The sequence below is a fragment of the Apium graveolens genome, chromosome 6, assembly GCF_009905375.1.
Source record: "Apium graveolens cultivar Ventura chromosome 6, ASM990537v1, whole genome shotgun sequence".
Lineage (NCBI taxonomy): Eukaryota > Viridiplantae > Streptophyta > Magnoliopsida > Apiales > Apiaceae > Apium > Apium graveolens.
Genome location: NC_133652.1, coordinates 62063196 through 62135284, shown reverse-complemented (window position 1 = coordinate 62135284; position 72089 = coordinate 62063196). Strand labels below are relative to the sequence as shown.

Genomic DNA, 72089 nt, shown 5'->3' with positions numbered 1-72089 from the left:
TCAGAGAAAAATGCTCCAGTCTGCTCCATTTATATTTTACAGACATTAAGTGTTACAAGTATGAATTACAGATTAAGGTTACAATACAACTAATCTTAGGGTTGTCTGTATGACTTAGTCTTGTTATGATACAGGCATGTCTTGCACAATAATCTCCCCCAATTTGTGAGAAGATTGCTTATCACAAATTCATGCCTGTTAATAAGACTAACCCCAAGTTAAAGAATGAAAATAAAATGATACAAAAGCTTATACAATACTTGTACATTGGATAGTTTACAATAACTAAGTAAAGACTGAGCTGTCTGATTCTTTCTCAATTATGTTCTTAATTTGCACAAGTATTTCCAATTCTTCTAGGATGGGGGTGTCAGCTAGAGCCTCTATTAGTTTCAGCAAATCTGGCTTAGGATATCTAGCTAACATCCCTATCCTGTAACTTGACAAAGAGCCAGCTTTTATATTCAGAAATCTCCCATCCTTTGATATTCTGCTCTTGCCTGTTGTTGATGATATTATTACCTCCAGTAATCTTTGACATTCTTCTGAGGCATAATTCTTTGACATCATCTATTATATATTACAATCTCCCCCAACTTGTTCATTATGAAATTATGCACAAGTTCTGATTGATGATGTCAAAAACTTTAACTAAATGCAGAAACAAAAACCAGTCTTCCCATCAGGTCTTCTTTTGTTGAGTTGCATTTAGATTTATTCAACATCCATTAGCTATTTTGGCATTTAGATATATTCTTCCCCTTTTTGACATTATCTCCAGGAAGAAAAATCCAGCTAAATGCACATTGTTCAAGTTGTTGTCATTGTCCATTTGGAACATTGTCTGCAGCTTCAAGCTTCATTGGGATACATGGTGATAAGTTTTAAACAATAGCAGTTTCACTTAGATCTGCAGAAAAATCTGTTAGTGATAAAAAAAATCCTAAGCTCTATGTTATTTTGAATAAGTGGTCTCACCAATTCTCACTGCACTAGTCTCATGACTTTTGAGAGTCAGAGTTCCCTCACAAGGATTACTAAATCCATGCATTCATCTACCTCTCCTTTTGCCAGGAAGGATCCTGCCTCTCTTATTCTTTGTTTTTCACTCAATCTTTTCTCTTATTCTCACATGAAATGCTCAAATGTTGTTTGACCTACAGACTTAAGAGGTGGCTGAGAGGAGGTAATCCGTGATCATATGATTAGAGGAAAACCATATAGGGCTAATCATACTCATTTCACCAGGAAAAAAACGCTTAAGCATCTATGACCGGGGTCACGGTTTGACTCACAGATTGCTCTGTGGTTGTGATAGTGTGTTGTCCTCCACTTGTAGTGAGAACCTCCATTGGAATTGGAGAGGATTTGACTGGGTTACTGTCATATACACCAGCCTCAAACCTTTGTGCACCTTGCAGAGCACTGTCACATAAATGTGATAAGATTGCCCTTTTTATGATATTGTCATAGGCAATTATTCTTCTAGCTTTGACTGATGAGACAGCTTCTGCTAGAGTTATGAGGGGAGTTGTTTCTTCTTGAGGAACCTCCAATTGAATTGGAGAGGATTTAGATAGCTCCCCCTCAGGAGTACTACCCTCAAACCTTTCAGTCTGTGAAGATTGTTTGTGCACATGAAGGCGCATAAGTGATATTCATGAAAAGCTTGATAAATTTCCATGTTTATGATACCAGTTCCTTTTTCTCAAACAATCAGAACAACTGAAGAACATTTTGGGGATTTTGTCCTTTTATAAAACAGGTTCCTTTTGAGAGTTACCTGAGTGGGATTGTGTTTGAGTTTGTGTTTGTGTTGCTGTTGTTGTTCCATATTTAATGAAAGTTATGATTCTTGTCTGAAAGTTCTAGTTTGTGTTTGAAATGTTTTTAGCTGCAGTTTAACACAAATACCTGTTGATTGAAACTTGAATATCCTGTTATTGTCTGAGTGAATTGTGTTGAACCTGTAATGCATTGAACATATTTATCTGTATTGATTAGGCATAACCATTGAGATATGCAGTTGCAAGTATATTGATTAGGCATAACCATTGAGACATGCAGTTGCAAGCATTATGTCAGGAAAACTGATAATCAATTAATTTGTAAACACAAGGCAATCATGGCATAAACAATCAAGCAACAAAAACAAATTGATAAAGAAGAAGATAATTTCATTGATATTAAACATAGAGTACATTAAGATGCAGATTACATAAAGTAAATCCTAATCCTAACTACTCTAATTTAGACTTCTTCTTCTCAGCCTCCAACCTCCTTGCCCTGCGCTGGTAAGCCTTGGACATGGAGTGTGCAAGAGAGATGATCCTCTCCTGCAGTTCCAAAGCAGCAAGGCATTGCTGCTCAGCTACCCTGGCTCGCCTCTCCTGCTCGAAAGAGGCTTCCATCTCAAAGAAAAGAATGTCGATTTGATCATCCCACGAGAGTCCATAAAAGACCTCAAGTGGAACATCAAAGGGGCTGTAAACTACCCCTTGATGCGGACACGAAGTCCGAAAGGATCAAAATACACCAAATCATCATTCAAATGATGAACCGGTAGATAAGCTCCATTAACAAGTCTGTAGAAGACTGGGGCATCCATTTGAATGAGAGAGAGAGAGATGAACAAAAGGTGAGTTTGAAATTTGATGTTCTTGTTGAGAGTAGAAGAGTGATGAGTGATAAAGAGTGAAGCATTTTAATTTATAGAGGGAGTAAAGATAGAAATCAAGAGACTCTTGAGTTGCCCGGATAATAGGAGTAATAATCACATAAGCCTACTAGACAGCTAGAAATGACTAGTGACTATTCCCCATGCAAGTACTCAAGAATATTAGTTTATTTTAAAAATAACTATTCCCCATGCAGATAAGCGTGTACTCCCTACACAAAAAGTAACTTTCCCTATCAGCAAGCAATCAGATATGATTATCACTATCAGCATACGCAAAATAACACAAATAATGTACTAGTCTGCTAACATTAGACTAACATATTTCCACGTAAGCAAGAAATCATATAAGCATGTAAATGTGTCAATAAGTCAGAGAAAATTAGAGACTAAGTATGTCAAAAGTATTTTTATGAACAGAATTTATGAATTAAATTTGTTCAGTTTTTCATACTTTTTGCTTCTTTTGATCTGTTATTTATTAAGTTCACATACTGAAGATATGACGTAATAAATATTCAGTTTACTTAGAGTTTTGAGAAATTCCAAGTTAATATTAATGGAGAAATCTGGGTATTTATAGAAAAAGTAACTTATCGAGAAGTCAAAGATAACTTATCGAGAACTCTGATAAATACCCAGTTTGTCCGAAAATGGACTAAAATAATTCTAATTTATTTGAATTGAATCAAATTGAAATCAGAATAAATTTTCCAAAAGTATTTGAATAAAATAATTCATTGAATTAAATTATTTTAACTCTGAGTTATCGATAAATCTCAAAATATTCTTGTCGAGAACTCTGTGAATTAACATTATTAGAGAACTCTACATGGTCTTATCGATAAGTCATAATAGAGCTTATCGAGAAGTCATTCGAGAAGTCTGTAAATAGACTTATCGAGGACTCACTCTAGAACTCTAAAATGACTTGTCGATAAGTCATTTTGACTTATCAAGAACTCAGTTCTCTATACTTTTGAGTGTTGTTTTTCTTCCTTGTGTTAATTTTACACATTAAAGATGTAAATTAACAACTAAGCACTTTACTTAGAATTTGAAATATTTTAAGTTAATTTTTTTTTGAGTTTTTAAAGAAAAATAAATATATAGAGATTCTGAAATATTTATAATCCATATTTCAGTTAATTTCCAATTAAATCAAACTAGGTTGATTTATTAGAAATTAATCTGCTGCAAAACATTAGCTGAGTTCTTGCCTTAGGATGAAGAATTGAGCATTCCAATTTCACTCACAAGTCTAGTGAAGGTTGCTTCATCCAAAGGTTTAGTAAAAATGTCAGCTAATTGTTTTTCTGTTGGAACAAAAATGAGCTCAATGGTACCATTTGCAGCATGTTCCCTGATAAAATGGTACCTAACATCAATGTGCTTTGTTCTAGAATGATTAACTGGATTAGCCACTATAGATATGGCACTAGTATTGTCACACATAATAGGAATTTTGTGTAACACTAAACCATAGTCCATTAGCTGATTTCTAATCCAAAGCACTTGAGCACAACAACTTCCAGCAGCTATATATTCAGCCTCAGTTGTGGAAGTTGACACAGATTGCTGTTTCTTACTATACCATGACACAAGTCTTTGACCAAGAAATTGACACCTTCCACTAGTACTTTTCCTATCAACCCTGCATCCAGCAAAATCTGCATCTGTGTATCCAACAGCTTCAAAACTAGTTCCCTTAGGATACCATAGTCCCAAGTTTGGAGTTCCCTTTAAGTATCTGAAAATCCTTTTTACAGCCATCAAATGTGATTCCTTTGGATTGGCCTGAAATCTGGCATATAGACAAGTAGCAAACATGATGTGTGGTCTACTAGCAGTCAGATAGAGCAATGAACCAATCATTCCTCTGTAACTTGTAATATCCATACTTTTGCCTTTCTTGTCTTCATCCAACTTGGTTGCAGTAGACATTGGTGTAGATGCAGGTGAGCTATCCACCATACCAAATTTCTTCAATAAGTCATTCACATATTTGGTTTGGCTGATGAAAATACCATCACTTCTTTGACTAACTTGAAGGCCAAGGAAGTAACTCAATTCTCCCATCATGCTCATTTCATACTCACTCTGCATTAGCCTAGAGAATCTTTGACAAAGCTTTTCATTTGTAGATCCAAAGATGATATCATCCACATAGATTTGAACTAGGATCATATCTTCATCATGCTTCTTATAGAAGAGAGACTTATCAATAGTACCTCTGGTAAAACCATATTTGAGTAGAAATTCTGACAGTGTGTCATACCAGGCTCTAGGTGCCTGTTTCAGTCCATATAGAGCCTTGAGTAATTTGTAAACAAAGTTAGGGAATTCTGGATCTTCAAAGCCAGGTGGTTGTTGCACATAAACTTCTTCTTCTAGTTCACCATTAAGAAAAGCACTCTTGACATCCATTTGATACACCTTAAAATTTGAGTGTGCAGCAAATGCCAGAAAATTTTTTATTATTTCTAGTCTTGCAACAGGAGCAAAAGTCTCATCATAGTCAATTCCCTCTTCTTGTGAATAGCCTTTAGCAACCATCCTTGTTTTGTTTCTAGTAACAATTCCATTTTCATCCATTTTATTCCTATACACCCACTTAGTTCCAATTATGCTTCTGTTCTTTGGTGCAGGGACTAATTTCCAAACTTTGCTTCTCTCAAACTGATCCAGCTCCTCCTGCATGGCACATATCCAGTCAGGATCCAATAGGGCTTCTTCAGTTTTTTTGGGCTCTAATTGAGACATAAAACATGCATGTAGGCATTCAGTAGCAGTTGCATTTCTAGTTCTCACACCAGCTGAAGGATCACCAATGATAGCTTCTACTGTATGACTCCTATCCCACTTTCTGGTGTGTGTCTGTTGACTAGTGCCTTCATCATTTTCTTCAGTATTACCATGACTGTTATTTCCATTCTCTCCTTCTCCCCCTGAGTTTGTGCCATCAAATTTAGGTGTCTGAAGAGAGCTTTCATTTTCATGATTTTGTTCAGAGATCTCTTCATTTGTCACTTGTTGTGTCACAACTTCATTTTCCTCATCAGAATCACTGTCAATGGTTAGATTTCCAAATGCAAGGGCTTCAGCATCATTTACATCAAGGCATTTCAAGCCTGGACACTTGTCATCATCAAAAGTCACATATGTGCTTTCCATAATTTTCTTTTGATCAATCACATAAACTTTATAGGATGTTCTTTCCAATGAATATCCCAGAAAAATTGCTTCAAAAACTTTAGAGTCAAATTTTCCCATATATTCAGAGTTGTCTTTTAGAATATAACACTTGCTTCCAAACACATGTAGATGCTTCACTGTAGGCTTCCTGTTAGACATGATTGAGTAGGGTGATTTGCCATGAGCTTTGTTGATGAGATATCTATTTTGAGTGTAGCATGCAGTATTAACAGCCTCTTCCCAAAAACTAGTTGGCAACTGAGCATCTTGTAGCAAAGTTCTAGTAGCTTCAACCAATGTTCTATTTTTCCTCTCAACTACTCCATTCTATTGAGGTGTTCTAGCTGCTGAAAATTCTTGAACAATGCCTTTGCTTTTGCAGAATTCACTTAATATTGAGTTTCTGAATTCTGTTCCATTATCACTTCTCAATCTTTTCACACTAACCTTTCCTTCAGCTTGCTTCTCAATTTTCTTGATGTGCTCAATTATATTGTTTGGAGTTTCATCTTTAGAGTATATGAACTCAACCCAAGTGTATCTTGAAAAATCATCAACCATGACAAGGGCATATTTGTTCCTTGAAATGGACAAGACATTTACTGGCCCAAATAAGTCTATGTGAATAAGTTGCAGAGGTGCACTTATAGAATTCACAGATTTTGACTTGTGACTTGATCTTTTCATTTTTCCTTTCTGACAAGCTTCACAAACTTTCAGTTGAGCAAATTCCAGATTGGGCATGTCTCTCACAAGTTCCTTCTTGACTAAGCTGTTGATTGCTTTGAAATTCAAGTGAGATAGTTTTTTATGCCACAATTTACTTTGCTCTTCTGATGCCTTGGTGTAGAAACAACACATTCCATTCTTATTTGTTGAGTCTAAGTCTACAACAAACAAGCTTCCCTTTCTTACTCCTTTAAGAGCAATTTCACCAGTCTTTTTGCTAATAAAAGCACAATCTTCTTTGTTGAAAACAACTTGAAAACCTCTGTCTGCAAATTTACTAACACTTAGGAGATTTACTTCTAATCCAGCAACTAGTGCTACATCTTCAATGACAACATTTCCAGAAACAATCTTGCCATATCCCATTGTGAATCCTTTGTTGTTGTCTCCAAAGGTTACTAAAGGGCCAGCCATCTCCCCAAATTGTGATAGCAGGGCCTTATCACCTGTCATATGCCTAGAGCATCCACTATCAATGATCCATATGACCTTCTTTCCTTTGCCCTGCACACAATGAGGATTAAGTGTGTTTAGCTACCCAAACTGTGTTGGGTACTTTCTTCATGTTAACTGATTTTGCAGAAGTAGAATGAGAATTTTGAGATAAAATGGAATTCATAGACTATTGAGCATTTTCCCTTTCAGATATAGAACCAACTTTTGATTCTATGAGATCAATTCTCAATGTGTGGCAACTCTTCATCACTTTCATGTTGCAGGGAATGCAATCAAACTTGTCACAGAATGAATAGGGATCATTTGCCTTAGCTTCATTGTACTTGCAGACTCCTTTAGGTGAATTGCTAACAGTCTTTTTACAAAGATGAGTTAGGTGATTCATTGATCCACAATTCTCACACTTCTTTCTAGGAGCATCTGCTACATAAGCAAAATTATTGCTTTTGTTTATCCCAATCTTTCCATTTCTATTCTTCTTTTTCTTTTTGACCTGTTTAGCTTTAATTTCCTTCACAGGCTCCTTAGTTTTTTGATTGGCTTTTGGTGTTTCAACAGAGATGGAAGACTGAGTTGTCTCATCGTTTTTCTTTTGCTTGTCCTCATCAGCTATCTCTTGTTTGATGATCAACTCTTCTTCACTAAAGTTCACCTCACATGCCTTGAACAAAGGTGATTCAACTTTCTTCAAAATAATTGGAACATCTTCAGTTTGAGTTGATTTCCCTTTGTCACTGACAGACTTCCTCTTGTTGTTCAAATCTTCATAATCAAGACCAATGGCAATGTTTGCACATGGCTTGTTCTTTTCATGATATTGTCCAATCAACTCAGAAGCATTTTTGAAGGATTTCAGCTTCACTTCATTCTTCTCCAGCCTTTCTCTCAACACTGCTTCAATTTTAATTGCACACTTTAATTTATTCTTTAAGTATGCAATTTCTTGTTTAGCAGCATCAAGCTCAACCAGCAACAATTCGGTCTCTTATTTTTCACTCTCAAGTTTTTCATTAATCTTTTTCAATCTGCTAACTTCCTCATTTGCAGCAACCATGCTTGTATGAATGTGGAACATTTCTGTGCTCATCTTTTCAACAATTTCCTTATATTGACTCACATTTAAATCAATTATGGTGAGAGTTTATACCTGTGATTTAGATGATGAAGAGTCTCCTTGCTCCAAGGCCATGAGTGCATAGTTTCCAACTTCTTCATCTTCATCATTATCTGAATCATCCCAGCACTTGCCCTCAGCAATATAAGCTTTCCCTTGTTGCTTCTTTAGAAGAGCATCATACTTTGCTTCCAATTCAAGATAGGCCTTGTCTTTCTTTGCTTTCTTAGGTTTCCTACATTCTGTAGCAAAATGGCCCAACTCATCACAGTTCAAGCATCTTATTTTTGATCTATCAACAGATCCAGTTTTGTAGCCATTTTTGCTATCAGGAGCGTACTTCCCTTTTCCTTTCCAGATGTTGTCTTTGTTGAAGAACTGTCCTTTGCTTTTGAAAAATCTTGGTTTCTTTACTCTAATATTAGAGAATTTTCTAGCCAAGTAAGCCATTGATTTGTCTAGCTCATCAAGCTCATCAAGAGTGTAGAACTCATCTTCTTCATCTAATTCCCGTATGACTTGCTCTTCAGTGTCATTGACTCTTTTCTCACTTGTAGGAATGACTGGAGTTGGGGATCTTTGCTCATCATTAAAAGTCTGGCCTTCATTCACAATCAGTGCACTTGAGCCATCCATTACATATCCTTGACCAGCCCTTAATGACCTCTTTTGAATCATTTCAAGTTCATAAGTTTTCAGAACCCCATAGAGCACTTCCAGTGTGATTCTACTCAAATCCCTTCCTTCTCTGATTGCAGAGATCTTTTGTTCCAAATGGTCAGGGAGAGTGAACAAGAATTTCAAATTCACTTCTTCAACATCATAAAATTTATCATGAAGTTGCAAGTCATTTATCAGCTTATTAAACCTTTCAAACACATCAGTAATACCCTCCTTTGGTTTAGCCATAAAACCCTCATACTGAGAAATCAATATCCTTCTTTGATTTGACCTAACCTCCTCAGTTCCTTCACAAAGTATTTCAATCTTTTCCCATATCTGTTTAGCAGTGTCACAATTGACAATGTTATTATACATTACATTGTCAAGTGACTCAATTAGTATCAGTTGCAAAGCACTGTCTAGGGAAACTTTCTCTCTTTCAAGTTCAGTATACTCAGAAGGATTCTTGGGAGCATAATGAGCTGGAATAACCATATCTCCATCTGTGGTTACCTCTACTCTAACTACAGGAGTGAAGGGCCCATTCTTGAGGATACCAATGTAAAGGTGATTGGCCATTCTTATAAACAGCAACATTTTCTTTTTCCATAAAGTGTAATTGGCCTTATCAAATGGAGGAATCTTGATACTACTGATTTTCTGTGTATTCATTTTTCCAAGATCTAATCTGTTTACTTTCAGATTTTGCTCTGATACCACTTGTTAGGTATGAATACAACACAGAGGGGGGGGTGAATGTGTTTTGGCTTAAATGTTTGATTTTCGATCAACTTAGGCTTTAGCAGTTGGTTGTTGTTAATGATTTAGTAGAATGGATGTTAAACATAAATAGTTGAGCAAATATGTAAAACAAAGATCTTCAAAACTCACTTAATTTTATATTAAAAATCAAGCAGTATTTTGCTACAAAATCTCTAAGTTCTTGTTTTAGAACTTAACTTCTTTCTAGAGAGAGAACACACAACTTTTCTAATCTAATTGTTCTCCTTAACTTAACTAGAGGACCAGTGTTAACTTTATAACTCAGTTAACTGCTGGTTTACACGGTGGATAATAAACATGCTATTATCTTTTCTAAACTGTCACTTGTCATTTCTATTTATAGAAAAACAAATATTCCATTTCTGGCTTAGCATATCTTTAGCTTCTCGTGATTACTTTAATCTCCTCTGTCAGTTAATCTTTGTCATTGATCTTGCACATCTCTCAAGCTGCTTTTTGTAGACTTGTCAATCCAGCTGTGTGAATTGTTTGTTGATTTGCAACCTTGGATATTGATCTGTTCTGTAATTTTGTACTTAGAGAAATTTCTTCACTTCGAGATCTCCAATTAAGTCGTAGAGAACTCGACATCTCGATAGGCATGTTGGCTTGTCGATATCTCTGAAACTTCATTGTTGCCTAGACTTATCGACAACTCTGAGTTCTCTAGTGAATTTTGGTTTATCGATAACTCAGAGTTCTCTAATGGACTTTGGCTTATCGATAACTCAGAGTTCTCTAATGAATGTATACTTGTCGATATCTCTGAGTTCTCGACAGACAATTCCTGAGTTCTCTATACCCGGTGGATGTTGTTTATCCGTCGAGTAGTGATGGTTTATCCGTCGAGTAGACATTCCTCATCCGTCGAGTAGATATTGCTCATCCGTCGGGTAGATTTTACTCATCCGTCGGTACTCTCTGGAGTTTAAATGACTTCTTGATAAGTCATTCTGAAGTTCTCGAATGATTTCTCTATAACACTAATTATGTGACTTGTAGAGATCTTGACTTAGAATGTTTTACACCAAATAGATTTATTCAACTCCAAGCTTCTTCATAATTCTTCTGAGGCATGATCTTCTTGATCTTCTTCCAGATAGAATTCTTAGGCTTGACACTGTTCAGAGAAAAATGCTCCAGTCTGCTCCATTTATATTTTACAGACATTAAGTGTTACAAGTATGAATTACAGATTAAGGTTACAATACAACTAATCTTAGGGTTGTCAGTATGACTTAGTCTTGTTATGATACAGGCATGTCTTGCACAACAGAACGCATTTTTGTTGGAGATCTTAGAGAGCATTTATGTTATGTAACTAAAATCTTGCATAAAAATATTGCAAACTTATTATTTTGCGAATTCTGTTCTATAAATATTATTATTTTATTTTAAATCTTTAATATCATATATTTACTGTATGTAAAATATTACAAAATGATTTATTTTAATAAATATGTTTGGTTTGTAGAATATTTGTTCAAATTGTAGAACATACATATTATACTTATTAAACTTAAAGGATCTTCAACAATTTTAATGGATTAGTGATAGTCGTAAAACATAATTCATAAAATAATATATTTTATAATGTTTTGATTGTAGAATATAGGTGGTTTTCGAGGTTTCCGATAAAAATATGGTCTCTATAAAATTTTTCTCTCTAGGCTAAAGCAATTATAGATTTTAATGCAATCAAATGCTCCCTCCATTTCTAAATATATGTCCATATTTACTCCCTACTTCTCAATATATCTTCATTTTAATTTTTGACGGGTCAACTTGACCAAACTTTGACCAAAGTTTACACATATATGTTATGCCCAAAAATTAGTACAGTATAAACAATATTCAGATTGAGATTGATAAAAATAGTAAAAATTGAGGAAGAAATGCCTGAAATTAAGGAACAGATAGGGCTATCTTCCATATAAAAGGAAAGTCGGCGCGCCCTGTATGCATGAAGGACGCGCCCTATATTTTGATGGCTGATGAAGGACTTGTTGTCAATGGACACCATATATAATGGGGCGTGCCCTCAGCATAGTAGGAAGGCGCGCCCAGTTATTAAGTAAATGTGGAAGAATTCCCTAATTGAATCTCTTCTTATGGAGAGCCTTAGGGTGCGCCCTGAATGAAGAGAAGACCTTTGTGAAAACTCCAACATGACTGTTTGGCCAAGTGCTTGGGAAGATTCAAGGAAGACGGAGATTATTATTACTAACCTATTTGGTGCAGGTACTCTATTGAAGAACTCCTTCCTGTAGCATATCTACAGGAAAGGTGGTGTCCGTGGTCAGAGACCTCCAGGGGTATGCCTGGATGGAAGGCCTCCTCATGTAGTCAATGAATGTCCTCATTGGGGATGTGGGGTAAATTCTGGTGTGTGCTTTAAGAGCTCTGTCTCTGTAGTCAACGGGTATCCTCGTTGGGAGATTTCGGAGTATCCTGCACTTTGCACCCAAAAGCTTGGGATCACTTGTCCTGTAATCTGGTAGGGGCTCCTTATCGGAGGGCAAGGATGCGTCCAACATTTGGGGTGAACCACGGCTATACCTGCGTCCACGGACTAGAAGAACAGCTGGTAGCGGAGGGTTATCCTTGGTCAGGGAGATGCCTTATCCGTGAAGTCTCGAAACTGCGGACGAGCCTTGGCCTTTGTGGTTGGGCCTCATCGGTGGACATTCCTAAAGCTAGTAGAAGACGGTTTCCAGTGGGTTTCCCATTGGGCCACGGGATAAGAAATCTAAGCCTGTTAGGTTTCTTGTTCCCCAAGAACTACGTTGGCTTGATTCCCTATAAATAGGGATACATAGGCAAATTGCAAGGGGTCAGAACCGAGAGCGCAAAGGAGCCACCACTAACCCTAAGCAATCTCAGCCACCAATAACCACCACCACCAAACACTGCTCATTTTTTCCATACGAATATTGTTCATCGGATCCACCGATTACTGTTCACGTTTCCGACGAAAGACCATCATCACAGATCTTGTTTCTGGCTACGAACCTCCGACTTTGTTGCTCCCAAATTCCTCCGTCAACAAATTGGCGCTAGAAGGAGGGGCTAATCAAGATCTGCATCTAGGAGGAAAGATGTCTCAATATCATGGTGCAAGTTTTTATGATGGAAGATCTGAGGAAGAATCTGATCATGGCTATGAACATGAATATTACGTTCCATCAATGACTGATCGCCCCACACCGGACGTTGGGGGACAGCCGCCTGTAGGGCTGAGCAGATAACCGCACAAACCGCAAAAACCGCCCGCACCGCACCAATCCGCACCGCAAAACGTGGTTTTTAATTTTCGTGGTACGGTTGCGGTTTGAATTTTTAATAAACCGCGCGGTGCGGTGCGGTTTGTAGTTTTAAATTTCTGAAATGCGGTTCAAACCGCACGACACCGCAATATTTAATATATATATATATAATACTTATATTTCATGATTCCATTTATTAAGTCTGATTCCATTTAACATACTAGGAGTGTTTGCTTAGTGATCATCTTGTTTCTGCAAGACCAATTATTGCGTGGTGATCATCCTATTTGTGTTTCTTCAAAAATAATGAGACACAAGGTACAAAGCCACCTATTTAATAGTGAACTCATTTAATTACCGAGCCAAGCTTCTATGTTAAACTTTACAGTATGGAATTTCTAATTTGTATTATTGAAGAATATTGACGACTTTGTTATATTATTCGGAAATTTAATTAAATTTAAGTTTTGTATTTATTTAAAATTTTCGAACTTATAATGTATAAACCGCAGTGAACCGCACCGCACCGCATTTTTGTGGTGTGGTTTATGCGGTTTTTGAGGGTACGCGGTGTGGTTGCGGTTAGGAAATTTGATCAAACCGCATGTTCGGTTTGGTTTGTGGTTTGAGGAAAAAACCGCACCGCGCTCACCCCTAGCCGCCTGTGCTCATCAGCAACGCTAACTTGCTTGAACAACTGTATCGCATTGGCGATGCTCTAAACGGCTTCGATTCAAGGTTGAGCACCGTGGAGCGGCGCAAGACCAGAAGGGGCCTTCGCCACGACCGTGCAACTCACGCACCTGGGAAAGCGCCCATGACTGATAAAGATGCTTCGGCCGGCCACGATCACACTAGAGGGGGACGTGTGCCGATAACCCCACGGCGCCTGAACTATTCCAATGATATGTCCCCAATTATCGAGTTGGTAGAAGAAGATGCTGATGGTCGAGAAATCCTGCGGACAGATAACCGGAGGGCTGCACATCCGCACCAGTCTGGACGTAGTCGTGAGGAGTGCCGACAGGTGGAGTCCATGTCGTAGAATGAGCGACAAGGCTTTGCGGCTCTAAAGGATCGCCTGGGGATCCGCTTAGGCGACGATAATCTGAGAATGTTGTTACTTGAATGGCAAAAGGAAGCTGATCGTGGAGACGTGACGCCCCATGATACAACGCGTGTGCCCTAGAACTCCCATGGAAATCAGGAGCGGCATCGCGATCATGAGAGAGCTCATCCCCGCAGATCGCTGGACCGATATGGTTGAGGATATGAAAACGACCGCTGGAGAAGGCCTCAATGGAGGGGACGAGGAGGAGGTCGAGGTAAGTACTTGGATGGGTATCGCCGCGATAACTACCGTGGCCGCACTAATGCCCGCTGGTATAATCGAACAGAAAGCGATAACTATGCTGAATATGATGATCATAGAGGTGTGGAGAATTATGATCGCGAGATGACTCGAGGCCGCAGTCGGGGTCAAGGAGAAAATCTGGAAGGAAATCAAGGTCGGAACCCCGAAGTAATTGTGATACTAGAAGATGCCCAGAACACGAACCAGCAACAAGCCCCTCCAGGTGGGAACCAAGCAGAGGTACCTCCACCGCAGCCCCAAGGTCTGCAGCCTCACATGCAAATTATCCCAGGTGTGGGGACTTTCAATGTGGGCGATCTAAAAAGGCTATTTAAGCATCTGGAAGGCAGAGTGATGACCACAGCTGAAATCCCTTCCCCATTCTCGGTGGCTGTAAGAGAGGCACAGTTGCCGGCCGGATATCGCAACACTACTAGCGATCTCCGTTTCCACGGAATCTCAGACCCCGTGGAATTTCCGGGCCGATTTAATATAGAAATGGATGTATATCAAGTCCCAGACTTGGCTTGATGTCGGCTCCTGGCAGCGACTTTTAGAGAAAGCGCCCAACAATGGTTTCAAAAGCTTGGGCCGGGAGTAATCACTTCCTGGGATCAAACGAAGACTCTTTTCTTGACCAAGTTCCAAGCGGACGTGAGATATGCACCCTCTGTTATAACCATCGCCAACGTCAGGCAAAGGGAGAATGAAAGCTTAACGTCGTACTTTAAAAGGTTCAATACAGAATCTACCAGCGTAAGGGGGGCTTCAGACGAAGCCTTGAAGAGCTTTTTGATTGCAGGACTAAGGGTTGGTTCAGACTTCTGGAAGCACTTACAAGGAAAAGACCCAGCTACTCTAGCGGATGTCTTTGCTTTGGCAGAGTCGTTCAAAGCCATAGACCAATCTCTGGCAGATGTACAACCAGCTGCGCAAGCAAGTCAGAGAAACAAAGCAAGGAAGAGAGACAGATCTCCAAGCCCGAGGTACAGAAGGAGTAGTCGATGCCCAAACCGGGTGAATACCACGACCGCGAGGAGGGAATGGAGTCCTCCCTCAAACTATGACTACAGAGCAAGCTGGTATACGCCTTTGGCCGCATCAATCGAGCACATCTTTGAGGTAAAAAAATAGAGGGTTGTTTAGAAAACCTGAGGCTCTATCATCCTGGCAAAGTAGAGACAAGAAAAAGTATTGCGAATATCACGAGTCATCCGGGCATAACACACATGAATGTCGCCAACTAAAAGATGAGATCGAAGCACTTATCAAAGAAGGATACCTTGGTGAATGGGTAGTTAAGGAAGTAAGGAAATACAAGAATGACAGAGCAAAAGAAGGAGGGTGAGCCCCATGAGGGTCGAACAATGGAACTTTGGAAGAAAACAAATTTGTCAGGGATGGCAGTATCTGAACGATCTACGGAGGAGATCAAGGGATGGAATGCAGCAACAGGGCCTTGGCAAGATACGCTAGGGAAGCTCGATTCAGGCCTCTCACATACATTCATAGGGTGGAAACTCGATCACCCAAAGTGTTCAAGGGAGAATCTGTGGATATCACCTTCAGAAAAGCGGATGCCCAATGGGTGCATCACCCCCACAATGATGCGCTGGTCATTTCCATCCAGATTGGAACAAAAAACATCCATAGGGCCTTCGTGGACAATGAAAGCTCGGCAAACATCCTTTACTACAGCACCTTTAAGAAGATGGGGCTACCTGATCGGGATATGTCAGGAGAAGATTCGTGGGTCTACGATTTCTCCGGCGCGGGAGTTGGAGTTATGGGATCAATCCGATTGTCGTGTACTTTGGGGGAAAGTCCGATGTCTGTAACAAAGATGCTCGAGTTCAAGGTTCTAATCAGGAGTCATCCCACAACGTGCTGTTGGGGAGGCCTTTCCTTCGGGAGATGAGGGTCATTACTTCGATCCACCACCTCACCATCAATTTCCCAACCCCAAATGGTGTGGGATGCATAAAAGGCTCTCAGTATGACTCTCAGGAATGCTATAGGAAAGCTATGAGAGGCTTTAGGAAGGACTCTCGTGGAGAAGATGCATCAGATGATGATCGAGAAAAGAACATTGAACAACCGATCGAGGAAATCCGAGTCCATTACTATGTCGAGCAGAAAGACGAGCACCCCTCTGGGCTACCTCTAACAATGTTGTTGTTAGAAGACACAATCAGAATTGAAATATTGGAAGAAGAGGAACCCCCAAATGACATAGTCCAAGAAGATTTTAATGGAGAATGGCTCGAAGGAAGATTGGATGTCTTGCAAAGTCTTGGGCGGAATGTACATAAGATAGATGCCCTTCTCCCCGAGGACGCGCCCTTAGCTTCCAAAAATTTAAAGGAAGTTGATGCCTCTGTGATACAGGGCGCGTCTTCTAAAGAAGTTGATACCCCTATGATGCAGGGTACGCCTTCTAGGGAAGTTAATGCTCATCTCCAAGGGGATGCGCCTTCTCTACAAAATAAGGAGAATCATGATCTATCCGACCTAGATCCGCGGATACCAATGCCAACGGAAAAGATGGGGCCAGCGAAAGACACAATTGAAATCCCTGTCGACAGAAAAGATCCAAGTAAGGTCTTAAGAATTGGATCTCAGTTGATGCCAAAATTGAAATAGGGACTTTTAATATTTCTCTTGGCAAACCTCGATGTGTTCGCATGGAGCCATACTGATGTGGTGGGAATTGACACAGAGGTGATGTGCCACAGATTGAATATCGATCCCAATCATAAAGGGGTTAGGCAAAAGAGAAGGGCAGTAAGTGGCGAAAGGGCAGTGGCCTTAGCGGAAGAGGTGGATAGACTCCTGGTTGTCGGGTTAATCAGGGAATCTTTCTACCCAGATTGGCTAGCAAACCCGGTGTTACTAAGAAAACCTAACGGTAAATGGAGAACATGTGTGGATTTTACCGATCTGAATAAGGCGTGCCCAAATGATAGCTTTCCCTTGCCAAGAATTGATCAGTTGGTCGACGCCACGGCAGGACATGCCTTGCTCAGCTTCATGGATGCATACTCCGGGTATAATCAAATTCCCATGTATGGGCCTGACCAAGAGCACACCTCTTTTATCACCGATAGAGGACTCTATTGCCATATTGGGATGCCATTTGGTTTGATCAATGCGGGAGCTACCTATCAAAGATTGGTAAACAAAATGTTCAAGAGGCAGATTGGAAAGACAATGGAGGTGTACGTAGATGACATGCTTGTAAAGTCTAAGAAGGCGGCAGATCACATTGCAGACTTAGCAGAGATGTTCCATATTCTGAGAAAATATAGAATGAAGTTGAACCCTCTGAAGTGTGTATTCAGTGTCGAGTCGGGAAAATTCTTGGGATTCATGGTTAACCACCGAGGAATTGAGGCCAACTCAGCAAAAATCAAGGCTCTGTTAGACATGAAGTCTACCACCAACATCAAGCAAGTGCAAAGCCTGACCAGAAGGATTTCAGCCCTAAATCGATTTGTCTCGAAGTCATCGGATAGGTGCAAAGAATTCTTCAAGGCAATCAAATGAGTGGGGAAGGATTTTGTGTGGACCCCAGATTGTGAAGAGGCTTTTCTGAAAATCAAAGAGCAGTTGGGAAATCCTCCAATGTTGGCCAAGTCGGAAGACGGAGAGACATTGATTCTTTACTTGGAAGTGTCTGAATACTCTGTCAACGCGGTGTTGGTGAAGGAGGAAGCAAGCCATCAGTGGCCCGTGTACTATGTGAGCAAAAGGTTGCTGGATGCGGAAACCAGATATACCAGCATGGAAAAACTGGTGTACACCCTTATCCTTGCGGCATGAAAGTTAAGACCGTATTTCCAGGCTCACCGAATAGAGGTCCGCACCGCTTATCCACTCCGGCATATTCTGCACAAACCTGAATCGTCGGGAAGAATATTAAAGTGGGAAATAGAGCTAGGACAATTCAATTTAGAGTATTGTCCCCGCACGACAATTAAAGGACAGGCGTTGGCTGATTTCATACTTGAGTTTGATTCTGAGGTAGACGACAAGGCCATAGTGCTAGCAGAACCTTCCTCACAAGGAGATTCTCATATTGATAAAAGGGAGGAACTCCCACACCCTTGGTGGATCTTACATGTTGATGTGGTCGTGAATAATAGTGGAGCAGGCGCCGAGATTGTTTTAGTCACCCCGAAAGGGCATCATTTGATGAGTGCCTTCCATTTCAGGTTTTATGTCACCAATAATGATGCTGAGTATGAAGCTTTGATCAATGGTCTGAAAATAGCTTTGGAAGGGGGGTGGTGAATTTAATAGCTCGGAGTAACTCTGAACTAGTTATAAATCAAGTCAGCGGAGGTTTCCAAGCCCGGGGACCCCAGACGGAGTTATATATGAGATGTGTGCAGCGTCTATTAGAGAAGTTTGGAAGTTCCGAGCTAGAGGGTGTTCCAAGGGAGGAAAATAGTAAGGAAGATGCTATGGTAAAGATGGGGTCGCAAATGGATAGCATCCAACTTGGGCAAATTCCTTTGGGAGTCCAAGAGATACGGAGCGTTCTAGATATAAAAGTGTTCCAGACACAGGAAAACCCGCGAGAGGGGTGGATGACCCCCATTCATAACTATATTCCAACGGGAGCTTTGCCAGAAGACAAACTACAGGCTCGGCACCTTCGATATCAAGCTGCGAAGTATGTTGAATACGATGGGGTGTTATACAAGAGAGGATTTAACCAACCACTATTGCGCTGCGTGGACCTGGAAGAAGGAAACTATATCCTCAGGGAAGTACATGAAGGGATATGTGGCAATCACTCGGGGGGTGGTTCATTGGCAGTAAAAGTCCTCAGACAAGGATATTACTAGCCAACTATGAAAGAAGATGCCTTCAAATCTGTTCGGGCTTGTGACCACTGCCAGTGATTTGCTAATTATTCTAATGCCCCGGCAACGTCTATCACCTCTTTGACAAGCCCTTGGCCTTTTGCCATGTGGGGGATCGATCTCATTGGAGAGTTGCCCAAGGCAAAAGGGGGTGTGAAATATGTCGTGGTGGCTGTTGATTACTTTACTAAATGGGTAGAAGCCATGCCACTGGCCACAATCACAGCAAAGAAGATAAAGGATTTTGTTTTCAACTCCATAGTCTGCAGGTTCGGTATTCCATACAAACTCATCTCGGACAATGGGAAGCAGTTCCACAGCAAAGAGCTAAGAAAGCTTTGTGAAGACTTGAACATCAAGAAAGATTTTTCCGCGGTCTACCACCTGCAAAGCAATGGTCAGACAGAAGCTGTAAACAAAATCATAAAATATACTTTGAAGGCAAGGTTGGAAGAAAAGAAAGGAGACTGGCCAGAGGAGATGCCCATGGTCCTCTGGTCTTATAACACAACTCCCAAATCAACTACGGGAGAAACCCCATTTCTACTGACTTATGGGTATGAGGTTATGGTTCCCGTGGAGGTAGGAGCCGGATCCCTCCGAATAGGCTTGTTTATTGAAGAAGATGCAAAAGTTAACCAGAGGCTCCACTTGGATTTGCTAGACGAAGCCCGAACAAACTCTCAATTAAAGCTTGTTGCATATCAATAGAGAATCGTAAGGTATTTTAATAAGAAGGTAAAATCCGTGTCGTTCAAGGTTGGGGATCTTGTGTTGCGAAAGGTTATGCCTAACACCAAAATAGCTCAGCATGGGGTAGTTGGAGCTAATTGGGAGGGACCATATAAGGTCAAAGTGATACTCTGGAAGGGAACCTATCTCCTGGAAGATCTGGATGGCAAACCTATTCCTCGAGCATGGAATGCAGAGCATTTACGGAAGTATTATCAGTAGGGTGTGGCTTTGTCCCCCTCATTTCCATGATTAATTCCTATGTAATAGACTAGTAGCAAATAAATTCCTCCTAGTCTAGGGAGGTAGTATATATGACTACGAACCTTGGAACTAGCAGAATGATAAAATTTTCAAATCATTTCCGCACAGAGCATAGTAGACATGGGACTGGTGTGATTTGTACACTAGAGCGCATTATCAATAAAAGAAAAAAGTTGCTTCAAATTTCTTTATTTGCTTGGCATGTAAAAACTTCATTTGGAAAAAATTTGAGACGCGCCCTATGATAAGGCGCGCCCAATTGAGGAATTACTAATCCATAATCAAGGTACCATGGTACGCATCCATAAAAGGACGTGCCTAAAAAATATGAAACAGCAGATTGATAACGCAGAAATAAAAGTGTACGAATGATCGAATAAATTAAGGAAAAGTCCTTCAGATCAAGGCGCGCCATTGGTCTGGTATTTAAGTAAGTTATTACAAAAGAATCATTGATAAAGAAAAGAGTACTTGGCACTTGCATGTCGAGAAGAAACAGGGTGCGCCCTGATTTTAAAATATTCCTGTAAGAAATTCCATAGAACATAGGAACCATCTTAAAAATCTTGCAGAAAAAAGACAAGTACTCACGAACATGCTAAATAATGTTCTCTAAATAATAAAGGGCGCGCCCTACAGTAAGACACGCCATACAATCTGACTTTAAAGAAGATTTATAAAAACACGATATAAGGGCATGGAAGGACGCGCCTCATGTTTTTGAACAATGGAAGTATATAATGGTTGAGAGAGAATCAGAGCAAAAAACTATAAAATTAGGGCGTGCCCTAAAAGGTTGAAGCGCCTTAACAGATTTTTACATGCATGTTGAAAGAGATAGGATTATATAAAACCATACGATATGTCATGATGCAAAAGTTAAAGAGTAGCAAAATATAAGTCATACAACCTTGCACAGCATCAAAAGAGGGTTGGATCCTCATAAGTATTTAAATCTTGAGTACGAACACAGTTTAAACATGAGAATAAATCAGGGTGCGCCCTGAGATTCATCTGTTGGGGGAATAGTCTGAAGAGGAATGTTAGGATCAGCTTCGGGCGCGTACTTAGAGATCTCCTTTGTTGGCGGCCCCTCATCATCTTCCTCTAATCCAAGCTCTATTCTCCTCGCCTTGATCTCTGCAGCATGCTCCCTCTTAAACTCCACCATCTCAGCAACAATTTATTCCCCAAATTTCTCAAAAGTGTAATTAAGGTCGTTGGCCACAACACCAATCCTATAGAAGTGAAAATTGTTGACAAATGCTTCATCAGTAATGTCCCTCTTCTCATCAGGCCACCCCATCTTCTGCTGCTCCTCAAGATACTCAATCCTCAGGTTGGCTCCTCCAAGTTCAGTGTGGAGAGAGGTAGCCTTTTTATTGGCAATCTCCAGCTGGGAAGTCAGATTAGCCACCTCATCCTTGAGGAAGGAGATTTCAGAGTCTTTGGCTTTGATATCTTTGGCATGAAGAAAATCTTTATATTTAAGGGTGTTCTTCAAGATGTTATTGTCACCCTGCAGCCTCTCAAGACGCGCCTTCTCTTCAAGTAGTTTGTCCACCACTTGGGTAGAGTGGATGAACAGTTGGCAGGATGCCTTAATGGAAGCACGGGTGGCCTCTTCCAAGTTCATGGCTTGCCACTATTCCACTTCTTCATCTGTAACATGAAGGGAACCCATGGGGCCAAGGGAATTCAAAGCAGCAGATGAGCCTGAAGGCGCGCCCTCTGTTCTGGGCCTTTTTGGCGTGCCCTGCTTCTCTGTTAGATCTATAACGGGCCTTTTCGGGACAGGAGTAGGAGTAGGGATGGATGTCGGCGCTGTAGGAACATCTCTCTTTGGCTTGGGCTTAGGTTTGTCGCCAGGGCGTGTCCAAAATGACTTGGGAATCCTTGGAGAAGCCATTTCTGCATAAAACATAGAAAATATCAGTTAAACTTGACAATCAGGCGTGCCGAACAAAGCAATAAATGAAGGCAATTGGTAAAGATAGCAATGATGAAGATGTGCAACTTGCTAAGCCTTGGGTAAAAGGCACGCCCTAAGTAACAGAAAGTTTGTCAAGCAAAATTAACAGGAATTTCTATCAATAATCTAGTATGCCAATATAAAAGCTAACAGGAAGGTTTATCGGGAAATTAGGACGCACCAATTATAGAAGGTGTGCCTTTAAACTCTGAAACAATCGAACCTGAAGGGGCCTCGCCTTGAAAGGAGTTGTCTTCTGCTTCGTATTCTTCTTCTTCTTCAGCTTCTTCTTCGCTATCTAGGTCAAGGACACGAGAAACAAGAGCGCCTTTTCTAAATCTCATGAACTTACGTCTCACCCCCACCTGGTCAGAAAGGATTCCAACCCTGATAAGGTTGGTCCTGGTAACCAAAGTTTTAAAATTCCATTTCTCAGCAAATACTATGAGCAAAGCTTCAGCTCGCCTTTTGGGCTCGCCTTCGAGAGCTTTCATCACGGGTTTGTCTAAAGGGAAAAGGGGCTATAAGAATTAAGCAGAAAATGAAAATGAAAAATGAAAGAGAGGGCGCGCCCTTACATGGAAATGTGTTGAACCGAATCCTTATCCTTGGAACGTCATACAGATAGAAAAAGTTTTCTTTCCATCCCTTTTCATGACTGAGTTTCCCGGAAGAAAACCTTTTTTTGTTGTATTGAGCCATTAAGTAATAATAACCATGGTCAGATTTCCTCAGGCTAAGAAAGTGACTTACCTCGACCATTGTGGGCTGGAGAAAACCTAAATCAGTATAAAGGATGAACAGGGCGAGGACAAATTTATAGTTGTCGGGATAAAGTTGAAGCGGAGCTACAGCATAAAGCTCAATCACCTCCCTAAGAAAGGGGTGCATAGGCGCGCCCACTCCAAGTGAAACCAGTTTAGGGCTAGTCACCATTCTGGGAAACTTAAAATTATGTCCATAATTGAAAATATGGGGCCGCATCATACTTAGAGGGCGCGCCCATATACCTTCCATATCGTAATATTCCATGAGCCACCCTAACTGTTCATCTGAGCAAGCTGAGGGGAGTCCAACACAGAATAGCTTCCAGTGCTCCTTCCTAAAATGTTTTTTCACAGCTTTAGTATATGGCTCATATTCATTCCAATCGAAGTCCAACTCACTGTCAAAAACTTCCCAGTGTTTAAAAGGGATGGGAGAAGGATCAGGAGAATTAGAGAACTGGAGGGTGTCCTCATCAAAAAAGTGGCTCTCATCACGGAGAGGCGAGAGGTTTTCTTCAGACGCGCCCTCTGATTGTTGGGAAAAGGGCGCGCCCTGAGATTGATGTAGAGAAGGACTTGGAGAACAGCCCTATAAGAGACCTTAGATGGTCCAGCCCCCATATTGATACCAATTTCAACACCCCTGTATCTATCAGCATTCAAGCTCTCTAACCAGTCATCATCATCTAGTTCTGTGGTAGGTATCGGGAATCTCTCCTTTTGGATTAGCTTTTGTTTCCCATGTCTACGAGACAGAGGGACATCGTCCATGGAAGAACTGTTTGAAGAATCGGCCATTAGGGTACCTTTTTGGAATCTTGAACAAGACGCGCCACCTGATTCAAAAACTCGGGAGAATAGTGGGAGTTTGGAGGCTGAGGGTCGAAGTAGGTGCTTGGAGGCGAGTAGATTCCCAAATTGGTAAGGAAGTCCTTTAATGGGTGGAAAGGAGAGGACGCACCCTCGTTTTCCAGCTGTCAAGAAAATTAAGAAAGTTTGAAGGCGCGTCCAGTTCAGAAAGTAAGAAGAAGGAAAACTAAAGAGCAATGAGAGGCGTGCAATGAAAAGATGTCATGCCCCAATAAAAGGGATGGCCTTAAAAATTATCCTATCATAACAAAAGACGAGCCTTATCATGAGGAGGCGTGCTATAAAAATCCTAGTCTATTTAAGGGGACACGTCTCTAACTAAAATAAGGCGCGGCCTGTTAAAGGACAAGGCGCATCCAAGGGTACGTCTCTAACTAAAGCCTAGCTTCATTTGTTGAGAGAAGTCTATGAGGGCGTGCCCTAAGCTGCTGGCAGATTCTAGAAACATATATAGTTATGTGCAGATTATAAGTGATGATTTTCTAAGGCATAAAGATACTAACGATTGAAATTCTCATAAACACAAATTTGAACTTGATTACCCTATGATTTAGGATCTGAATGGGTAAATACAAATATATACACTTATATATACATAGATACATACAAGAACATGTACATTCAAGTGATAGAAGATGAACAGACTCTTAACACATTCGACACAAAATATGCAGTAAAACTCGAAAAAGAGAGGAGTTCTATGTAGCTTTTCAGTTGATGAAGAAGATTAACCAGGAGAACTGAAGAAACGATGGAGGATTGAGCCGGATTCTGAGCAAAATACCCTCTCGCCGGTGTGGTAAGTTTTTGAAGAAAAGAAAAGTTAGGGAGAAAGAGGAAAGGTAAAAAGTAGAAAGAAATGATGTGACTGGTATTTATAGTTGAAAATGACACATGTCAATCAATCACGTCGGTCACGATTCCCTAAAAATAAGGGGGGCGGTTTTTGAACCGTTTGAAATTCTCGGGCGCGCCCTCAGGAAGGCGCGCCTTATGTGGTTATCCAGGTAGCATTGAGTTTTAAAGAAAAATTGGAAGGCGCGCCCTAAAGCATTGAGGAATATGTTTATACAGATTTTGATAAAGATGAAGAAAAATTCCAATCCCATTTTCAATGGCATATGGAATTTGGGGGGTAGTTGTTATGCCCAAAAATTAGTATAAACAATATTCAGAATGAGATTCATAAAAATAGTCAAAATTGAGGAAGAAATATCTGAAATTAAGGAACAGATAGGGCTATCTTCCTGATAAAAGGAAAGTCGGTGCGCCCTGTATGCATGAAGGACGCGCCCTATATTTTGATGGCTGATGAAGGAGTTGTTGTCAATAGACACCATATATAAGGGGGGCGCCCTCAGCATAGTAGGAAGGCGCGCCCAGTTATTAAGTAAATGTGGAAGAATTCCCTGATTGAATCTCTTCCTATGGAGAGCCTTAGGGCGCACCCTGAATGAAGAGAAGACCTTTGTGAAAACTCCAACATGACTGCTTGGCTAAGTGCTTAGGAAGATTCAAGGAAGATGGAGATTATTATTACTAACCTATTTGGTGAAGGTACTCTATTGAAGAACTCCTTTTTGTAGCATATCTACAGGAAAGGTGGTGTCCGTGATCAGAGACCTCCAGGGGTATGCCTGGACGGAAGGCCTCCTCCGGTAGTCAATGAGTGTCCTCATTGGGAATGTGGGGGTAAATTTTGGTGTGTGCTTTGGGAGCTCTGTCTCTGTAGTCAACATGTGTCCTCGTTTGGAGACTTCGGAGTATCCTGCACTTTGCACCCAAAAGCTTGGGATCACTTGTCCTATAATCTGGTAGGGGCTCCTTATCGGGGGGCAAGGATGCGTCCAACATTTGGGGTGAACCACGGCTATACCTGCGTCCACGGACTAGAGAAACAGCTGGTAGCGGAGGGTTATCCTTGGCCAGGGAGATGCCTTATCCGTGAAGTTTCGAAGCCGCGGACGAGCCTTGGGCATTTGTGGTTGGGCCTCATCGGCGGACATTCCTAAAGCTAGTAGATGACGTTTTCCAGTGGGCTTCCCATTGGGCCTCGGGACAAGAAATCTAAGCCCGTTAGGTTTCTTGTTCCCCAAGAACTACGTTGGCTTGATTCCCTAAAAATAGGGATACGTAGGCAAATTGCAAGGGGTCAGAAGTGAGAGCGCAAAGGAGCCACCACTAACCCTAAGCAATCTCAGCCATCAATAACCACCACCACCTGTTCATCTTTTCCGACGAATACTGTTCATCGGATCCACCGATTACTGTTCACGTTTCCGACGAAAGACTGTCATCACAGATCTTGTTTCCGGCTACGGACCTCAGACTTTTTTGCTCCCAAATTCCTCCGTCAACAATATATACTATCTAAATGATAAACGAAATATAAAAAATTTGATTGATACAGTCCTTTTTTAATTTGCTTAAAAAATTTATAATTTAATTATCTTTTCATCCTTATTACATTTGTAGTTTACCACAGTGGACGTTAAATAACCTTACTTTATTATTTCAATTATAATTAATATTAAATTTAACTTATTTTATAATTATATTTATATCTTATAGAAGAGGAATACTTCGGTGGCCTTGAAATTATTCCCAATACGATTTAGTGATGAAAAAAATGATGGATTACCAAATGAAACAAAACACCAAGAGATAGAAGAAGATGCATTGGCTGAAAAATGTGGTTCATATTAGACAAACAAATAGCTTATAAAATACAGTTAAGCCCCTTTAAATTAATATAGTTGAGACCAAAAAAAAATATTATTTTAAAGAGTTTATTATTTTATCGTGAGTAAATATATATTGTGTTCATTATATTAGGACCGAAAAAAATATTATTTTAATAAAATTATTTATTTATTAAATTATTTCATCGAATTTCAACCGTGGGATATTAATAGCTCTTGAGTATCAATAACATTGAACAATGAGCTGCGCATGGCAATTATAGTAAGTATAATAGGATTAGGTGCTCAGAGCAAACTTCAGCAAAGTTCTTATTTCTTAAAAATAATATAAATAAATAGGATTTTAGTTGTTTAAAATATTTTAAGGTAGAACAACTTCGATAATAATTTCTATTCTAGATCTTTAATATTATTATAATAATAAATTTAAATTATATTCAATTTTTTTTAAAAAGAGAGACAAAATGATGTAAGGAAAGGAGGATGAAAAAGGAGAGAAATGAACATTTAATTAATAAAAATAAAATAAATAATGGTTATGCATTCCTTTAAGGAACTAAAAGTGAATTTTAAATTTTTAGAAAATTATTAAGGTGCCAATTTTAATTTAATTCTTAAATTCTAAGTACGAATCCATTATAAGCGATTTGAGTTGCTCTTCATTCACCAAAATCACTATATAAATATAACGTAAAACTTTAATCAATAATCCGAACTCACAAATCCGGAAAACCAACTTAAAGAGAATCTTAACCCCGAGTCATAACAACTGGGCCATATAATTTTTTACACGACACGATTTACACTAACACGAAAATTTAGTATTTGTGTTTATCATTTTAGTACATGACACAAAAATACACAAACACGAAAGTAAACGACCGAGATTTAGTGTCGTTTTTGTATTTTTCCTTCGAGTAAACGACACGACACGAAGTATACGACATAAATAAATATTATAATTAAATATTAATATTTATAATATATATGTATATTTATACTAGATATACGCATATTCATTTTTAAAATAATTACTTAATCTTATAATATGTATATAAATGTGATCTAAATTTATATTTTTAATATATTTCGCAAAAAAATTACCTAAAAATCTTATATTTTTAATTATTTATTATTTTTTTAATTAATATTAATATTCGATTTTACACGAAAAACACCACACGAAACGACACGAAACGAAAGTACACGAACACGAAAATACAAGAACCCTAAAATGTCAGTTTTGTGTTTGACTTTCAAATACACGAAACACGAAAATACACGACACGAAAGTATACGACACGAACGAATTGCCAGGTCTCACGACAACTCACATGCCTTTCTTGCTCGAATGAACCATCCCGCAATTTATCAATGATATAAATGCATTTTTATTATCAACTAAAATTTTAATATCTTTTTATTATAAAATAGTAAGTATAAACTAATATTCATAATTTAATTAAGTAAATCTAAAGAAAATTATAATCTATACACTACTAATCATGGATTTAAGCAAAATTATACTATTAATCCGACCTAAAAAAAATAAACTAAACTAAATATAATTATCAATTAGACTAGAGACGAATAATTGAAAGTTTTATTAATAATTTGGCATGATCACCGGTATTTTGTTCATAATCCGAATTTATAAATAAATCTACATAAAATACTCTCATTAATAGATTAATATTTACAATATAATTATATATATATATATAAATAGAATTAAATGTGTAATGGTCTCAGGCTAAAATAAAATAATATATACTATTTATCCGGGTTCAAAAAAATATATTATCAAACTGGTTTGAAACAAAATTTAAATCAAAAAATAATTCATTGGCAGCTATATTGGTCTTGAGATAAAATAAAAATAAAATATACTATTTATCTAGGCTTATAATCAAGCTAAAACAAAATAACGATTAAAAAAATCATACTATTAAACCAGGATAACACAAAATTAAAATTAAAACATAATTTGTTGGTGATGAGGCTAAAAATTATTGTTACTGCTAGCACTTTCCCCTTTTAAAGCTCCCACCAAACCCGAAATTTCTGAGAATATATATTATATTAATATTAATATTAACACGCTAATATCTCTCAAGCTATAACACTAATAAAAAATAACTTCAAACTCGAGTAACCTCACTTGTAATTTGATCGTTTAAATTTTAATCGTTAAATATTTTAAATCAAATTTACGAATTGATATAATTGTAATATTTATTATTTTTAATTAGTCCAAGATTTGAACTTTATCAAACCTAAATAATTCTAAATTAAAATATTTTAAATAAATATAACATATTTAATTGGGTCAGGTATATAATTTTTAGAACCTATTTATGAATTTTTTTGTTTCAAAATCTAATTATTATAAATAGGTGCTATAATATAATAAAAGATATATTCAGTTATATTTAATAAATATAATTAATAAAATATTAAAATAAAAATAATAAAATAATAATTATTTAAAACAATCATGCATGTCACGGATTTTAGGCTAGTATCATATAATTGAAAGAAAAATAAAAAAAAATATCATAAGAAAGTAAATTTAATTTATTTTAAAATATAACTTTCAGATTTAAAATTTATTAAGCAGTAGTTTTTTAAAAAAATGATCAATTTAACTCTTAAAAAATCAAAAAATATATGACCAGGAACGAGGGAGTATTAAAGAAAAATGGAGTAATACAATTGGTGAAAGGCTTGTAAGGTTAGTTTCATTACATAATCCAAGGAGAACGTGAAGACTAAACATCATCAATAGTTCCAAAAGCTGTGATTAAAGCGTCTTCCTTTGTCCCAAGTTGTACTTAAATTAATACTGATTGCCATGATGCTCATTTTGTTGCATTTAAATAACAATTAATTACCTATTCAATTTCAACATTGAAAATTAAAGCGGAGTGATATTTAATGCTTAAACACAGATGGAGGTGCTGTGATCATCATTATAAAGTGTAGAAAGGAAAACTGATTTACAAAAACAGAAAGAGGAAATGTAGAGGTCTTGTATCTAAACTCAAACAAGGTACCGTTACTTATTCATCATCTTTAAGTAACCTCAACGTTAGAACTCGAACCAGAGACCCATCCCTAGAGGATGAGCTCTATTTAACAGCATGCATGCATGCAGTATAGTGAATGCTATGCATACTCTTGATCATATTTAATTAGTGTCTATATTTGTAGTTGATACTCTTTTAGCTAATGTTAAAACTGTGTTTCATCAAGCTACTGTGCTAGGGATTATTTGAAACCCTTTTTATTTTTATTTTTGTTAAACTGTTAGTATTTGTATTTTTATTTCTGTGTATGAAAAATGGTATTGCAGATTACAGTACTAATTTGGTTTCTTCTAGAACAGAGACATGGGTGACAAAGAAACATGTGAGGAGTGCAAACTGAAGTGTTCATTTATCCATGGAGATGAAAAAGGCCCATCGCCTTCTGTGACCACTTTTCACAAATTCCTTTCCGGATATTGTGATTTCTCCAAAGATCTGGTATTTGTTCGATAGCTTGAGTGTTTATATATTCGGTTCACTTGTTAATTCCATTGTTATCCCTCTTCTCTGTTGCACATATTTGTTCTTTTCTCCTTGTTTCCTTGGATAATGAAAATGTTGAATTTAATAGAAACATTTGTCTGTTCAAAATTTAAATGCATTTTGTCATCCCATAGTTTTTGTAATTGTGTTCAGATGGTCTTAACTAGCGAATTATAAAGAAGAAAGAACAGTAATAAAATAGTGTTCACTTGTTAATACATCCAGAAGGAAAGAACAATTTGTAAGGTATAGAATGTTCACTTGATTATGCATTTACTAAAGCTATGATGCTGTGAATCTTTACTAGCTTGTAGTCCCCTTAAAATGAGAGGAGGTTTCTCTTGATTGATTTTCCGAAGGCCAGTTGTATTGTATTTTGTAGGATGAACATGGTTGTGTGCATCTTAATTAGTCACATATTTTATAGAAGGCTATGGAGTAGTACAGGGTACTCCGTCTAGTTTAGCAAGTCCAAACTATTAATCTGGGTAATTAAATATGAATTACGCAACTGCCAAAAATCTATCTTCTTGGATATCAGCCGGTCTTTCACCTTTGATGCATTTACTTAATTGGCCAGCTGAAACCTATGATCTAAGTATATCACTATGGTTTTTAGTTTATGTTTTAAATGTGTTACTAAATAATAAAACAGACGCTGTCATGGTGATATGCATATCAAAGGTCGAAGCTGTCACAATTCATCTGAAAGTACCTTGTTGTCTGATACCATCCTGCAGAATTAAGCTACTTGCTCCACTCCTTTCAAGGGTGTCTCAAGTGTGGAATTTTTTTGTAATGATGGCATTGGGCTGAAATAACTTTTAAACTTGTGTCTGGTGTAGAATTTCTTATCATCCAAATAATACTTTATAACTTTCAAATTTTTGCAGTGCCTGCCTCGGAAAGTTTCTCAAACTAATCCAGGCCTGATTGCTAGGAAAATTCAGTTTCTTGAGGACTCCGATAATCAGGTGTGGAAAGTAATATTATTCACTCTTGCATAAGTTTTATGCAGATCATGGCTTGAAAGAGGGATATACTCTTGCATTCCACTATATGGTGTCTCACTTTGTTGTTCAAATTATTGACGAAACTGGCATTCAGAAGCTCGAGTTTCCTATTGCAAATGGAAGAAGCGGAAAGAGAAGTGAATTCAATAACAACTCTAATGCAGTTGGAGAGTGCCGGAAAGTTTCTGAAACCACCACTGAAAATCAAGGTTCGGCTTCTATGTTGGTGGCTGAAGGTGCTGTTGGTTATAGGCCCAACCAGGCCCACTGAACGAAGTCCCAATAAGCGGTTAAGGTACTGGGCCGAAGGACCTCCCGGCCCGATAAATAGAGGCCCACGAAAGTCCAGGCTGAGTCCCAATACTTACAGACCGTTGGACAGAGTAAGGGACATAACGCCCCCATTTCACTCCCTCCTTAATGATTAGTAACGGCTGACACTTAAAGCAAAATCGGGTATAAAAACCCTGAGAAGAGTAAGACAAAATGGACACATTTTCTTGTAAACACTCTGCTTTTCTTTTATTATTACCCTATTCTTACAACCAGATTCTGATTCTCACACCAGAGGTGAATCGGGGATCCAAACCCTCGCATTCTCTTCACTTTCAGGCACGGCCGAAACCACCTTCAATCCAGTCGAAGTCTGTTCAAGGGACCGAAAGGATCTGGGCGTAACATTTAGCGCCGTCTGTGGGAAGTACGAGAGTTACAAGTTGAGAACGAGACTATGACAGAAACAATTCATGAACATTCACCGCCGCCTGGTTTCATCAACAAAGGACAACCGTCCACCCTAATCGACGAGAACAGGGTTATTACGCTAACCCCTGAAGAACAGGCCTTACTCCTAAAGATCCGGGCAGAAAAGGCCGCGGAGAAGGGTAAGGCCAAAGTTGATCAAGTTGACAAGGAAGCGGAAGCGCGAGCCAAGAAAAGAGAAGCTGATGCGCTCCGGTTGAAGGCCCTGCAACTGCAAAGGGAGGAAATTGAAATGCAAGAACGAACCCTGAGAGAAACGATGCGGGCCGACGAGACCGGTAGAACGAATAAAGATAGAAGGGAACGTAGGGCGTATGATGAAGAAGATGAGTCTGACTCTGATTCGCATTCCCGAAGGAAGAGGACTAAGCAACCTTACTCTTCTGATTCAGATGAGGAGCCCGATGGGTCCCGCCTCAGGCTCAATCGCTTAGAGAAGGCCCTGTTCGGTGATAGGAGGCCCGATCGAGAAACTGTTGTAACACAAGAGATTGAGTTGTACCGACCCCCTCCGGGCGAAGAGAGACAATTCCCCAAGATGAGCGAGTTCAACTCCTGATGGTTGGGATGGGCCACAATGATATCATGTTGTGCAAAATGTTCAAGACTTATCTCAAAGGGTCTGCTTCGATGTGGTACAAATCCCTGAAACCTCGGTCCATCGGGTCTTACGAGCAGTTGAAGAGGAAGTTCTTAAAGTACTACTCACTCCTATGCCGAAAGGCGAAGGATATCGAAGCCTTAGTCCACTGTCGACAAAGGGCGAATGAAGAGCTGGGAGATTATCTCGCTCGGTTCAAGGAAGAAGCGGGGATTGTCACTAACCAGGACAAAATCAAAGCAATGGGCTTCCTAACGGCGGGGCTAGACCCCTATAAAGGTAAAAAGTTACGCTCATCTCTTTATGATTTTCCCCCAAAATTCCTGAATGATATATATGTAAGAGGCGAGAATATTCGCCGAAAAATGGAAAGTATTGGGGGGTATAAAGACTCAAGAAGGGACAACCGATCAAAGCGAGCCGACAGATATAAGGGCTCAAGATCAGGATCTGGCCAGAGGGATAGCAGAAAGGAAGGAAAGAAACAGATCGTGGGGCCGAACGACGTCGAGATAGAGATTCAGCGGTGTTCACTCCCTTGAATGCGCCGATCTCCAAGATTCTCCATGAGATAAAGAGCAAGCCAGGGTTTGTTTGCCCCGCCAAGATGAAGGTCCCGAACCACAAGAAAAACCCCGATAAGTACTGCGACTATCACATGGACAAGAGGCATAACACCGATGAATGTTATCACCTCAAGAAGCTCATTGAGCGAATGATCAAAGACGGCGAGTTTAATCAGTTCGTCCGAGATCTGAGAGATAGATTGGGGCCGAAGGAGAACCAAGAGGAGGAAGTAGAGGCCGATGAGCCAGAGCGAAGGGACAGGATAAGGGGCGAAGTAAAAACTATATCTAGGGGAAGCATTCTGGATAAGGATAGCAAGACAGCAAAGAAGAAGTATGCCCGACAGGTGTACAATCTGTACCAGTTCGGACAGGCAAAGCCCCACATGCCCATGACCTTCAGCACTGAAGATTACGAGGATGTCATTCGCCCGCACGAGGACCCTCTAATCTTCAATCCCATCATTGGGCAGAACAAAATATGGAAAGTAATGGTGGATACAGGCAGCTCGGCCAATATACTGTTCCACAAAACCTACTGCAAGATGAACTTGGCAGGAGAGCAACTAGAGCCCTGTAACGAGGCTCCCCTTTACGCCATCGGAGGACATCCTATTCAATTCGAAGGAACAATTACTCTTCCAGTCCTCCTGGGCAAGTTGCCGTATACCGTCGAAAAGCTGGTGAAGTTCTATGTGGTTCGAATTGAAAGCCCGTACAATGCAATATTTGGCAGGCCCTTCTTATCAACCTTTGAAGCGGTGGAATCTATACCCCACCTCAAACTCAAGTTCCCCACTGAAAAAGGGGTAGGAGAAATGAGGGGCGATCAGAAAACCGCACGAATCATAATGCTCGAAGACCTTGAGAAGGATCAGGAATACGAAGGACCGGATGGAACCGGGAAGAGGAAGCGGGCAGAATCCGAACCCAGCGGAAGCCGGGAAATATTGAACATCGAGCTGAAAAAATTTGGGGCCGATCTCTCGAGCCCAATTGCCGAACCCGCAGCAGAGACCGAAGAAGTGGAATTGTATGTGGGCCATTCGGGAAAGATGGTCCGAATTGGAAAAAACATGGGGGCGGATCTGAAGGCAAAGGTAATAGCTGTCATCCGGCAATACCATGATGTGTTCGCCTGGGGGCCCGAAGATATGCCCGGATTGGATCCCAAGACGGTAACGCACTGCTTGAATGTGCAGCCTGAGGCCAAGCCGGTAAAGCATAAGAAGAGGATATTTGCAGTCGAACGACAGAAGGTAATAGAAGCCGAAGTGGAAAAATTGTTAGAAGCCAAATTTATCGAGGAGATCAAGTATCCTGACTGGCTAGCCAATGTGGTGGTCGTGAAGAAGTCTGGGGGCCGTCCTTGTGAAAAATTATGAAGGTAATCAACATCCCGTGTTCTACGTGTCTCATGTCCTCAAGGATGCGGAGACAAGGTACCCCAACACCGAGAAATTCGCATATGGGTTGGTTATGGCCTCCCGAAAATTGTGACATTATTCCCAAGGCCGGACGGTCCAAGTTGTCACCAGCCAGCCTCGGAAGAAGATTTTAACTAGGCCCGAAGCCTCTTGAAGAGTTGTAGCATGGTCCATCGAACTCGGGGAATTCGATCTCGAGTACGTTCCACGAACAGCAATTAAAGCCCAGGTTTTGGCCGACTTCATGGTTGAGTGCACATTCTCGGGCCCGAAGGATCTTTCACCTGATAAACAACTAATCCGGATCCCAGGAAATTGGAAGCTTTTTGTAGATGGGTCGGTAGCCGGAAAAAAGTGTGGGGCCGGCTTGATCCTCTCCAGCCCCGAAGGATTTGAGATATGCCAAGCCATAAGGTTCGACTTCCCTTTGACAAATAACGAGGCCGAATATGAGGCCCTCCTCGCAGGCATGAAACTGGCCCGAAGCCTTGAGGCGAAACACCTAAGGGACTTCAGCGACTCCATGTTGGTCGTGAAACACTTCACGGGGGAGTATGAGCAAAGGGATCCCCGAACGAAAGCCTATGCTGCCAAGATACGTGATGTTTCTTTATCATTTGAAACCTTTGAACTAAGTCAAATTGGCAGAGAGAACAATTCTGGGGCAGATGCCCTTTCCAGGCTAGCTTCGGCCGAGACACAGAACTTAACTGGTTCTATTTACCTCACCGAAGCCAAGACGCCTTCGATCGAAAAGAAAGAATGTCTAGAAATTCACCAGGGGAGCGACTGGATGACCCCCCTCAAGAACTTTTTGGAAAAAGGCATTGAACTACACTATAATCAATGGGCGGATGTATCGCCGATCAGTCAGTCAACCCCTTCTGCGCTGTTTGAACAACGAAGAACAGCAACAGGCTTTGGAGGCAGTGCACGAAGGAATTTGCGGCGAGCACCTGGCTGGTCGGTCGCTCGCCTTTAAAATTCTCCGGCAGGGATTCTTCTGGCCCACTCTGAGGGCAGACGCCATCGACTATGCAAAAGGATGTGTGCAATGCCAGATGTTCGTCACTGTCCCGAAACAGCCCCCAGAAAAATGACCTCTGTACTAAGCCCTATTCCATTCGCCGTATGGGCCGTGGATATAGTTGGCATACTGCCCACTAGCACGAAGCAAGCGAAGTACTGCATAATCGCCATCGACTACATGACAAAATGGGTCGAAGTCCGTCCTCTGTCAACCATAACCGAAGAAGCCGCTAAAAAAGTTCTTCCTGGAACAGGTCATTCTCCGGTTTGGCATTCCGAAAACCTGCATCTCAGATAATGGAACTCAGTTTGTTAGAAACAAATTCCACAAGTTTCTGCACCATTTCGAAATTGAACAGAAATTTAGCTCAGTCGCCCACCCGCTAGGAAATGGGGCAATCGAGGCGGCGAACAAAGTGATATTCCGGGGAATTAAAAAGAGGTTGGGCGAGGCAAAAGGAAGATGGGCGGAAGAACTCCCTTGGATCTTATGGGCCTACCGAACCACCCCCGGACATCAACGGGAGAAACTCCTTTTAGAATGGCCTATGACACCGAGGCCCTAGTTCCTGTTGAAGTAGGCTTGGAATCATACCGAACCGAGACCTACAATGTGGAAACTAATAGCTTCGGGTTGAAGGCGAACGTAGACTTACTGGAGGAAGAAAGAGAAGCCGCACATCAAAGGAACATGAGGTATTTACTGCAAGCGGCACAACACTATGACTCCAATATGAAGAAAAGGTCCTTCGGAGTAGAAGACCTAGTCCTAAGGGAGTTGGCCGCATCCATGCCGGCCAAACAAGGAAAGCTCCAGCCTAACTGGGAAGGGCCCTACAAGGTAATCGAAGTCGTTCGTCCTGGAACCTATAAGCTCGAAACATTGTCAGGCGAATCAATCAAAAACACTTGGCATGCCAGTCGCCTTCGAAAATTTTATCAGTAAGAAATTTCTTAAAAGTTTGTATTTGAATTATATGTGAAGAATGTAAACAATTTGACTAAATAAAGATGCATTTCCTGTCAAATTTCTTTATTTATACGTGCTGCGGCCGCCCGAGTATTATCTGAGGGCGATCCCGAAAAGATAAATCCTTCGGCCGCCGCCCTTGTCTAATTTGTTAATTGAACGACATAAGGGGCAATCACCCAAACTCGAACATCCTTCACTACACTATTGTGACAATTTGAAATTGGTAAACACGAATTAAGGGGCAATCCTGGAATAATGCCCTATCATTCGTCTTAACTTAACCGTTAGTTATTAGTAAGGCCTAAGGAACCCCTGTCCCGGGGCGATCAAAAGAAGAACATGGTCCTTCGGCCTCAATCAGGTAAAATTAAATCCAAAACCAGGTTTAGGGGCGATCCCGAAGAAGACCTCCACTTGGACGAACGAACCATGACCAACTGATCTAGGGGCAATCGCTGAAAAATCAGCACCCTTGTTCCTTCGCCTGAATTCAGTAAAAGGATTAACAGTCCGAACTCGCCTTCGACCTTTAACCCTTGGGGCCGTAGGGGGTAGTAAGGCAGCAATTCATTAAGATCGTTAAGGCGAATGAATAAGCCAAAGATATGATTCATTTTATTAAAATTATTAAAATTGTTGAGGCAGAAAGCCGAAGACACAATTCATTAAGATCTTTAAGGCGAATGAATAAGACGAAGATACGACTCATTTTATTCATATTAAAATTATTAAGGTGAAAGAAGCCAAAGATACAATTCGTTGTTAAAGATTGTTAAGGCGAACGAAGCCAAAGATACAATTCGTTTTCGTTAAGGCATCAATAACACCAAAGAGACGATTCGTTTTAATTGTTAAGGCGGATGAAGCCAAAGATACAACAATTAAATGCAGTTGGACAAGGCTGATGAAAAATAAAAGATGCATTAAAATATAAAACCTCGAAGGCTAGTTATATTACAAAAGCCTGAAGGCAAGAGTACCAATTACAAATACCAATTACAAGAGTACCGATTACAAAAAATAAAAATACAAGAAGATGAACGAAGAATGCCGCTGCAAGAGTTGGGTACGACCATGGAAACACCAACGGCAAACTTCGCAATAAGATCATCTTCCGTCATGTCAAGAACCTCAGTGCTGAAGGTTTAAGCTTGAGGGTCTTCATCCGAGAGCTATTCGTCTTCGCCGGAGGAGACAGGAGGGACTTCGACTGCTGGCCGACCGATAGGATCCTCCAGGATGTCGTCCAGCAACTGCTTATAATCCCAGTTCAGGCCATGGGCCTTCTCCAGGACATAATCAGCGCCGAACTGGAAGCAGCGCTCCTCCGTCCGGTCCAGCTGCTTCTGCTTCTTTCGAAGCTCCTTTCGGGACCTCTTCAGCTGGACGTTCCGGTGGGAGATCCTCCGGTTCGCCCTCTCCAGTTCAGTCTCCAGCCGAGATCTGTCCTCCTTCAGCGCAGCGGCTTCGACCTCGTTCTGGGATTTCACCCTTACAAGTTCCTCCTCGGCCGCCGCGACCCTCCTCTCCAACTCCTTCACCTCGGCCATCCGAGTCTCCATGTCCTTAACCTTATCCTCCACGGCTGCGGCCCAAGGAGCAGCCTGCAAAAGGACGACAAAAATATTACTAAAAGGTGCCGAAAGGAAAAAGATGGAAGAAAAATCAGAAAAGATTAAAAAACGTACCAAGGATAGGAAGGACAGAAGCTCCGTGCAGGCCTCGGTAGCAGAGGCCGAAGCAAAGGTCGGAAGATCGACCGGGAGCTGAAGGCCATGGCATAGGTCCGAAGCCACCTCATTCGTGGATTGTTGGGCTGGATACACAGTATGGTCGGACGTGAGCACGCCCCACCCCGGGAGATAAGAGCGCACAATCCCCTCCTTGCTCCGGGTCCTCTTGGAAGGGTTCCCCTCTCCTATGTACTCCAGATCGTCCCCCTCCTCAGCCTCAGAAGCCGCATGAGATTCGCGGGGCGACGGAGCTCTCTCGGTCTGAGCCCTCTCGCATGTGCCCTCGGAAGGGTCTGGAGTAACCCTCCGCTCGGAGGCCTTCTTCGCCGCCTCCTCGGTCGCCCTTTTCTCGGCCGCCCTGGCCTTTTTCCTCTCGATCAAAGCCTCCCTTGAAGACACTGAAATATGAAGGGGAAACAAGTCAGTCCAAGCATATATAATCGAATGCATAAATAGGAAAAGCAAATATACAAGTGCTGGGACAAAACTAAAGAAAAAACAAATGAAGAAGTTCTGTTACCCCCACCCCACAAGCTGAAGAGTCAATCCTTGTCCTGAAACTCTCCGGGACCCAGCTTCTTCACATTGACGTCCATCAATGCCGTGTAATTTTTCTTCTTCTCCAAGGTCAAGCTCGGCATGAGAAGCAGCACGGGATTCACATCTCGCCAAACCGACATGGCCGCCAACCTTGGACCACTCACATAACACCAATGAGTGTGAGTGGATTTATTATTCGAATTGGTCGTCGTCCAATCAGGTCGCCCTGCTCGACGGGCGATGGTGTAAAAACCAGAACTCTTCGGATTCTTCCGAAAATCATAATGGTACCAGAATAGGCGAGTGCTGGGTGTGATCCCAGCGTGAAGACACATGTTCCGAAAACAGTTAATATGGATGAACCCGTTCGGGTCCATCTGTCCGAGGGCGATGCCCATCTGGAAGAAAAGGTGCTTGATCAGCTTCAACGATGGCACCCTCAAGCCACACTTGAAGGCCGCCTCCGAAACCCCTATGGCGAAAGCCTCCGTATCCATCCGGCACCCCGGGAGTGTCGTAGATCCTTTCACCCTCCCTCGGCGCGTACAGCCAACAAAGCCCTTGAGGGACAGAGTAATCATCATACATCTGAACTACACATCATTTTGTCAGTTCGGATCTATTATTGGCTGCGGGATAGTCAGCAGCCGAACCATATAGGGCCCGTCCCGTCCGCTCGGGGCGAATGGAAGACGTTCCCACCAAGCTGTTCGACAAGGGGTCCCAAGAATCTGGGGGACGGTTTGCTCGGTCCATGTCCCTGTATCAGGAACAGAGAGACATTAGTCCATGTACTCGGATTAGCAGACATAAAAGAAAAAATAAAAATCCAAGTACACGTCCCAGCTACGAACCAGAACCCCGGAGGCGGTTTCCGAAGGCTGCTCCGGAGGCAAGCCCTCCCGAAGGATGTTCTTGCCTACAGAACCTTTCGCAAACATCTCTCCAGACCACATGTTTACGCCCTGGGTCGGCTCCCGAAAGACGTTCTAAAACCAAGAAATCCCGAAGAAAGTTCTTGGTCGGAAAACGGCTCGCATGCCATCTTTAAACCAGTGGGGCCCCCTCAAAGTGGAAAAACCCGGAGAAACTTCTATTACCTACCCAAAAACCCCAAACAAATACAATAGCACATATACAAAACCCAGAAAAACCCCATGAACCCAGAACAAAACCACAAAGTCCACATGCAAACATCCTAAAACACAGAAAAACTGGCATGCAAATTCAAAACTGGAAAACAAGAAAAGGGACTTACTTATTTGGAGATGTTCTTGGATTGAAATGGGATGATTTGGGAAGACGGAGTTGTTGTTGCCCGTGATTGGAAGATTCACCGCAATTTGTCACTGTGTATGGAGAAGCTAAAGTGATAAAAAGAAAATGAAATGCACAAATGGGCTTATATAGGCGCCTAAAATAAATTCAGAAAAGCGACGATTGGGGGTTTTTGAAATGGACGTCCCAGATCAAAACGGTTGACATTCAACGGCTGAGATTGAGTCATGGAACGATGTGCCAACAGCTGTTACATTAATGCACCGCAAGTCCCCACAAGCTTGCCACATGTACGACCGAAGATCGAGGCGGAACTGAAGCGATCGCCCTAGGGTTTCTTCGCCCCAATATGGGCCGAGACTGGTGTCCGTCGGCCGACCCGAAGGCCCAGCCGAAGGACAAGGACATGTTGGTTATAGGCCCAATCAGGCCCACTGAACGAAGGCCCAATAAGCGGTTAAGGTACTGGGCCGATGGACCTCCAGGCCCGATAAACAGAGGCCCACGAAAGTCCAGGCCGAGGCCCAATACTTACATACCGTTGGACAGAGCAAGGGACATAACACCCCCATTTCACTCCCTTCTTAATGATTAGTAACGGCTGACATTTAAAGCAGAATCGGGTATAAAAACCCTAAGAAGAGTAAGACAAAATGGACACATTCTCTCGTAAACACTCTGCTTTTCTTGTATTATTACCCTATTCTTACAATCAGATTCTGATTCTCACACCAGAGATGAATCGGGGGTCCAAATCCTCGCATTCTCTTCATTTTCAGGCACGGCCGAAGCCAACTTCAACCCAATCGAAACCTGTTCAAGGGACCGAAAGGATCTGGGCGTAACAGGTGCAATTAAGGGAGTGAATGATCATGTAAGATGTGACGAAATACACACAAAAAGTTCAAATTGCTTCGGCTTCTTCTAGCGGAGGCAGTGGACTCGCCTGGAGAGAGACTTAAATTTGAGTGCAAAAAGAACCGAAAGATCGGAAAGACCTGTTGCGTGGTTCTCAATTTTTTAACTATAGCCTACATATAGCTATATTCAAAAATATCTAGTGCTATTTTCCAGTAACGAAGAAAATCTACCGTTGGAAATTCTTAACTTATTATTTGTGTTATTTCAAATATCTTGAATTATATTATTCATTTATTTAACTAGGGAATTTTATCAGCGCGTACACTTATTATCCGTCATTTTAAAAATGTAAAAAATAAATAATCACTTTTTTAATTATATTATTGGACAATAAACAATATATAGATGCACCGTATTCTTATATAAATAAAATAAATCGTTACACCATATTCTGAAATGAGCATCCTTTTTATTATATTAACGAATAATTAAAAACCATATAGATATGTAAAGAAAAATACATAAACTATTGCTTGATAAAAAACTTGAATATAAATAAAAGGATTTTCCTCTCCAAAAAATTTTGAGCCTTAAATAAAATATGTACCAAGATTATTAATAGTTACATGTGTTCTTATGGATTATAAGAAGATAACCCACTAATAATCAAAATTAGTATAAAATGTACAATATCTCATTTATCTTACTTAATAGACATATGTAGTCTGCAAAAATGTTTCATTTGAATGAGTCATAACTACTTGATATACTCTCTTTACTATGACAGTTTTATTATGCAGAGTTTGATCGTCAATGATCATTTTGCAAAAATTTGACAATGCCTAATATGTCTAATAATACATAATAGCATGTTGATGTTCAAGTTGAGGGTAACAGAAGTTACAGAACTATCAAATTTGCAAAATGGGGCAATTTAAATAATTTATATAATTCAACTATCAATTTTTTTGTAATAAATAATATTTTATGATCATATTTTTATCAATTATAAATTTTTAAAACGGTACCATAATTTTATATATTAAAGCGTAACTATTATAATGTTTAATACTCTGTTCGTCCTAATTTATCTGTCATATTTGACTGTTGGTGGTCAAATTGACTCAACTTTGACTGTAAATTAAACATCAACCTTTCATTATTTTCAAAAACTGAAATATGCATATAAAAGTAGATTACATGTACTTTTTAATGATATAATTTTTATAATTTTTTTCGATTATATACCATACGAAATATTTGGTCCAAATTGGATCAACCTGACCATAAAAAATCAAACGGAACAGATAAATTGGGACGGAGGGAGTAAATATTAAAGTCTAATGTGATGTAAATAATTACACAGTAAATGAAATAAGATATAAAATTAATAAAAAATTTATTGTTCAAGATTGACAAGTATTTACTTTTCATCACTTAATATAATAATATAGTAAAATATTACCTACGTCACTTCACAACATTGCTAAATTTTATTATTAGAAATATTATGGATTTATTGAAAAAATAATTGAACTATTTCTCATGAATCTGACTCAATACAACTAAATAAGATAACGTTATTCAACGTCGCCTCCCCATGTTGTCTTGAATATTACATAAGATATATTATACTGTATAGTGGAGTAATGTTATGTTAATAGTGTTCGGTTAGTGAGGATTCTGATGCAAATAAACTTGAAAATTTAGCAATTGAATTAATTGTGAAAATTTGTTGATTTTTTTAATAAAATATATGATATCATAAAAATTTTATCAATTATAAATATAAAATTGTACAATAAATTTAGAAGGGTAGTCTGAAATTAAAAGAAATTAAGAGGGTTTATATTTACAGACTTATTACTAAAATTTTATATTGAAAAAGACCTAACTAACCTCACAGTAACGTTACTGAAAACAACATCAGGCCCAATTTAAAGTGAGATTAACGGTTACTGAAAAAAACCTCTGGCACACCTTAAAGTGAGATTACATTAATAAAAGAAGAAACGTCTGGTATCCAAAATTTATTTAAAATTTTATTTACCAAATAACGTGAAAAGGGATGATTTTAGCTTGTTGTTGGTGTGCTTGATAAGAGATTTTTGAATAAAAGTGTTAATGTTTTGAGAATTTTTATGGAAATTAATTGGGTGCCCAATATATGGTAAACTATAGTATCCCCTATGGAAAATGGGGGATTTGTGCACTATTATGGAGTCCATACGTTACGTTTTTTGCAAAAGGTAGCGGAAGGACAGCACTGATATATACATATATACACTTACACTTACACATACTACATCAAGGGGGGGTGCATTCTTCTTGTAGCTCAATCAAGGTACTTTTCGTTTTCACTTCATTTCTGTTACTCAACTCACATGCATGCATTTCCTAAACACACGTCTATTCTTCTTAGTTTTGATTAGATCTAGTTTTTTATGATTTTCTCATTTCATATTTTTTTATTTATTCATTCATGTGTAATGTAAAAGGGGTATTGCAAAGACAGAGGATATGGGTGATATAGAAGCTTGTGACGAGTGCAAACTCAAGTGTTCATTGATTCATGCAAACAAAACTGACCCGCTGCCTCTTGTTACTACTTTTATCAAAATCATTTTTGGACGTTACGATGTTTCAAAATATCTGGTATTGTCACTACTTGTTTTCAGTTTTTCTTCGTTGTTCTTCTTATGTCCTTGTTTTTCATGATAAATTGATAATAGTTTGTTGCAAATATAATATTTGCAGTGTTTGCCTCAAAAGATCTCCAAAGCTATTCCAGTTTTGGTTGCTGGAGAAAAATATATTCTTCAGGACACTAATGGTCAGCAGTGGGAAGTTAAATTAGGTACTAAGGATGGTCTCTTGGCTTTTAGAGAAGGATGGACTAAGTTTTATGAAGATCACGGCCTGAGAGTGGGATATGTTCTGACATTCCACTATCTTAGGAGTTCTTATTTTGTTGTTGAAATTTTTGATACCACTGGCTTTGAGAAGCTCAAGTTCCCAGTAGCAGCAATTCGGAAGAAAAGAAAGAGAAGTGAAATTGAAGGAAACTGTAACAAAGTTGGTGAGTGTCCAAATCTTTCTGATCACTCAGCTAAAAAGCAAGGTGCAGCATGCCAGCATGTTGCATCGGCTAATTTTGATACGGAGCAAATTTACATGATTAACAGAGATAATGGATGCAGCTATGAAGAAGACAGGAGTCTTTTGTTGAATCTTGCAAACTCTGAATTGAAATTTAGTGTTGATCCTAATGGAGGTAGTGATAGCAGACATCGTTCTTCTAATACCTCAGCAGAATTTGATGTTGTTGCCGGTATTTTAAACGAAAATACAGTATCTGCAAATGTAATGAGTGAACCTCCTGCAGAAGTCATTTCTTCTACATTGTCTAAGAATATCACTTCAAAAAGAGCGAACCTGGCAGAAGTTGACAATTATCATCATGGTGAACATCCATATGTCCCACCCAAAGAAAATCAGGGTCTTTTGTTGAATCTTTTGAACTCTGAATTGCAATTTAGAGTTTATCCTGATGGAGGTAGTGGTAGCAGACTTCATCCTTCTAGTACCTCAGCACAATCTGATGCAGTTGCACGTAATTTAAATGAAAAAACAGTGTCTGCAAAGGTAGTGAATGAGGAACCACCTGCAGAAGTGGCTGCTCCTACGTTGTTTAACAATATTACTTCAAAGAGAGCAAACATGGTAGAAGTTGACAGTGATCATCATGGTGACCATCCCTATATCCCAACCATAGAAAATCAGATTCAGGTACCTTCAGGATGTAGGATCAAAAGTCCAATTACGTCATCAAAGAGATTTATTGAGGAGGCTGCAGGACTCAAAAAACATTCAGGTCAGTCATTCTCATTATCTCGATGATTGCTATAATTATTACTATGCATACAATCATTTTCTTTTTCAAATCTTTCAAGAAAAAGACGAACCTTAAAGGAGTAGAGAATTAAATAAATATAATGTCCACTTTGCTTGGAGTCCTTTTTTGAATCTTGAAAACTTCTGAATTGGAATTTAGAATTATCCTGATGGAGTTGGTGGTAGCAGACCTATTCCTTCTGATACCTTGGCATAATTTTATGCACTTTCAGGTTATTTAAATGAAAATACAGTGTCTTCAAAGCTAGTGAGGAGGGAACCGCCTGCAGAAGCGGCTGCTCCTACTTTGTGTAACATTATCACTTCATATAGAGCGAACATGGCAGAAGTTGACAAAGATCATCATGGTGACTATCCATATGCCCCACCTATAGAAAATCAAGGTCCTTTGTTAAATCTTTTAAACTCTAAATTGCAATTTAGAGTTTATCATGATGGTGGTAGTGGTAGCAGACCTTATCCTTCTAGTACCTCGGCACAATCTGGTGCAGTTGTAGATAAGTTAAATGAAAATACAGTGTCTGCAAAGGTAGTGAGTACGGAATCACCTGCAGGAGCGGTTGACAATGATCATCATGGTGGCCATCCATATGTCCCATCCACAGAAAATCAGGATCAGGTACCTACAGAATGTAGGATCAAAAGTCCAACCATGTCATCGAAGAGAATTATTGAGAAGGCTGCAGGACGCAAAAAACATTCAGGTTAGTCATTTCTCGTTGTTTATTTTTCTCCACCAAATTAAATAATGTCAATCATAGTGATATATGCATGCTCTTGTACATGCCACGCGTTATAGGGTTGAAGGAAACAAAGCCTGCAGGTTAGGAAAGATCGTAAAATCCACAAAGGATCCCGTAATCGAATATAATAATTAGTATTACTGCTATATATAATCAATACCATGCCTACAAGAAGTTTCTTTTTCAAATCCTTTAAGAAAAATACACACCAAAAAGGAAGAGTAGAGAATCATATAATGTCCAACTTCACCTAATAAGCCCTAAACTAATCACACTAAATCTTCTTGGAAGCTTACCTAATATCAGCTCTAACAGCCAAAATCTATCAGTCTAAGATACTTATCATTGTAGTTAATAAAAAGGAGCTTGAGTAAGATGATGTTTGGCTCAACTCAGCTTTACTGCATAACATCCATTGATCATATTGAGATTCAAAACTTGTATTTTTTCACGATGCTGGCCTATTGTAGTATCAGTGGAAATCTATGTTTTCTGATGCAATATATCTTGCCATTTGTGCTAGTAACTACAATTTTTTTGCTAAAGTTTTTGTGTAAAAAGAATATGTACTTCAGTACTTGTGTAGTGATGTAACGTTGAGCAAAAAAAAAAATTTGTGCCCTGTGATAATAAATCAAAAGAATGATAAGAAATAAGATATTGATAGTGTTTATGTCGGTTTAATTAAGTGCGAACGACATCTTAATTTCTAAGTCGTATTTTAGATTATTAATTAAAAATGTGCCCCTACACTTTTTTTATGCCCATATATTAGTAATTTTTTTCTTTTTTTTCCTTTCGTTGCCCCCATTCGCTATCATAAAGAGCTTGGCCTCAGGGCCGGCTCTGCTGCATGTGAGATTGTGACGTTACCTACAACTAGCATATGGTGTATAGCATCAAGCTACGATTTTATGAGTTCCAGTGTACGAGACTTGCTTATATATATTTGTTTGCCATCTTGCAGAAAAACTGCCAAAAAGTAGTCACCGGTCGGCTCAGACATATGATGGGGTTGAAAGATATAATGAAGTCCGGAGAGTTGTGAAAACTAAACCTGTGGATTTATTTAATGACGACAGTCTGGAGGCACCTGTTTGCTCTTTTACGGCCACTGTACAAAGCCATGAGATTTTGGTAAGTTGTTATGTAGTACTTCATTGTTACAAGGTGTAGTCCTATTGAATAGCTTGTTATAACAAGTTTATTTATTGTTTGTGATGTTAAACAAGGTGACTACAGCAATATAGAATCTGTGGACATGTTTAGGAGAAGAGCTTTGCTTTCCCTTAGCTTACATAATCTCATATGTGCCATAGAATCATTCTCGATGTCTTGGATGGCGTGAATTTCTGTTTAGGCTAATGCTTTAATCCACTGCTCCTGTATTCCCTTGATTTAATTTGAATTCTTGTGTTGGTTGCCAGAGATGCATAGGTTTGCTGGGTGCAAAAAATTACTTGTTACTTTCTGTTCGATGCTAGTTGGGTTTTAAGTGCTATGTGTTGGTCATGTACGCATATCCCAGGTGTATGAATGGTCCTAGTTTTTGTTTTCCTTTTTCAAATACCCTTTGTCTAAACTTGAGCAGGAGTTGCCGGAATCAGTCAAACTTTGGGAGAGCGTTCAAAAGAAGGTAGTAAACCTTCAAGGTCCTAATGAAGTAGTTTGGCCAGTCCTCTACTACAACGAGCTTGGCATAAAAGCTTTGACTAGCGGCTGGGAACACTTTTACAGGTCATGCAGACTGCGAAAAGGAGATAGATGTGCCTTTATACTTGAGGACGAAGCTAAGACTATCTTCAGGGTTGATGTTACTCCCAATAGTTTTAATAGTATGTAACCCAGGATTTGTCGTCCATCATCAGTTTGGGTTATATAGTTATCCTTCTGCCGTCTGTTCTATGTCAAATCCTTTTCCTACCATACAGAAGCATTTTGTCTCCTGAAGACTGATTAACATTTCATTAAATATTCCCGCGGATGGTATTAAGATGTTTTTTTGAAGTTGCTTATAAAAATTATTTGGTGTGTAACTTTGTTTAAGCTTGTTAGATGATTTGAACAACTTGTAGCTGCCCTGTGGTTACAAAATTTGAGTTGAAAAGAAATGCAGCATAATGAGAAAGTTACTCAACTTTCAATCAGATTTCTACTCAACAAGGCTAATGCAAAATTATTAAAAGATGAAGAAACTACCATTGATAGTACATTGGGCTTTCTTCCATGTAGGTATCCAAGTCAGCTTCCATCATCTTTTTCAGTAGCAAGCCAGCTCTTTCCCTAGCTCTTGCTGATCCTCTCACCGAAAGATCAGCCAACACCGATGAGAATTCAAGTCGCAAAGCATCTCTCACACACCCTTCACTTTCTTCAAACAATCGGATAAGAACTTCCGCTGCGCCTTCCTTACTCAACATGCACCTCCCTTTTAACACCTCAAGCATTATGTTCACAATCTCATCTGTTTTCCTCAATGCACTCAATCCTTCATTAAACCTAGCCAGCAGAGATAAGATAGCAAGAGACGTTCCGGTTAAATCCTCATTTTCAGCACTCTTCACCAAATTGATCAAAACTGGAACAGCCCCAGCCCGGACAGCAACGCTGCAATTCCCATGGAACTGCACTAGCTCAGCAAGAGAACTGAGTAGGTGATGAGTAGCAAGGCTTCGAGATCCGGATACTGCCTTAACTAAACACTGAATAGTATTAGCTACTCCAAACTTGGCTTTGTTTTTGTCTAACATTGCCAAGCTACATACAAGAGAAGCAGCTATTTTGCTAGACTCAGGGGACACTGGAGACGTAATGAAAGAGTTGAGGCAGTAAATGGTTTGGGTATCAGTGAACGACTGTTTGAGATTCGGGTTTAATGAGAGATTAAAGAGGATAGAGAGTGTTAGAGTTTGGAGAAGCGGTGAGGAGGATTCGAGTAAAGTAAGAAGGGTTGAAAGGGCATCATCTGTTTGTGCAAGTAAATTTCTGTTTTGTGGACTAACTTTGGTTATCGAAACCAGGGTCTTTAGAGCTCTTTGTTTAACTTCATCAGAGTTGGATTTAGCTTCTGTCAAACACTCAAAAATGGAGTCACGTAACTTGGTGGTTGTCATTGCAAAACTACTACTTGGTACCCAAATAGATAAGAGTGTTGAGATAGAATTGGTTTAATTATGTTTTATACAAGGCATCATGTAATTATCAATACTTTCTTAAATACAAGTAGAGAAGACAGTATAGATGATTCCAATGTTAATTGCGTTGGATAATTCTCCCATAAAGCAATATTTTACTCTTTAAACTATTGTCTACGATGTTATCAGAGGACAGTAGCCGGCAAAGTTTAAACGTTGCTGTCTGTCATTAGGTAGACACAACACGATGGCTGAATTCAAAATCTTCTTGTGAGTTCTGACAATTTATTACAAACCTTCTTCCTTGTTTCAGATACAACGGACTCCCATAGACAATCGAGAAACAACACACTTCATAGACCTCACACCGCTGTCCCATTTACTGATCCTCTTTGCTAGAGAGGCCTATTTGATCATCCACTTCAGTAGGAACTTGAGGAGCTAGCCCGAAAATTTACAAGCACATTGATTGAAGGGGCTTAAAGTTGGCAACTCGGTTCAGAAAGTACCTTCAATATGTACTTGCCTGTACCATTTAGGAGTTCTAACTGAGGAGCGTCGAGTATCAAAGGAGGAGTTTTATTATGTTCTTACCTGTAACATTTGAAAACTTCTCAACTGAGAAGCGTCAAGTATCAAAGGAGTCACAAGACAACTCCCACTAAATCCCGCTTTCAATAATTTATGTTTTGCAAGTCAAATCCTCCTTAACCTAAATACAAGGCAAGGTATACCAATGGAACCAGAGAGCCATTGGTAGAACACTAGAACTTGCACACTATTAAAAATTTGACTTTGTGCATGAAGAATTATAATTTATACTCGACATTAATTTCAACACGTAAACTAAATATGTCAGGGACATCTAACGTTGTCTAGAAATTTATGTTGCTAACTACCAAAACACAATAGACAATACTTGATACGCAAAAAAATTATACGAGCCACTTGAAGTCTTTAAAGTCTATCAATATTATAATATTAAAGATCCATCAAGAAAATTATCCAAATCCTGGGAATGCACCAAAAGCATAAAAACACTTTCAACTACAATGGCGATCTGCCGTAAATGATTTAAATCTGAAAGACTTGGTATCACTGACTCTAACATAACATTCATAATATTAAACTGAGAGAACAGCCCACATGTTCACCATTCAACTCACATTGTTCTACACTCAGTTACCTTTCGCCAGAATCGGGAGAGCCATCTCCATAAGAGACCAGACCGTTCTTTGCAGGAGGACTTTCAGAAGATGATATAGATTTCGCTTTGCTAGCCCGTTTAGGTGATTCTGATGGGGAAGAGTGAGATAAGGACCTACTTCGACGTGTAATCCGCCTTTTAGGTGATGCACGGTACCTTGTTGTCTCGATGGGAGATCGGCTGTAACTACGACGTCGGTTGCGGTAGCGGATTGGGCTTCTTGAACGACTCCGACTTCGAGTCCTGCTTCTTCGACTTCTGTATCTGGGGCAAGTGTAATGGAGCACATAGATCACAATCATAACCATAGCATAAAGGACTTAAAAATATTTGGTTGTCAAAAAAACTTAAATATTCAGACCTAACAGTTAATCAAATATTAAAGAGCTTACGTAGAAAATTTTATAAAAATGAATAATTAACATGCTCTGGACGGAAAGATGTTAGGATGATCTTTATCCTCTTTGTTCTTCTGTTAACTCCCTCCCTCTCTTCAACCAAATTTCTATTTTACCAAACAGACATTAAAATATACAAGTGCGCACACAAACTATCATGACATTATACCAAAATGTGTAAAAAAAAGGAAACATATAAACCATAAATAACATTTAATTGGCTTAATGACATTTTCGCCCTTAAAAAATGGACTGTTGGACACAAACTCTTAAACTATCAAAGCTTAATCCCTCAGGTATCACAAATGTATGTGTTCAGCCTAAAGTAGGGGCAGAAAGTGTACATTTCAAATACGCATTTTGAGTAGGGGTAAAAGACTAAAAGTATACAATTCTGAAATCCAAGGGAAAAGGTACCCTTTGACAGTTTAAGGGTCTTTGTTTTCAAGCGTCCATACTTCAGAGGCAAAAATATCATTAAGAGTATTTTAATATTGCAGATGCAGTAAATTCAAAGACTTTACACTTCAGTATTACTTAAGTAGCTATTTAGTATTTAATAGGTGATAAACACAGTTACAGCTATAGAGAGATGCAAAAAAGTAAGCAAACCTCATAGGACTTCTTTCTCTTGGTGGAGTTCTGTGACGCCTGGGGGATCTCCTGTGACTTGGATATCTACGATGTGCAACATAAATAAAAAAATTTAGTCAAGAAAATTTCATTGAATGAGGCATCCTGTGGACCTGTAACAACCATATATAGCTTCTTACCTGTCTCGCTCACTTCTGCCATAAAGATTTGACCTTACAGGCGAACGATCTGGAGAATGGTATCTGCGAGCATTAGAGTATTGTTGACTGAAACCTCTTCCCCGTTTGATCCGCTGCTTAGATAAACCATCTGGCGAGGGACTTCTAGTTATGCTCCTCGCACGATCCATATACGGTGACCTTGCCCTACGACCATAACCAAAGGGACTCCTGGAATAACTGCGACGACTATTTCTTGTATTCTCTCTAATTGGACTTCGACTTGCACTTCTCCTAGAAGGGGCCCTACCTGAGCTCCGGCTGATGCTTCTTCGAGATGATCTAACAGGGCTTCTACTAGTACTTTTTCGAGATTTGATCGGGCTTATGCTTTCTAGTTTTCTAGAAGATCTCCTAGATGAGGTTCTTTGTGGGCTACGACTACGGCTTCGGCTTCTCTTAAGTGGAGATGATGTGGGACTCCTGGAACTGCTTCGCCGAGGTCTGGTGCCTACTGGAATTGGACTGATGCTTCTTCCCTTTTTGGGACTTGCTGGGCTTCTGCTTACACTTCTAGATGAACTACTTTTACTTCTAACAGGACTTCTGCTAGAACTACTGCTTCTACGAGTGACACGCGGAGGGCTTCCACTAACACTTCGACTTCGGCTCATGCTCATGCTCCTATTAGGGGTCATGCTTCTCCTAGGGCTCATGCTGGGGTTCTTTCTCAAGCTTGTTTTTGGACTGAAACTTTTTCTGCTCAATATCCTTGTAGGACTGATGCTTTTACTCCTGCCCATTAATGTAAAATAATTTACAAAATTTGAAAGAGAACTCAAAGCATAGAAACATAATTAAAAGTATTACAGAAGTGTACCTATATTTTCCAGGATGATCATCTACTAACTCGGGATCTCTCTTTGCACTTTTCTCAGATTTAGTTTCCACTTCAATCTTGTTGCTCTGTCTCTGTCCATTTTCCCTTGGGTATTCATCTTCGTCGTGCTCAAGCATGTCCAGCGAATCAACCTTTTTATAATGAAGTGACATGTCTTCCCTGTCTCCAAGCGAAGGCAAATTGACTTCACCTGCATAAAGTAATAACAACATAAATCACCAACTATGGAGACATCTTATATTAGGATCCAAGGGTATCATCATAGTAAATATGGATGACATAACTGACGAAACTGGCAGATGATATAAATGATACTGTATTAGTTAAAAAATTGACATTTAGAAATGGACTCCTGATTAACTACAAATATGTAGAAAAAGGGTAACATGATTATATAATATGGCAAGTTTTTCCGCAACCGACTAGAACATCTAAATTTTGAGCATTCAAATCAATCGTAAATAATGAGGTATAACACGTGGCTACAGCCAACCTGATACACACTAAAGCAATTAAACTTATAGGTGACCCGATTCATCAATTGAAATTAGTTGATTTACTACACACTCTGATGTCGAACAGATATCCAATAAAAAGTTTTCATTATTTCAAATCCTTTGCCAAAATCCAACAAATGAAGGCCCCTCATTTATTTTTAACAACAAAAGTAAGAGCTGTTTAAAACCCAGGTTATATCACAATTATTAAGCAAAACAGGGAAAGTTATAATTTACATTCTATATAAAGATTAAATTTCACACTTCTTTCCCATATACACACACAGAATCTCAGGCAAACAAGTAATAATGGTTTCTCTCGGGAAACCATTCAGCAAAACTATGATACCTGTTACTTGAGCGGGATTTTTATGCTTTCGGTCCTTTTTAGAAAAAGTGTTGGAATCATCATCACTGCTACTTTCAATTCCACTAGAGCCACCCAAAGTCCTGCATAAATGAAATACAAGAAATAAATTATGAATAATGACAATCGTGAATGAAAAAATTAGCAAAGTTTCAACTTTATTATCACCCAGCCTTATTCTACTAAATTAAATTCAACATTTATTATATGCAATATTAAAGAAAAAAGTCGTCAAGTGCATATACAACAAATCACATGCTTTAATACAACCTTTTTGATTTATGCTTTGATCTCCTATACCGCCGTTTGCGTCTTTTATCTCTTCTTCGATCCCTCCTTTTTCCGCGTCTATTTCGATCTCTCTTGGATCTCTTTCTCTTCTTGCGTTTATCATCACTTGATGAGCTACTATCAGATGATGACGATAAATCCGAATCTGACTCACTGTCAGATTCAGATGTTTCGGTCTCAGTATCTGTATCTGAGGAGCTATCAGAATCGGATGTATAGTACCTCCTCCTCCTTCTCTTCCTCCGGTCTTTTGAGGATCTTTTATGCTTCTTTTTATGCCGTAAATCATGGTTGTTAACCTCGGATAAAACTTCCTTTCCATTTCTCAGTTTACTTGCTTTTGTCTTATCTGCAAAGGAAGAAAATAACTTGAGCAACAGTAGGCACAAACCCAAATGGACAAAAAGACACTTGCAAATTAACATTTTGACAAACCTGAACATTGATTCTCATTCGGGAGTTCACCACATTTGGTGATCTTTACTGTTGTAACCGGTTTTCCTTGTTTATCCCCAAAATTTTCAATCTTTTTTAGAACATCATGTCCTTCAACAAGTTTTCCAAACACAACATTTTTTCTGCTTTAGCGAAGGCAAATGTAATTCATGGTCAGTTATATACTATTCTTCAATAAAATGAACACATGTAAAAAGAACTAGGCACGATTAGTAAGTCATGCTAAATTATCAATTACATAAATAACAGCAATACTTCAAGCTTGGGAATGGTTAAAATAGCATCAGTGGATGCAGATTTATAATTGAACATGAAACAAACACTCCAACCTGTCTAGATCATGATTGGCTTCAAAGGTGATGCTAAACAAGGAACCACGTGTATCACGATCCGCAATATTCATTGAAAGAAGACCAGGCTGGTCATGTAATAATTTGGATCTTTCATCTGCAATATTGAACGACAATTAAACAAACACAACAAAAACTATGGATCAGTCCATAAACAATGAGAAAACTCAATTCAATATAAAACAATATTTCAGTTATCGAGTCTTTAATAATATGTGGGGATTAATAGAAACCCTAACAACATGAATGGACCAAGGCCTAAGACAATTGAAGTTCACATATATAAGCTACTCATTTAATAAACTACTAGCCCCGCACATGAAACATATATATAAATCCCTTTACTTCCCATTACACTAAATATATATAAACTAATCAATAACATATACAAATATATTCCTATACGATCATTTATGTTCCCAATAAAAGATTAAATACAACAAAATCCTCAGACACGGAAATACCAACATGAAGATAGAGGATAAAAGATGTGTAGATCAGAAATGCTTAACAAAACTGGACAAAGTCCATATTAAACAAAAGAGCAGTTCAATTCCATGTGGCCATGTATTAGCTGCATAGATAGCATAAACAGAATAATTCACAAAATACCGACATACAAGATGAAATATATCCACCTTACTGGAAAATCAGATAGTAGCATCTCTCAGTATAAAAAAGCTCAATATTTATAAAAGTACTTCCAATCCTTATTTTCCACATTACAATATGAATTATAAGGTAGAAAGACAAACATATCATACAATACTTGACAATAATTAAATACATATTTTTTATTTGGACCAATACCAATCAAGAATCAAAAGTTACACAAATAGGCAAAGTACTCATACGCCCTACCATTTTAAGGGACAGACATACAATTTGTCCAATTTCATTGGGTTGAGGCTTCCATGCAGCAACATTAAGATCACAGTGATCCCCACCTTCACAGGCAACGCAAAAAGGAAACCCAATTGCTCTCAAGACACAAATGATTTGTGGGATAATGCATATATATAGGAAGGCACAAGCATGTCTAAAAAGCTAATTTAATGCTATACGAATTGAATCAAGGAAGAGCATAGATCTCCAACTAAATTGTTCCAGGCGACCATCACAGGATGCTTGAAAATTTTAATTAAAATATATATCTATTAAAAGGGGGAATATATAGAAGCATTTCAACTTATTCATTAACTCTCACGGCTCACCTGGAAACTTCTCCAGATATATACTTTCTCCAAATTTTCCTGTGAAACAATAAATAAGACTTAGTAGACTGTCAAAATAATGTAATTTTCTGTGTTCTAAAAGTAAAGCAGCAACAGGTAACAATATACAGGAGCACCAAAATTGGCTTTTGTAATTAGAAGAATCATAAATCAACCATGAAAAGAAAAAATGATACTATCAACAATGTAAAGTTCTTAAATTGTGACAGCACTTCTAATAAGCTAAAATAAGTCACAACAAATGACTCCAAAATTGGCTTTTGTAATTAGAAGAATCATAAATCAACCATGAAAAGAAAAAATGATACTATCAACAATGTAAAGTTCTTAAATTGTGACAGCACTTCTGATAAGCTAAAATAAGTCACAACAAATGACTCCTGGTTGCACTACTGAGGAACCTAATTGTTATGCATTTAAAATTGTCATAGTCTCTCAACTGTTTCACCATCCTGTTTAGGCAGCGCAACAGTACATATCAGCTCGCGTGCATATATTTTATGTTTAATCTTCACTATTCATGCTTGCTTACATAGTTGTGCTTTACTTTCATCATTACTGTTTTTCATTATGTAACGAAATATAGCTTCGGCAGAGCTATAAGGTCTTTAAATTAGAACATCAGTTCCACAGTTTCTGGTTGCAAGATGTTAGTATGTTACCCAATTTAATGTGCATACTAATTATTCATTTTTGTAGATATTCTATGCCAAGCACGAGAAAAAGTAAGGACTAGAGGGCATGTAGCACTCCATTAGTTGTACACTTACAGATATTACTTTTGCTTTCTCATCAATAATATACACTTAATGCAAAACAATCAAGCCTTACAATCATACCACAATTCAGGACATACAAAGGGTCAAGTGAGTATTATACATTACTTTACATGTTAGAAACAAAAGCTAGATACTAAAGAAACTCTAGTTCACTTCAAATTTGCAAGTCATGGAGTAAATAAATAAGGTAGATATAAATCACAACACGGAGGGCTTACCATCACGCCTCAGCAAATCACCAGCCTGCAAAAGAAGTATCAGCTCTCAATTAAATATACAGAAAACATATGCATGTAAAACAGTAACGACAAATGATTATTCTAATTCAATACGTATGGACAACTTCATAACCACAACCTCGAAACTACATCATAACAAAAGCAGTAGTGATCATCAGCCCTGTATCCTACAGCATAAAAGAGGATAGCTGACGAAAAGACATCAAGGACTCTAAGACATGGCCGACCTGTTAGCTAATCAAGAATGGATAGGTGGCTTTTAGAGTCGCTACAAGGAAGATACAAGTACATACCTGTGCTATATATCCTTTTTTTATGCGATGGAAGAATGTTCCTTTGTAGTGCAACGGCTTCCCTGTTTTGGAGCTAATCCCCTTTTCTCCTGAATAATTAAAAAACATTGAGAATAAGAATGCAAATAAAACTTATTGAACTTAACTAAATAAGAGGGTAAAACTTCTCCCAATTGAATAAAAGAATGCAAGAGGGGCAAGTTTCCTGTAAATATGATCTAGTATGTAAACCATGCTTTGAACACATGTACATAGTTTTAAAATGTGTTCCTTCTCTAGTAAGCTTTTCCTTTAGAAGCAAAGAACTTATTCAGCGAAAATCGGTCATAAAATTAGCTACTGAACAAATTAATTCTTCTGAAAAAATAAACAAATACGAAAACATATCTTCAATCTTAATAATTCTACCTGTACATAGTGCACGGAAATTTTCGGCAGTCTTCGGGACAAGGTCATAGAAAAGCTGCAGCGCAATATAAAAAATAAAGATATGAAACACTTGCGCGCCAATCTAATTAACATACCAAATGAAGATCCAAAAAAAACTACTGTACATCCTAGTAAGCTAAATACCATTTAAATAACAAGTATACCTCGAAAAGCAATCTTTCATTAGGATCTCCATCAATCGATACGTCTAAAAAAACAAACGGATTCCTCTTGCTCATTTTCTTCGCTATCCAGCAAAAATCCAGCTGTAGGCGCCAAAAAAATGATGTAAACATTTCAATCAAACAATCGTCACATCAAACACACACACACATCAGCAAGGCACACCTCAATTGACAAAATCCAAATTTAAACAGCAATATCTAGATACGAATCTTATCCAGTTTTAAACAGATAGACTATCAAAAAACCGAGGAAATCAAGTTAATGTAACAGAATTAAAGCGCGAATAATTAATTACGAAACGCAAGCATAAAATAAATGCATCCTGAGAACAAATTACTTAAAAACAATTCATAATATCCATATCCACATGCATATACACACACATACACATTTCAGTCAAACATATGTCATATTAAGCACTTAAAGAGTTACGTGAATCAAACAGAAACACGGACACATCAGCAAGGCGAACCTCAATCCACAAAATCCAAATTTAAACAGTAATATCTAGATACAAATCTTATCGAGTTTAAAACAGATAAGACTATCAAAATCTAAAGATATCAAGCTAGTGTAACAGAATTAAAGCGCGAATAGGTAATTACGACATGAATGCATAAACTAAACACATCCCGAGAATAAATTAATTACTTACAAATAATACAAAACCCCGTTTCTACACGCATAAACACACACATTTCAGTCAAACATATGTCACATCAAACACGTCAACAGCTAAGTAAATCAAACAGAAACACAAACACACAGACATCACCAAGGCAAACCTCAATCCACAAAATCCAAATTTAAACAGCAATATCTAGATACAAATCTTATCGAGTTTCAAACAGATAACCTATCAAAAACTAAGGATATCAAGCTAATGTAACAGAATTAAAGCTCAAATAAGTAATTACGATACGAAAGCATAAAATAAACGCATCCTGAGAACAAATTACTTACAAACAATACCATAAAACCCTATATACACGCATAAACACACATATATGAGTGTTCAAACAGATAGAATATCAGAAATTGATTATTTATAAAAATTGAGCTAGATAAACCATAATTTAATTGCGAAAAAAAAGAAAATAAAATATATGTTTGTAAAAGTTAGGGTTTATACCTGAAAGATGAATCGCAACTCCACAAGTGAGGACGAAAGGGGGGAGAGATGAGAAAACCTAGTGACTATATATGTGAGCCCAAGATGTTTAATTTACGTTTTTAGCCCTGGGCTGTATTTGAATTACATCGGTGCTCATGGGCGATGCTATAGCCCTAGAAGAACCGAGTTGGGCTTATTGACACGGGCCGGAAGTTGTTTTTTCTTTGATTGGTTTTTGCTCAATATGAACTTCTAAGTGTTGTGATTGTATTTGTGAATTATAGATCAATGATGAATATGTGGTACAGGTTTAATGGAGATTTATTTTATCTTGTCGCTCTTTCCCTTATTTTATATTTCAAATAGTTTTATTATCTTTTATTTAATTCATACATGATCCAGCTCTGATCACCTACGATATGTCTTAATATCAATTTATTTTCATGGTTAATAATTTCTTTTCATTACTCTTTTTCATTAAGTTTTACCCGTAAAACGACTTCTTTTGCATTATATCTCTCAAGTGAAATGTTGATATTTTTATTTTACGATATTTGAAGGTTAATGATCATGTACACCGAAGGAGACGTATAAGAAATTCAATTGTCTACAAATTATATTTAGTTATTCAGCATGTTTTTTATATTTTGATGCATTCAAAATATAGGACTGTTGGGTTTGGGTTTAACTATATTTTTATTCTAAAGAATTGTTGTCGGAGATGATGGTGATTCGTCGAGAAAGGATAAATGTGCATGAAGGAAAAGACAACGAGAGATCGGCAAATATGATGACAATAGGTAAGAATAAAAGATATATACATGTTAATTTAATAAATGTAATTAAGTGGCAAGGTTTACGAAATGATTTATACGCAATTTTAGAATCTCACACGGAATATAAATCTTACATACTTTCCTATATAATTGTTAAATTATTAAATATTAAGTCTTTTTCTTTGCTTTTAAAATTGTGTTAAAACATTGATTGTGCTATGATATTCTTTGGATTATTATCATTTGCTTACTCGAAAAATGTTAAAGTAAAAATGGATCAGTTATTCGATTAAAATTTTAAGTAATTTTTTATATTGTGCTAGATATATGGTCTTATTTAATTTTCTTATATTAAAACATGCATTATCTACAATTCATAGTCTATTATATATATAGTACTACAACATTAACTTCTGTTGAAACGTTTCATTCAGGGGAAATATTTTATTCAATATTAAATTATAAATTTATCCTCGCTTGAAAACCCGTGCGAGGCACAGGTTGTGTTCTAGTATAGCTTCTAAAGTTCCAAGATGTTATAATATGAGCGATGTTTAATGTTGTACTTTAGTTATGTAGTTAACTTGTTACCAATTAAAATCGATTTATTTTTGCAAGAAAAAAAATAGTAAGCTATTTGCAATGTTAACTAAAAGTATTTTTGTGGGATGTTATATAATGGAAATTTGAGTATGTTTTTAATTATATTACATTAAAAGGCATGTTATGTTACTGTCAATCATCTTAATACTAATAATGAAGTTTGCTTATACGTAGTTCTTTGCAAAAGAATGTCATATGCGGGTTGATATGGATCTCTCGGGGCTTTCTAATAAATACACATTTTTTGTAATCCTTCGACTTTAATATGCTTTCAAATATGTGTATAATTTATTAATTTCTATACTATAAAAATAATTGCATTTTTTTAAATTTTACATATATATATATATTGGGCTTTGCGGTTGCGGTAACGAAATTTGTGATTTTTAAAAGTTTAAAACCACATCCAAACCACAGATAAGCGGTTATTAAAAAATTTCATATGCATCAACCCGCGTTTTACGATTATCCACAAAACGCGGTTCGGTCGTGAGCTGTGTGAGCAATTGAGCGGTTCGTCTGTAAATCCTTATCGTGTACATTTTTGAATCATCCAGCTTCAATATCTTTGCAGCCTTTTTGGGTATTTAGTTTTTAGAAAAAAAAAAGACGTGAGCTATTTGCATTCTTAATTGAAACATCTTCTATAACAGGTTATTCACAAAATTGATACGTTCTTAGTTCTATTACATTAAAAGGCATTGTATTTTATATGAAACACTAATATAATGGTAAATTTGTCTAAATTGCATGTTGCAAGCAGATATGTATATCAACAAAGTCCTACAACTAAAATTATGGATAATATCGTGCAATATGAAACCTCAGATTATTATTTATCAGCAGAATCAGAACTGAAAAGGTAGATGTTACCTAATACTTTCATTTATTAAGGTCATGTATTTTACGATATCGATTGAACGTGTGTAGGGCAACAAAGTTGGACAATAAGTTGGCATGAGTGGATGGAGAATAACATGTTAATTTTCTTATTACTTTGTTAAATATGTTTGCCATTATAGCCTCTACTAATATTACCTAAATTTATGGATATTAAAGCATTTAATTTAAGTTGTTTTACCCTTATAACAGAGAATTGAATTATGTGTTCGCCTGCAAAGTCTTTCAAAGAGAATAACATTATATATTTTAGGCAAATCTTGGTCAAAATTTCAAGAAAAAAATGACAAGGTATGATCGGTGAGGACATCACAAAATTACATATTTGACATTGCAAAGATTTTTGTGTCGATTTAAAAGCCCGAAAGTGGGTAAAACAAGTCATTAGCATGTTGTTAATCTCATTTTGATTTGAGTTATGTCCCTTCGTGTTGATACAGACATCAATACATACATATTTACATGCACAAATGATCATCGTAGATTAGATAGATTTGATTTTGGCTCCGCCATTTCCATGATATTACAGTATGACCTTAAACATGTGTTATATGACCATATCCCTATAAATGTTTGCTAGAATAAAATTTCGTACATTAAAGGGAATAGAGAAAGTATAAAAATGACAAAATCTTCGGATAAGTCGCTGCACAATTTTTTTAGTGAAGAAGAATAGTGCATAGTGATTTGTCAGGTGACTGCAAATATAAAGGTTAATACCCGGTAACTATTTGTATTATTTTCTTTTTTAACTATTATATATATGAACAATATTCCTGATAAAATGCATGAGAATAATATTAGGGTTATAACATGAATTAAAACTGGATTTGGATTAGAATAAAAAAATTACTTTGATGACAAATCATCTTACTCAATTTATGCACCAACTAATTAAATTTTAAGTTTACAATGAATAGGGGCTTCCACTGGTTTTACAGACAGAAATCCCCTGTTTTTTTACAATAATTTTTCATCATGGATAAACTACTGAAAATAGTTTACTCTTGAAGAAAATTGGAGCAAATCACAATACATAGATTGAAGATACATTTCGATAATTTGCCATAACGTAAATTAGCGAAACCACAATGTCTTAGATCAATACTTAATTGTTCAAAATAATACATGCTTTGACAACATTGGTCAACAGTACTAGAAAATCTTGCATGAGTTATTATGCTAGTTCTACGTATAATAGGCCAACTAAGGCAAAAATTGACTGAAAAAAAACATGTAAATTTACTAAAATATCCCTAAATTTATTAAAATATAATAACAAAAATGCCACCCATTGTATAATCCGCTCGAGGACTCGAGGAAAAATGGACAGACATCGGGTTGGTTGGTTTAGAAAAAGGAAAAAACTTGCAATCTTTTCGTGAGTAGTCTTTTGTCTATGTCACCCATGTCCCATCGATAATTAACTAGTTTGGAGAATTTTAATTTTATATAACCATTTCTACTCCTTGTCAATCTCATTTTGGATTTAGAGGAGGAGAAAAATACATGTAATTAGGTAGTGTCTTTGAATTTGAAGGAGAAAAATATATGTAATTAGGTAGTGTCAAAAATGACTACTAATTAATGTTCCTATGCCACTCTCCACATGTCCAATAAGGTGAAAGTAAACAACTCGGCACAGTAAAGATGCCCCAATCAATACATCAGTTATAAACACAGTTGATCAAATATATGGCGCTGGTCCAGCTTCTGCTTACCTTGATCCCTAACCATTCAATTGTTCATAACTATTTTTAACTACCATCGAAAGTTGAATGGTAATGGTACCTAACCTTTGTCCTCTATCATTCAATTTTTCATAACTATTCTTAACTACCATTGAAAGTTGAAAAGTAATGATACCTACGCAAAGCTGCTCCAATCAATACAAACACATTTGATCAAATATTTTTGGTGGTCCGACAACATCAAATTTTGGTGAAACATTTTATTCGGGGAAACATAATACAAACACAGTTGATCAAATATTTTTGGTGGTCCTACAACATCAACTTTTGGTGAAGCATTTTATTCAGGGGATATTTTATTCGGGGAAATATTTTATTCAGCAAGAAATTACAATTTTACCCTCGCTTTACCTTTTAATTACATAAAAAATTATAGTTGTCAATGTGATTTCAAACCAAGACTTCTAAATTTAAATTTATAACTCCAACCATTTGAGTTAGAATATCACTTAACCATTCAAATGTTCATAACTATTCTTAACTACCATTAAAAATTGAAAATTAATGGTACATATGCAAACACAGTTGATCAAATATTGTTAGTGGTCCTACAACATCAACTTTTGGTGAAATATTTTATTCAGCATGAAATTACAATTTTACCCCCGCTTTACCATTTAATTACATAAAAATTTATAGTTGTTAATGAGATTTGAAATCAAGACTTCTAAATTTAAATTAATAACTCCAATCACTTGAGCTAGAAGTTCACTTGGTTAGATTGTAAAATAAATATATTCATAACTTGTTCGCCCTATATTCAATTTAATACTCAAATAAGAAAGAATCATTTGAGCTTCAAAAATTAACCCATGCTCATGAGCTACAACTCGGTCTATATTTAATTTAATATAAATTTTTATATTCATGTAAGAAAATATGATCCGAGAATTGGATAATTAGTCAATCTTTATGTACTAAGTTTATACCCGTACATGCTAGCTTTATACCTGTGCTCATGCGCAACAACTTGGATTATATTTAATTTAACATATATTTTCACATTCATAGAAGAAAATATGATTAGAGAATTGAATAATTAGCTCATTTTGTTGTAATAAATTTATGCCCGTACATGTCTGCTACATCACAATCATTGTTATTATTTTATTAAAATGATGTTCTTATATATTTTATACTGAATTATATTATTAAATTTTGGATTAAGCATGTACATATTAAAATCTATTTTTTTAAAAGTATATAATTAGACAATTGTAATTTACTAATCATAATCCGTAAATTTCATAACTTTTGCTATCGGACAATTATAATAATTTTTTAGCCAATCTTGTTTTACTAACTTTATGTCCGTACTCGTGCGCTATAACAAACTTAAAATCGGTATTCTTTAATAAAAAAAATTGTATGACAGATTTAATAGGTTCGCATGATTTAAAGAAGAAGATTATTCTTTTCATTGTTGGAAGGATTTGAACCCGAGTCTTTACATTCACAAGTACATCACCTTACCACTACATCACACTATTACTTAAGTTTTTTTATCATACACATAATATGTGAGTGTCGCAAAGAGCGACAATTTATTTAACTTTAAACATGATTATTAAAATATTTGTAGAGTTAATTTTGAACAATTGGAGATATAAAATTAAGCATAGTACATAAACATATCATTTCCTTATTTATTAAATAATTTTTAATTTGAAAAGTATGTCTCATGTAGTTTTAATATATATTTTTTAATAAAAAATAAATTGTACATATAATTAATTTTTTATATGTTGAAAAGAAATACACTTATATAAATAATATATATGTGTACTACATATTTAGATAAGTTATAATTAACGTATTTCGATTTATTTCAAATTCAAAATTAGATATTGAGCCATTTTTCAAAAAATACTCAAAATTTGACTAAATGACTTGCCCGTAACGGATCATTTCCTTATTTATTAAATAATTTTTAATTTGAAAAGTATGTCTCATGTAGTTTTAATATATATTTTTTAATAAAAATAAATTGTATATATAATTAATTTTTTATATGTTGAAAAGAGATACACTTATATAAATAATATATATGTGTACTACATATTTAGATAAGTTATAATTAACGTATTTCGATTTATTTCGAATTCAAAATTAGATATTGAGCCATTTTTCAAAAAATACTCAAAATTTGACTAAATGACTTATCTGTAAATACCACGTCACGACCTAGGTTTAATTTAAATTACGAGTTCGACCAGAAAATCTTACCAACAAAGAAAAGTTTTGTGATATCTTATGTTGGTAGAAATTAATATCTTTGAGGTCTTTATAGAATCAAGTCAATTGATAATATGTATCAAAATTACTAGCTTAAAAAATCAGAATTTTACCCATTTTGAAAAAATACTCGAAATTTAACTACATGACCCGGTCGAAAATACATCATCACTATCTAGGTTTAATAAATTTAAATTACGAGCTCGACGAAAATATCTTACCAATAAGGATAAATTTTATAATATCTTATATTAATAAAAATTAATATTTTTGAGGTCTTTATACGATCAAGTCAATTGATATTATGTATCAAAATTACTAACTGACTAGTTTTACATTATTATATCTGAAACTTGACACGATATTTAAATATATTCAAAATTTGACATGAGATGTTACAAGCTCCGTTAAAACTACGAAGATATACTAAATCGATTTATTTATTGATGTTTCACTTAAAAATAATTAGGTTTAAAATATTATTTAATGATGATAAATTTATAAGAGGTGCTCCTAAAATCCTATTTTTTCATTCTCTTTAGGAAAAAAATATATTACAACTATAAAGTAAAATTAATAATTTTCATTAACATATTTATTGAAAAATGGTAAGACATTTGATATTTTTCATAGAAAAATAGTTTATTTATTATATTATTTAATTAAAGATATATTTATATTCAAATATTTGTGAAACAAATCCTAAATTTTATATTATTCAATTTGATATGGTTATTATAAGTAGTCATATACATAAAGTACTTATTTTTTGTGGAGTTCTGGAGTCCAAAATCCTAATTTTTTATTACAATCCAATCTAATGGTTCAGGTTTTATGTTTCTAATAATTTAAAAACTAAAATAATAAACTACATGATATAAACGTGTGTTATGGTGTTAAATCATTAATGTTCAACAAGTTGAATATTTATGTGTTTTACAACGTGAATACGTATATTTTTCAAACTGATCATGTTCTATAAAATCATATGTTCTGCAATGTTCAACTTGTTAAATGTATAAGATTTGAAAAATATTTATTAAAATAGTGATATTTGTATAATATGATTCACATTACATACGTTTTACAAAAAATATTATAATATTTTACTTGCAAAACGTATATGGACTCTCGTACTCAACTAAAAACAAGGACTCAATAAAACTTAAGTCGTCTCTCTCTCTCTCTCTCTTTATATATATATATATATATTATAGAATTAAATATTTTGAAAAATATATATTTAAAATTATCAATAATAAATTTACAAAAAAAAATATTCAGGTATGGAAAATATTGTACAGCTATTTTAAATTATTTGAAAAAAGGTTAAAATTGTAATATATTGTACTATTTGATTTAATCCATGTTATGCTATTTAAATAAAAAAAATTAAAATTAGTCGATATTTTGAAAGGATTAACAAGTTCAACTAATATTTAAAAAAATCATCAAATTAAAAATATTTAAATTTAGAAAATAACATACAATGTTATCAAGTTACTATAAAAAAGAAATATCAGAATCGTAAATGAAAGAAACTTCAAAATGATTTGAATGATGATATTAGTACAAATTTATCTTCAGTCTTCAGATTCTTGAGAAAATTACTTCTGAATATGAGTAGTTAGTCTTTACGATATATGAATTATTTTTATGTCACATCCATGACCGATGCTCTGTTGAGTAAAAATAGATAGTTTGATTGTCAGTGCTACTACGACTACGATATATAAATAATTGTAATTTATTTATTAGATAATTATAGTTTTTGAATAATCATAATTACATGTTATTTGAGTAATTTATTGAATAACAATTAGATATATACATGACCAAGATATCTAGCATATAAATTAATGAGACCCACATAATTTACTCGGAAATATAATAAATAATAATTTACAAAATACACACACATGTGACTTTATGTTTACCAATATTAAAAGATTCAATTATAATGGTGTATTTCAGAGTTAATTAATATATATATATATATATAATAGAAAAAGATAACAAAAGTCTTTTATGTTCTGAAAATAAGAATGATCAATTAAATTTAAGTTTTTTTCAATTTGTTAAAAACTAAATAGATTATGTCAATTTTAATTTATGAATTAACAATTATCTGACATCTTATGAAATTAATTTTATATAATAGAGATGATTAAAAGCTAAGTACACGGCAGAGATCAACTTTAGTTAATGAATTAAGACATTAGCAATGATATTAAATCAACATAAACTTTAAATTAAAAAAAATAACATTTTTGTTAAAAAATAAACTTATATTAATTGTAGCATAAATTCTACTTCGTTGAATATTACGATTGCAGGTCTTGACCACTTTAATTATGCATTACTAATCCTTTTAAATTAAGCAAGATAATTGTAAACTAGTAATGACTTTAATAATAAAATATATCATTACTCCGGGTATATTTGAACAAAACTCAAAAAAATTACTCGACTCTGCAATATACATATATGTTAATTTTTAGTTTGTTTTTATAAACATATTAACAATATTTGATGGATTAACTTCAATCTTTTCCTTTTACACGTACAGTGACTACCCTGCTTGTATTCATTTAGTAAATACAAATTACACGACACAAACAAGAAAATATGTATTATGATTAATGAGATATATTAAAAATGTTATGAACGTTATTAATGTTTTACATGAAAATCATACACATTGATAGATACTCAACTTGTATTTGGTATGTTTTAGACGATATACAATATTTTTCAATAAGAAAACGATCAAGAATTTTACTAATATAATTGTATGGTATACAAAAAAATCTAGAAAATGACTCGTGCCTCGCACGGGTTATTATGCTAGTGTTTATAGTTGACGAACATTGATATATTTGTAAATGGTTAAATCTCAAAGTGCTCACTGAAGTTGGGGCCTGATATCAAATCGATCATCGTAGATATTGGCGTTTCAAGAGTACCATTCTAGTAACAAGTAATGACACAAACGCTAAATATTTTTATTGACTTAACGGAAACGTGTACGTGGCTTAAATGACTTGGACAACGTGGACATGAAATTTACTCTCTCTTTGACGTGGCCAATACAACCCAATGACTCTATCTCTATTGTATATATTAATCTCTATTGTCAATCAAGAACAACAAAATAGCCTTAAAAATCCTCTCACAAATCTCATCTTCATATGGTGACAAATCGAACCCCTTGGTAAAACTGGTAGCTCCTCATAGATCGACTCAGTGAGGAAGGAAGACAACAAGACTTTCTTTTATGGAAGAACATCTCGAGTTTATACTTCATGGGCCTTGAAAAATCCGGGAACACTTGTGCCACTCAAAACGTATTCTTATAAAATTAAGTAACATATTTAACTAAAAGTTCAATTTTTTTGTTAATTGTGATTTAATTATGGAGTAGTGGTGAAGAGGATTCGAGTAAACTAAGAAGGGTCGGAAGGGCATCATCTGTTTGTGTAAGTGAATTTCTGTTTTGCGGACTAACTTTGGTTATCGAAACCAGGGTCTTTAGAGCTCTTTGTTTAACTTCATCACAGTTGGATTTAATTATGGAGTTTAATGTAGGATAACAATGGATGCTATTATTTTGAGTGGTTTGCAGAAGAGTTTTTCCCGGGATCATTGGATGTAATTACGCATTTAAATCACAGGAGAATTTATCTTGAAGAGAAGCTTAAACTTGTTGAAGAAAATCTTGTTGAAAGCATAGTGAAGATGAATGTTTTAAAGGAATAGATGAACTTGTTGATTGAAGGAAGAATGCAAATGGAAGCTAAGAAAAAATGGATGAAAAGGCAGTTGAAATTGTGTGTGATTGTGTTTGTCATATTGATTACAGTGTTGTTTGTCTCTAACTAGTTGTAGGTAAGTTAATAAGTCTGCAGTATGGTTGTTAGATGGGGTGAATGTGTAGTGGTTGGCTGATGTAATGAGTGGCATGACAATGTTTAATATATGTATGCTTTTATGCTTAAATACTTTGTTTGCTTCTCTGAAATTTATGCTTAAATAATATGTGACTTGAGAACTGCTTAAATAATATCGAAGAATAAGACAAATAATTGAACACAAATACATAAATTAAAAGATTTCACTACAATAACATTGTTAAGGTCTTAAACAAAAGTACCAAATAACTTAGTTTTCAACAAAATAGCTTAGCAGAGTAACATAACAGGTGAAGTAGTACCATAACAAGTCTTAAACAAAAGTAAGGCCCATAACTAAAATACTTGATGATAAACATTTAAAGGTCTATAGGATCATCTGGGATATTTTTGAAGGTGAACTTGCCTTTCATCTGCAGCCTACTGGACCTCATTGTTACTTGAATGACTTCATTGATGTTGACCTCCACATAGGGTTTATTCAACCTTGATGGCCTCCTTGTGACTTGTGAACTGCTGCTCTGTTGAGAGGTTGCATTACCAGGTGGGGTTGAAGCTATTGGTGTCCCCTTTGGAGGTGCATATGGCAATAGTCCAAGGGTTGGCATAAATATGGCCTTCTTCCCAACAATCCCCCTTAGTTTATCAGCAAATAACACATAATCTTTACCCTTTTTTCCCACTCATCTGCAACCTCACCTCTCACTATAGGTAGCTTTTTTCTTGGCATCATTTCCAAAAAAGACAAGGGCCTTTTAATATTTTCTTCATCGGCCTCCTTAACCATTGCTTCATCTACTTGATTCGCCACCTCTATATTTTCATCTCTTTTATCCTCATATGACCACCCAAAATCAAAAAAGCTTTCATCATCAAAGGGCATGTCTTCTTCTTCATCTTCTTCTACCAGCCTGGCCTTACCTTTATCTTTTACAAATCTAGCTTCTGAACATTTGGTTAGTATTTTTGGTTGATTTGGCACCACCTCCTTTATTATCACACCTTTTAATGGTCTTCTTATGGCCAATTTCTTCCTCTTCAGTTCCCTTGCAACTAGTTTCTTGGGGATAAGTTGATCTCCTTGTGCATTCTGCCCTAGAATGTCATCTCCAGTTTGAGATTTCTTGCCTTTCTCAGTTTCTGGTGCTCTTTCTCCTTCATTATTTGGTACATTCCCACCTGATGATGTATGTGCAGTGTCCATGGGCCTTGTTGGGCATTTGGATACTCTTAATCCAATTGTTGAATTTTTTTGACATATCATTATCAGTGTTCTGAACTAAGAAATGTGTTTAAAAAAAGCCTTACACCATGATACGTGATCAATCTTGCTAAGTTGATCATGTGCAGTCTTTGAATGCCTCAACATCTCCTTCACGACCCTTCCGTGTTGGACCTTGTGTGTGGCATTTGCAATTTTCTAAAATAATTACGCCAGAAATTGGGAAAATTAGAATAAGAGCATGCAACTGTGCCACGTCACACACATGTGATATCCCTTTATATATATACCAAAAGGACGTTATAAGACCAACAAATATTATTATAAATAGTAGGGAGAGTAATATAGTAAGACTAAGACATGGTATGTACATTATATATAACTAAGTCATGGCAAAATATAAGAATTAACACAAAATATTAAAACATGATATGAACAAGAATAGGATTTGAAATTAATTGGAAACACTTTTGATTATATAACTGAAAGCAATATGCTAGTCTTTGTGTATAATTTGAGAAAACTTGAGAATAAACTTCGGAAATATGAACTGCTATCACTGGTACAAGATGTGTATATTATCAGCTCTCTAATTTCAAGTGTGTATATTACTCTCTTCTTCCTCTTATTTATAGAAGGATGAGGAGTCTAAATTCTTGAAACAACATCATTCTTTTTCTTGTAGTGGAGTTTTGCTTTCCTGAGTGGACAGTTTGACTTGAGTGGGAGGTCCTCTTTTTCTTGGTGGAGGGGCTGCTTTCCTGAGTGAGAGGCTGCTTTCTTCACAGGATTTTGAGTGTGATTCCTCTTTCACTGAAAGTTGCTTTATTTGGAGAATAATGCTGAGTTGGTCTCCGTGAGAATCTTTTTTTTTGTGTCTTCTTTTGAATAATGTTGAGTTAGTCTCAGCGGGAATCTTCTTTTGTGTCTTCTTTGTCTTCTTTTGTGTCTTCTGCTTATTTCACGGGTTTTGAGGTAGAAATGCCGATATAATGAAAATTAGATACAAAATTTAAATGTTGTACAATATCCTCTCTTTTTTTAAGTACTTTTTACCGTTTTACCCCTAATAATTTGAAGTAAAAAAGTATATATACAAACTGATTACAATAATGGAATAAAGGAAAACTAGATAATATGAAAATGATGCAAATTTGCATGAAATTATGGGGGTATTTTGGACATTTCACTTTCTTTCTTTTTTTCAATCAGTGGAAACTACAAGGGAAAATATCCCGTGACAGTCATCTTCGTTGTCATCTCCTAAATGAACCGGACTGCTGTCGTCGTCGGAATCATAAATTGAATTTGCTAGTTGAAGTAAGGATTCTTTGTATTGGCTTCTGGTTTTTGCTTGGACTAATAATGCCTGGGCATTTGATTTTTTGGCAAAGAAAGTGGTAACTTCTTTGTTGGTAATAAAATTTTGACTGGATAACCATTTTTGAATGATCTCTTTGAAAATCTTTTGGTCTTCTTTGAAATTGCTCCACCATTTAACTTTAAAGGACCGAACAATACAGGACTGTATTTGGTTAAAATGAATTTTAAACTCCCAAGAACAGACCCATGGAAGAAAGAAATTTGAACATAACATTAAAAGAGGAGGAAAACGTCTTTCGTATTCTGTGGGTTTGAAGTGTGTTTTGAACAGTTTTAGACATTCAAATGCATTTGGAGTAAGAATTTCTTCAATTGCTCCGAAGAAATCCCACCATTGAAGGAACCAAACAAGGAGTTCCTGAACTTGGATTTTGGTGTTGAAATAAAACAATCAGGAATGACTATTCTTCTAATTTTGGATAAAGAATGAATTGTGCCATGCTTGCTGGTAATCCTAGTAGGAATATGAGGAGCAGTGGTTTAATTATCTTTTGAAGTTTGAAGGAAAAAATTTTGGACGGTGGAGTTCTTGGCCCCATTGACTTGGGTGGATGACCTTTTGTATTTGACATGTTGTGTATGAAGGCGTTGAGTGTTCTCTATCATGAGCGTTATAAAAATGTTTGAACGTGACTGATTCAGTAGACAAGAGAATGGCTCGATAATAGTCATTATTTTTTTATAGATCCCAGGGTTTGAACATCCATCCTTTAGGGAAAACATTTGAAATTGCTAGGGAGGCATCGTCATTGTTAAATCCTCTTTCGACTGATACGATTTTTTGATGGTTTCTTTTGGTATAGTAATCAGAAATGGATTTTGAAAAGTTTGATTGGCTGACTACTACCTCCTGGTTTTGCATTTTTGGGTATCAATTTCTAATTTTGACATAGGTCTTTGAAGAACTATGAGGGTTGAGATTTGAAAACTGACTGATTGTGTAGTTTGAAAGGGAGTATTTGTAGGTAGGTTGGAAGAAGTGTTTTGTTGGGTAACTTTAGTTGATTTTTCTGAAGAGCTTTGGGAGGATGTTGAAGGATTTTGGATGTTGAGGCCATGTGCTTTGATGGTTTGAAGGGCTAGAAATAAGTTATTGTCTTCTTCATCTGCAATTACCTTATCGATCCAGGATGTGATCGGTTTTCCTGAAGAAGTACTCGATTTGCTTTGTTGAGTGACCGGGAATTGTCCGGGAAAGGATGGGGTTTTTCCCCCACCTCTGCCTTTTCGAGGCATGAGACTATCTATTTTG

At 37.2% G+C, this 72089-nt stretch overlaps 5 protein-coding genes across 7 annotated transcripts; 3 read left to right on the top strand and 2 right to left on the bottom strand.

The window, feature by feature from the left end:
• The first annotated feature begins 17861 nt into the window (after positions 1-17861).
• Positions 17862-18530, top strand: LOC141665174 (uncharacterized). The gene is made up of 2 exons (XM_074471155.1): positions 17862-17978; positions 18081-18530. Exons 1-2 carry the CDS (start codon positions 17862-17864, stop codon positions 18528-18530), a joined length of 567 nt encoding a protein of 188 aa, XP_074327256.1.
• Positions 18531-18616: 86 nt separating this feature from the next.
• LOC141665173 (uncharacterized) lies at positions 18617-19090 on the top strand. The gene has a single exon (XM_074471154.1). It carries the CDS (start codon positions 18617-18619, stop codon positions 19088-19090), a length of 474 nt encoding a protein of 157 aa, XP_074327255.1.
• Positions 19091-35848: 16758 nt separating this feature from the next.
• On the top strand, positions 35849-36331 carry LOC141665172 (uncharacterized). Its single transcript, XM_074471152.1, has one exon. It carries the CDS (start codon positions 35849-35851, stop codon positions 36329-36331), a length of 483 nt encoding a protein of 160 aa, XP_074327253.1.
• An 11292-nt stretch (positions 36332-47623) lies between these two features.
• LOC141665171 (U-box domain-containing protein 8-like) lies at positions 47624-48541 on the bottom strand. The gene has a single exon (XM_074471151.1). The coding sequence runs from the start codon at positions 48539-48541 to the stop codon at positions 47624-47626; it is 918 nt and encodes a 305-aa protein (XP_074327252.1).
• Positions 48542-49510: 969 nt separating this feature from the next.
• Positions 49511-58209, bottom strand: LOC141663981 (uncharacterized). 3 transcript variants are annotated; one of them, XM_074469833.1, is made up of 14 exons: positions 58075-58209; positions 56921-57022; positions 56736-56790; positions 56328-56416; positions 56014-56038; positions 54996-55034; positions 53761-53878; positions 53411-53553; positions 52955-53324; positions 52667-52767; positions 51800-52010; positions 50941-51714; positions 50780-50845; positions 49511-50033 (listed from the first exon to the last, which is right to left on the bottom strand). In XM_074469833.1, the coding sequence occupies exons 2-14, from the start codon at positions 56993-56995 to the stop codon at positions 49745-49747; spliced, it is 2355 nt and encodes a 784-aa protein (XP_074325934.1). In that variant the 5' UTR covers positions 56996-57022; positions 58075-58209; the 3' UTR covers positions 49511-49744. The 3 variants fall into 3 exon arrangements, with proteins under 3 accessions (XP_074325934.1, XP_074325935.1, XP_074325936.1); XM_074469834.1 differs by lacking the exons at positions 54996-55034; positions 56014-56038; positions 56328-56416; ... (1 more) ...; positions 56921-57022; positions 58075-58209 and adding an exon at positions 54643-54734; XM_074469835.1 differs by lacking the exons at positions 54996-55034; positions 56014-56038; positions 56328-56416; ... (1 more) ...; positions 56921-57022; positions 58075-58209 and adding an exon at positions 54664-54708.
• Positions 58210-72089: the final 13880 nt, after the last annotated feature.

What these genes read in the sequence shown, in the direction of transcription:
- LOC141665171 (XM_074471151.1), bottom strand. Translation starts at nt 48,541, where the DNA reads ATGACAACCACCAAGTTACGTGACTCCATTTTTGAGTGTTTGACAGAA.
- LOC141665174 (XM_074471155.1), top strand. Translation starts at nt 17,862, where the DNA reads ATGTTGGCCAAGTCGGAAGACGGAGAGACATTGATTCTTTACTTGGAA. An exon ending in ATCAGTGGCCCGTGTACTAT is followed by an intron (nt 17,979 to 18,080) that starts GTGAGCAAAAGG and finishes CCGTATTTCCAG; the next exon opens with GCTCACCGAATAGAGGTCCG.
- LOC141665172 (XM_074471152.1), top strand. Translation starts at nt 35,849, where the DNA reads ATGGGCGGAAGAACTCCCTTGGATCTTATGGGCCTACCGAACCACCCC.
- LOC141663981 (XM_074469833.1), bottom strand. Translation starts at nt 56,995, where the DNA reads ATGAGCAAGAGGAATCCGTTTGTTTTTTTAGACGTATCGATTGATGGA. An exon ending in GGCAGAAGTGAGCGAGACAG is followed by an intron (nt 50,846 to 50,940) that starts GTAAGAAGCTAT and finishes TGCACATCGTAG; the next exon opens with ATATCCAAGTCACAGGAGAT. An exon ending in AGAGAAAGAAGTCCTATGAG is followed by an intron (nt 50,034 to 50,779) that starts GTTTGCTTACTT and finishes CACTTGCCCCAG; the next exon opens with ATACAGAAGTCGAAGAAGCA.
- LOC141665173 (XM_074471154.1), top strand. Translation starts at nt 18,617, where the DNA reads ATGAGATGTGTGCAGCGTCTATTAGAGAAGTTTGGAAGTTCCGAGCTA.